This window comes from Haliotis rubra, unplaced genomic scaffold (assembly GCF_003918875.1).
Source record: "Haliotis rubra isolate DU_JTF1 unplaced genomic scaffold, ASM391887v1 Scf76, whole genome shotgun sequence".
NCBI lineage: Eukaryota > Metazoa > Mollusca > Gastropoda > Lepetellida > Haliotidae > Haliotis > Haliotis rubra.
The window spans coordinates 1,952,117-2,024,205 of record NW_025767479.1 but is presented as its reverse complement, the minus strand read 5'-3'; the positions used below and the strand labels follow the sequence as shown (position 1 = coordinate 2,024,205).

Here is a 72,089-nt window from a genome sequence, read left to right as displayed (position 1 = left end):
TATCGTAAGGCTTCATCCGTGCATCACCGAGTTTACTGGATATAGTTATTAGTTACGGTTTCAATATCATTTTTCTGTCTCGTTGATAATGATTACCTTATTCAGAAAGCGTTAATAGTTATTTATTAAAATTTATTGAACGTGTTGTTCTAATACTACATTGTTTTTATATGAAACGATGCCAATATAAATATATTATTTAAATATTTGAAATGACAAATATTAATAATAAATATTCTGTTCGACGAGAAAATGAAACAACCTAAACATACACTTGCTCAAACGAGTGAGTGAGTATGGTTTTATACCGCCTTGAGCAATATTCCAGCTATATTCCAGCAATATCTTCAAGGGACTGCAGTTATGGGCTTCACATAATATACCCATATTAGGAATAGAACCTGGGTCTACGGCGAGGCGAGAGAACGCTTGAACCGCTAGCCGACCTCACCGCCCCTTGCTATAGGTAAGAAAGTGACGTATATGTCTCGTGTCTAGATTTCAAGCAAACAAGCTTCGGGAGTTACGTGCATTATTCTAGATGCGAACAAAAAGGTTTAGATTATACTGACATGATGCATTTAACAAAAAGGTTTAGATTATACTGACATGATGCATTTAACAAAAAGGTTTAGATTATACTGACATGATGCATTTAACAAAAAGGTTTAGATTATACTGACATGATGCATTTAACAAAAAGGTTTAGATTATACTGACATGATGCATTTAACAAAAATTACAAAGTGACTGTCTAAACATCCTTCGAGTTCGAACCCAAACAACCAAGTGACAGCATGCCATATTTTAGGGAAGAACAATAACATATGGTGGTCTCTAATTCTTTTGTCCACTGTTTCCAGAGGCACCAGCCAACTCGAGACCACAAATGTTTTCGACACGCCTGTCAGATGTTGCTGTTCGCAAAACCGAAGATACCACAGTTGTCACAGACATGTACGTATGTAAACCTGATCGTTACGTAAGATGAGGCTTGAAACAAGAGCCTCCTTCGGCTCTATGCCCGTAAGCATTTATCTTTCAAAAGGATTGCAACATCTACCTTACGTAAGGGCGAGAACCTGGTCGACTGCAGCTCCACACCTGTGAATGCTGGGAGTATCCTATTGTACTCTTCCAAACATATAGAAGGTGAGCAACATTTCCTTTAACCTATCACGAGCTGAGTGAATGCGATAAATATATAGCGTTAACCTTTGTTGTCTAAATCGGTAAAATTTAGTGAAATTTAGTTGCGGTACGTTGTGTGGCTGGTTGCAGCGTAGGTGTAAGATCGTTCCGGCCGTTAATCGGTGAAATATCACTGTGGGAACACACGCCAATGTTGGTTCGGGTACAAGCTTCTTTAACTTCTGGTAGGTGTATATACTCAACAAATTTAGAAACATGACACCCACATTATTGGTAATGATTATGAAGCGATAATTCGTTTGAGTTTCTTGTTGTGCCGTGCACGGGGAATGACATGTCGCCTGTTTGGACATGGTCTTGGCGGCCGACATGAAAAGTTTGGTTATAAAGTGTGATGAAAGCATGCAATACAACACTCGCGTGCAGTGAGTCACATGACCCTTAGGCCACATAAATATCATTCTTGTTCATCATCACTTTTTAAAAAAAAATATATGGGTCGGCCGGGCGGATTGTATTTTAACATTTTATTTCATTTTATGTCCAAAACCCCTTCATTTCTGTGGAAATTTACACCTTTTGTTCGATAGAAAAATCAAAACTTGCATTTTCTCTTGTGTTAACAATATTTTTAAAATCTTAGGGTCGGGTCGAATTTATGGGTCAGTCGGTAATGAGAAGCATGCATATTTATATGGATATATTTTATATATATTCTTTACATGCTGGTACTCAGCAATCATAAATCAGCAACGTGAGCATTCCATGGGAAGGTTTAATGCTAGCTTTTGCAGCAGTTGCACGATCCCTGGACTGTAGTCGTTAGACAAGACACAGACTGAAGACTAGCAGATCGATGCAGATCGTCCAAGGTGTGGGGAGACTTGTCACAAGAAGCGTTAGTTAAGTTTTACGCCGCACTCAGCAATATTCCAGCTATATGGCGGCGGTCTGTAAATAATCGAGTCTGGATCGGAAAATCCAGTGATCAACAGCATGAGCATCGATCTACGCAATTTGGATACGATGACATGTGTCAACCAAGTCAGCGAGCCTGACCACCTGATCCTGTTAGTCGCCACATACGACAAGCATGGGTTACTGAAGACCAATTATTCTGACCCGGATCTTGTGTCAAGAAGATGACGTGTGAATCAGGTTACGTCATCTCCACAACAGATTTGTTACTGCAGCCTCCACTAGCAGACAGTTATTCAGAGGTAGAGTGTCTGTGCCGACCATGAGGAATCGACTTGGTCCCGCAGGTTTCCGAACTGAACGACCATACAAAGGACTTATCCTGACACGATTTCATCGTGCTCAATGGTTTCGATGGGTTCACAAACATGCCAGACTCAACAAGACGCAGTGGAACCAGATGCAGGTTCGTATCTCAAGCTACTAATGTTAAACTATCTGTTTCAAGTTTCCTATGTCGTCCCTTGTGTTTGTTTGTGTGTTTGTTTGTTTATTAGTTGTTTAACGCTGCACTCAGCTATATTCCAGCTACACGAAGGCAGTCTAATAGTATTCGAGTCTCGAGGGATCGACAATGACCCATTAAACCAGATGCAGCGGAAGAAGATCGACTTCTGTGACGAGTCGCACTTCACATTGTACTTTGCCGATGGTTAGGTACGGGTGTGGGGCAAGAGGGAGAAACGGTCTGTACAATGTTGTGTCGTGTTGTTTACCGATCTGAGTCTGTCGGCATATTGGTTTGGGGAGCATTTTGTGCCAACGTTCGATCTTGATAGTCGTCCACGGACATCTTACTGCCATACAGTATTGGGGCCATGTTTAGACTCGAGTCCTCCTGCAAGTCAGCGACGCACATGGCTCTGAACTGTCATTTCAACATCACAACGCTGCGTCTAATACAGCCGTTTCGACCTGCAACGCCTTATTAACGTCGGTGTTGGTGCCGATACCATGGACTGGCCTTCCTTTTCCCCAGGCTTAAATCCGGCCGGACACATTTAGGCTGAGCTGGGAAGACTAGAGCGACAGCAGATGAACCACCAAAAGCCTTGCAAGAATGATGGCAACCGTCCGTTGTCTAATGGCGACGACTTCGAAGTCACACTTGCTGCCCACTTGTATTGTTCAAGCAGTTTTGTTCAACAGTGTGGGGGTGGTGGGGTAGCCTAGTGGTTAAAGCGTTCGCTTGTCACACCGAAGACCCGGGTTCGATTCCCCACATGGGTACAATGTGTGAAGCCCATTTCTGGTGTCCCCCGCCGTGATATTGCTGGAATATTGCTAAAAGCGGCGTAAAACCATACTCACTCACTCACTCAACAGTGTGAAGGTAGCCTTGCGGTTAAAGCGTTCACTCGTTAAAGCGTGATGTCACGCCGAAGACCGGAATTCTATTCACCACAATGTGTGAAGCCCTGGTATTCCTGGAATATTATTTAATCCATACTCAACTGTTACCGGAAATTAAAGTCAGTGCTGCTGTATACTTTTTAAACTGAGTCGAGGGATGGAAGATGTAACATTGAGCCGGTTTGCCTTTACTTGATGCAGTTTCATTTCGGGGAGTTAGTGAGTGAGTTAGGGTACAGGATTTCATTAATCAGCTTAACGATGGAGGCTTAAAGTCACATGGGCACCGCTTGGTGAATCCCACGAAAACGGCATAGCAGAGGTAAGTCATTTTTAAACCAGGAATAAACCTGGCATGGCTAAGGGAGGCAACTCTGCACAGCGAATTATGGCGTATTAGCTGTTTGGGCCTAACGATCCTCCTGCAACGTAGCCACGTTCCGCGAAGCGCCATAAAATACAGACACAAACTTCTGTGTTGATGATTACACTAAACAAAGTTAAGGGCCACCCGATTCTTCAATATTACGATAGTGGATCAGTCATGACATGTTAACTAATGGAATATGAAAGAATCATATGGGATCCGTACCATTTTAGCAGTATATGTCAAAATGTGTATCATGCCATATATGCAATGCTGTCCGTGAATGCAAGAGAAATCTAGCGCCTTCCTTGTTAGTTGTACTGGCCGGCACTGATATTGGTCAGTGTTATCATTATGCGAATATTAAAATCGTACACCCTGAAAACTTTGAGACTTCTGATTAATTTAGGAACCAACACCTGAGTGAGTGAGTGAGTGAATATGTTTTTACGCCGCTTTTATCCAATATTCCAGCAATATCACGGCGGGTGACACCTCAAATGGGCTTCACACATTGTGCCCATGTGGGGAATCGAACCCGGGTCTTCAGCGTGACGAGCGGGCGCTTTAACCACTAGGCTACCCTACCACCACCCCACCACCTGAACCTGATGTAGCCTCCGATAGGTGTTCTTGACTGAGGAAGTACTCACATGACGAAATACTCACATCATGATTGTATCTTTCATTAGGATAAATACACATGGCTCATTCACTGTCATCCCTTCATTTGGACAACATGCCACTATCGCTATCTCTCTTGTCACGCATTGAGCTCAGAATTCAAGTTCTCACGTTCCTGGCTGTAATCTGATTGGACTGCCTTTGTAAAAGTGGTGAAATCTGAATCCTGCTTAATGAGTGAGTGAGTGAGTTTAGTTTTACGCCGCACTCAGCAATATTCCAGCTATATGGCGGCGGTCTGTAAATAATCAAGTCTGGACCAGACAATCCAGTGACCAACAGCATGTGCATCGATCTGCGCAATTGGGAACCGATGACATGTGTCAACCAAGTCGTATATTGAGCGAGCAGACCTGACCACGCTGTGTGTTATATAATCCAGATCCCATTAGTCGCCTTTTACCGCAAGCATAGTCCCCTTTTATGACAAGAATGGGTTGCTGAAGACCTATTCTACCCCGCATCTTCACGGGTCGAATCCTGCTTAAAGGGAAGCTATGGTTGTGAGTGAGTCCAGGGCTAGTGGCAGTACTGACATATGATGCTGGGTTGTCAGTTATCGAGGATGTATGAGAACAGGTTGCAAGATGATTGTCAAAGTGAATGGTCTGCAGCGATTTATCGACCTTCTTGGAAACCGTCAACATCAAGAATGACACCCCATGCACGTGTATGGGGTTACTGCATTGTGCACGTGCATCCCATGCGTTGTGTTTAGGGGTGGTGATAAAGAGTAATGGTGGGGCGTTTACAAGATGTCTGTCTATGAAAAGTTTGTTAACTCTTATACTTCCTATCCAGATTGAAAGTTCCCTACTTTTTTCAAGTTTAATTTTTTTCCAGAAGGCTGTGTGTACTGATTGACAGGTCCGGATTGAAGGTTTGACTGTATAGGTATAGTGGTAACAATGACACAAGCAGCGTTGATGTAACCACTGAGCAGGGACTGCAGGGGATTATAACTAGAGTGACATAACTTGTGAGGACAAGATGACGCCCATACAGCCTTGTAAAATGAGTTCAAAGGAAGATGGAGTTACTCCCCTTTCACCACGAAGCCACCGGGTGATGCATACCGGCACACACATACACACAAACGCAGAGCCTTTCTAGCCTCTCTCTCTCTCTCTCTCTCTCTCTCTCTCTCTCTCTCTCTCTCTCTCTCTCTCTCTCTCTCTCTCTCTCTCTCTCTCTCTCTCTCTCTCTCTCTCTCTCTCTCTCTCCTCGCTCTCTCTCTCTCTCATTTTCTCTTTCTCTCAGACACTTACTTTAGTAAATAAAAGTGATGACAGCTATATTGGGTAAAGAACATATTTCATGTATATATATATATTGTGATGATCTTTATGATTTAAATTAAAGTCTACATAGACTTCACAACAAATGTTTATTCAATGACAAAACGGCATACTGTAATACTATATGTTCAAAAAAAGAAAATAGAGTCCTTGACTATGCTACCTAATTTTGGGTTTGCTGTTATCAGAACCATAACATATATGTTTAGGGACTTATAATGTAGGAAATAGGATGACATGCACAAATAGTGTCACTCAATGTCAAACACTGAAGTTCCCAATATATCGCAATACGGGTACCTGAATCGCAATATATTGCAATACAATTTATTTGTCAATACACAGCCCTAGTGTAAGTATGTGTGTATGTCTGTGTGTCTGTCTGTGTGAATGTTTGGGTGTCTGTGTTCTCAATATTCTAGCTATAATACCACCACCTGTAACGGATTGAGTCTTGACTAGACAACTCAGTGATCGCTATTCCGAACAACGAGTTACGCCGTTACGATCAACCAACTTTGAAGGGAGACCACTTTACAATCGCCTGTTTAGATCAGCACAAATTTCCTGGGACCAATTCCATTTGTAAACCTACGGGGTTGTACAAGTATCATGATTCTTGTAATAGATAGAGCAGGCGGTGCAAAGATGCCACCAATATTGCAAGAACTACATACGGTCTTCATAAGCTTTTTCTGAGTACAATATTGACCAAAGACTTTATCCCTCGGCTCACAATTACTTCTGTCATGTAAGGGAGATAATTGATCCCACTGTGAGTACCACTTCAAGTACTAATAAATGACACAAATTAGATTTTTGATCGCATGTTTTTATTGATTAATGGATAAACATATTTACACGTTATAAACATACATAACGAAAACAACATTAAGCAGTCAAAACATGTAACAATAACATATTTACTCAAAGAATACATGTAACAACAAAACACAAGTCCCTCAAAACATTCATTCGAAAACGAAGATTGAAGCGTGTTGGAATTGGACCATAACAAGTTTTACCGACAGTAATATTCAACCCATGCAGGTCTCGGCACCGACAAGACAAAGAAACAGGAAAATGGGTACCCGGTGGGATAGGTCATGTGACTATTAACCTTCTAGCGCTTCACAGACAGCTTGGGTTATCCGGGGTAATAATAATCAGATTGTTTGGGCGCATCGAGCATGCATTATGCGTGGAATAATGCGCATGATAAATGGACTGTTATTGTTATTATTATTATCAGTTAACCAAGAACTATTTCCTTCCTTCTGGTCCTCAGAATACGGAGACCATCATCCGGATCTCCCATGACGTAGACGCCGATGACGCCGAAACTCTCACACGGAATGTTTTCCACTTGTCCAATCACCACCATCTCTCTTGTAAACGATAGTGGGCACATCACACCTCCGCCATTGTCACCCTGGCAACAAAGATAACCAAATTAACATACACTGTTTCACATCATTGCGTGGGTCACGTAGAACCTTATGTACGAACTGTTTAAGTGCGGGGCGTTAAATAATGTTGAGGATCGAAGAAGACACTACGTGAAATGGCAAGTAAAATGTTTTGCGTGTACTGTCTTTATCTCAGTCTCAAGAGAAAGTCATCTTGGGTCAAAGACTAACCAATAATAATAAAAAAAAACAATCAAATTTCTGAAATCTCGTTAAATCTGTCTCTCAACACATTCTACCTCTACATAAACTCCAAATATGCATTTGTTGAAATGAACAAGCTATTATTCGTATCATGTCGACACGATTTAGTTCTGGTTTGACAGCATACAATGCATCGTGTTTTGGCTTTCTTGGGTAGACCTCATTGCTGTCACTTTTCTAGAGGACAATCATATTAACGATATATAGCTGTTTAATAAAATTATGCTGGCATTAGAAGGGTTTAACATATGTTATATTTGGGATTACACTTTCAGTACAGATTCTAGTACTTATGTTGGGTTGAGTCCCATCCGGGATTCGAAGCCACACCCTCAGAGTCAGGCACCTAATCGCGAGCACACAAAGTCAGCCGCCTAACCCGCTCAGTTACCGCGGCTGAGGGTGTGAGTTCAAATCCCGAATGGGACTCAACCCAACAAAAGTACTAGAATCTGTAATTTACAAAGAAAGTGTAATTCCAAATGTAACATATATAATAATTACATTTGACCACAGTGGCATTGTGTATTCATTGGATGGATTCTTCAATACTCACTGAGCAGGTAGATGAGCCACGAGCAAAGAAACAGTTATACAAGATGTCAGGGCTGAAGAGAACTGATTGGCTGGACGACGTAAGGAAACCATAGCAGTCTTCAGTTGGTTGCAGACTTGATACGTTCATGTAAGAGAGGGAAGCTGGCCTGCTGCCTGGAAACGTTCAAATACACAATGTAATTACGGTTCAATTCCACGATTATGTGTGATTGCTGTTTAACGCCAGATTGGGCAATATTCCAGCTAAAATTTCGAGTCTTGACCAGGCAATCCAGTGATCAACATCAGGAACATTGATCTACGCAATTTTGGTACGATGACATGCGTCAACCAATTCAGCGAGCCCTACCACCCGATCCCGTTAGTCGCCTCTTACGGCAAGCATGGGTTGCTGAAGATCAATTCTAACCGGGTTTCCACGACTATGATCATGGCTAGGACCATATCTTACTTCATGGCTATAATCATACTTACGATTGACCTGTATCAAACCGAGCCCTTTCCGAACCTAAAACGCAATGATATAATTCAACGACCGTTAACGCGTCGTTGAACGCAATTTACTCACTCACTCTATGTTTGCAAAGATGCAACGTACCACTATTGGTGGCGTATCCTCCGGCAACAGCAACACAACTGCGAAGGTCTATTTCGTTCAGCATCCTGCTATCGTAGATACATGCGATCCCAGGACAGGTATCGGCAGACTGTGGGTTCCTTAATGTTATTTCGTAAGGACCTCCAGGACGAATACCGTCAATCTCTGATCCTGAAATGACAAAAATGAATGTAAAAATAAATATGTCCTAACAACTCAACAGTAATAACCGGTTTCATCAAACTTGGATCTGGTTCCGGAAAACAATGTTTGTGCTATGGCATCCTCAATTCGGGGTTGTATACATTTTTGTTTGTTTGGGTTTTTTGTGTGTGTTTAAGCCGCACTCAGCAATATTCCAGCTATATGTCTGTAAATAATCTAGTATGGATCAGACAACCCAGTGATCGACATCCTGAGCATCGATCTACGCAATTGGGATGTGGAAACCAGGTCAGCGAGCCTGACCACCCGATCCTGTTAGTCGACTCTTACGACGAGGATGACAGTGTAATGCTGAAGACCCGGATGTTTAAGGGTTGATTGAATAGCAACGATTATGAACACTGCAGTCGCTTCAGAAAACGTAGACTTATAATTAGTTCCTGAAATAAAGTATTTAAACTCATTCAAGAATACTATCTACAATATAAAAGACAGGATCCAACTAGCCCCAAGAACGATGGTAAGTTTTAGGCAAAGAGCCGAGGCAATCATTCTATAACTGTGTTTATATAGCTTTTCTAATGTATTCTACACGAACATCTAATCAGCACTAATCAGTTACAATTATTATAACATTTAGTGTTCGATAAAGTGTATACCAGGAACAAATGATAACACATCAAATCCTAGGTAGAAGAAAGTTCCTCGTTAACTTACGAGATAGAGATACTGTCTCTAATGGACGCCCAGTTGATGGATCTGTCAATGTTAGTCTGAAACGGAGAAAGTACAATGTACAGTAAACACCCTTGTGTCGAATTTGAAGGAACCTTCTTACATACTTCGAGTTATCCGAGGTTCGACACAGCCGAAATGTATGACTGAATTAGGAATACACATGAAGCACTTCGAGACCGCATGCTCGACACATCAGGGTTCGATACAACGGTGTATGGCTCGATTTTTGTAGATGGTCAGAACAACCTTGTTGGAATACATACGGATACCAAAAACATGTGATGTGACTTGGTGTGGGATGGAAAGAGTCACAAGCAAATTACTCAATAACTGAGCCATAGTGGTTAAGTAATGTGCCAACATTCAGAAATGGGACACCAGAAATGGGCTTCACACATTATACCCATGTGGGGAATCGAACCCGGGTCTTCAGCGTGACGAGCGGACGCTCTAACCATTAGGCCACCCAACCGCCGCGATACAGGCATGAACTGGCAGTATTGGACCCGTGATGATCCAGGTTAGAATTGGTCTTCAACAACCCATTCTTGTCGTAAGAGGCAACTAATGTGATCAGGTTATATACATATGTATAAATATGTCATCGTATCCCGATTGCGTAGATCGATGCCCATGACTTTGATCACTGGATTGTCTGTGCAGACTCGATTATCTACAAACCGGCGCCATATAGCTGAAATATTGCTGAGTGCGGCGTAAAACAACAAACAACAATCAGTATTGCAGTCATACGGGACTACCAGTTTGAGCTGAGCTGTCAAAGTATTATTGGCTTACGGTTCTATAAGATTCGCCGCGCAGTTGTTGGGAATAGAGACAGTTGTGCTTGACGTGACAATTCCAGAACACATCGTGGCGCCTCTTGCGTTTACCAGAGTGACAACACCAGGATATTGTGTGCAGTTAGTCACAGGTCGGCCGTTCAGGATCCTCGCAATATTGGACTGGGTAGTTGTTCCTCGGCAGACTAAGAATGAAGATCAATAAACAATACAGAAGTACAAATATATTCTAAAAATACTGATTTATCTGTGAAAAGTGAGTGAGTGAGCTTATTTTACGCCGCTTTTAGCAATATTCCAGCAATATCAGCGGAACCCCAGAATTGGGCTTCACACATTGTGCCCATGTTGGAAATCGAACCCGGGTCTTCTGCGTGACGAGCGAACGCTGTACCCACTAGGCTACCCCACAGCCCTCTCTGTGAAAGGGTATTAAAAGGGCTCAACGGCCGATTTAATGAAGCGAGTTTTACATCTAAGGACCAGTCTCACGGTTCAGATTTTTACAATTTTCAAGAATCCAAAGTGAGTGAGTTTAGTTTTACGCCTTTTAAACCAATATTCCAGCAATATCACGGCTGCGGGCACCAGAAGGTTTCTCACATTGTACCCGTGTGCAGAATCGAATCCGGGCCTTCAGCATGTCGAGAGAACGCTTTAACCGCTAGGCTACCCCAGCGCCCCCCTGGAACCCAAAGCTTCTGGTTGGTACTGTAGATCTCCTCTAATGAGTCTTATCACGCTGAGACCGCCTCCGTGGTGTAGTAGGCGGTCTCAGGAGAACGGAAGGTCGCGGGTTCGATCCCCGACCGCGTCATACCAAAAGACGTTCAAATATGGAACTTGTTGGTCCCTGCCTGGCGCTCGGCATTAATGGGTACAACAAGGACTGGTCGGCCCCGACACAGTATAATGTGTCTGAGTGGGGTATTCATGCTTCACTGCGGCATGGTATCTCAGTGGACTAGCACTATAAAACCAGCTTAAGTCTGGGCTAGTACAAGCAGCCGCACATACACATACACACGCATGCACGTCGTCATATGAGCGAAATATTCTCAAGCACGACGTTAAACCCAATTTCACCTCACCTTATCACGCTGTAAACAGATCCTGGCGGAGCCAAGGGAGCCTACTTTGTACATCCCCGACCTGGATCGACATAGTTACCCCAATGTATTGCTTAAAGGTAGTTACAAATTAGATTTATGAATTGAGAAATATTACTTAAATCCGCATGACTTTCATTTGACTTAATGTTCTAAGTATAGGTACTCAGGTATACATTGTACGTACAACTTGATCTCCGTGCTGCTGTCGTTGGTGTAGTTGGTGTCGTTGGCGTGGTGGGTGTTGTTGCTGTAGTGGGCGTTGTTGGTGTCGTTGGAGTGGTGGGTGTTGTTGGTGTTGAGGCCGTTGTTGTCGTAGCAGTTGTTGTTGTAGCACTTGTTGTTGTAGCACTTGTTGTAGTCGCTGTCGTTGTCGTCGCAGTCGTTGTAGTCGCAGACGTCGTGGTCGCAGTCGTCGTAGTTGCAGTTGTGGTCGTCGCAGTAGTCGTAGTTGCAGGCGTTGTTGTAGTTGTAGTGGTGGTGGTAGTCGTTGTGGTTGTAGTTGTGGTCGGGGTTGTAGTTGTCGTTGTTGTTGTAGTGGTAGTAGTTGTCGTAGTCGTAGTAGTCGTCGTGGTTGTAGTAGTAGGAGCAGCCGTAACATGTGAACACGATGCGTGGTAAGAGGTACAGAGACACTGCACGTTGCAGGAATAGTACCAGTAATTGCCAGGATAGGATGGCATCATGTTGAAAAAGAATATGTTATTTCCTGAAACAAAATATTAACATGTTATGTGTTAAACACGACACACGCCAAACTTCAGAAAAAAAAGTAATATCTTGTTTACAGATTTCTCCTCAAAACTATACCAACATGTTACTTTACTTTCCGAGGTTATCACATATTGTCATAATGCTGCTCATTTTTGTGCAAAAGGACGAAAATAAGTGTTCCGTTAAGACGGAAGAAACTTGTCACAAACTGATTAGGTTAGGCTACACTCAACAATATTCTAACCATATGGACCCGTGAAAGTCTGGGTTAGAATATTGGCCTTCAGCAACCCATGCTTGTCGTAAGAGGCGACTGACGGGATCTGGTGGTCAGGCTCGCTGACTTGGTTGACACATGTCTTCGGTTCCCAATTGCGCAGATCGACGCTCATGCTGTTGATCACTGGATTATCTGGTCTAGACTCGATTATTTACAGACCGCCACCATATAACTGGAATATTGCTTCGTGCACTCACTCACTCTAGCTATATGTCGACGGTTTGTAAACAACTATATAGTATTTTTGTTTGCGTTAAACAAACTAAATTAAGACATTCTGTCGACACGATCCTCTATACTCACGTGTCTTCCTTGACTTGTTCTTGGGCGTGTATTTTCTGTGGTATCTCTTGTAGTAACGACAGCCGTTGATGTTGTTGGAGCAGCATGTTCCGCTGTTGTCCAGCCAGCACGAGCGGAGGTCTCTGGTCAGCTTCCTTTCATCGAGAGCCATCAGATATGTTCGTTGTTTGAAGTTTAGGCTTCTGTCCCTGGATCTGGCCCCCACCACGTACACACACATCGCCAGCAATAGCAGGTACTTCATCTTGCTGAGAACACCATGGAAATGTTTCCATATCATATATCCATATAATTAATAATTATAATTAGTCCATTTATATTGCGCTAATTCCACACACATCGCCAGCAAAAGCAGGTACTTCATCTTGCTGAGAACACCATGGAAATGTTTCCATATCATATATCCATGTAATCCATAATAATTAATAATTATAATTAGTCCATTTATATTGCGCTAATTCCACACACATCGCCAGCAATAGCAGGTACTTCATCTTGCTGAGAACACGATGGAAATGTTTCCATATCATATATCCATGTAATTAATAATTATAATTAGTCCATTTATATTGCGCTAATTCCACACACATCGCCAGCAATAGCAGGTACTTCATCTTGCTGAGAACACGATGGAAATGTTTCCATATCATATATCCATATAATTAATAATTATAATTAGTCCATTTATATTGCGCTAATTCCACACACATCGCCAGCAATAGCAGGTACTTCATCTTGCTGAGAACACCACGAAAATGTTTCCATATCATATATCCATGTAATTAATAATAATAATAATAATTAATAATCATAATTAGTTCATTTATATCGCCCTAAATCCACACACATCGCCAGCAAAAGCAGGTACTTCATGTTGCTGAGAACACGTTGGAAATGTTTCAATATCATATATCCATGTAATTAATGATAATAATAATAATTAATAATTATAATTAGTCCATTTTTATTGCGTTAAATCCACACACATCGCCAGCAATAGCAGGTACTTCATCTTGTTGAGAACACCATGAAAATGTTTCCATATCATATACCCATGTAATTAATAATAATAATAATAATAATAATAATTAATAATTATAATTAGTCCATTTATATTGTGCTAAATCCACACCGACAACATGCTCATAGCGTAGACAGTTCATCACAAAGGATAACCAAAGCTGCCTGAGAGACACATATACATCATATCATATGACGTTAGGATATTTTTCAGATGTATATCATCCATGACACAATAATTTTTTCTGTATAACAGATATATCATGCTTCTTAAGAAAATTCTGACAGTGGTGAGTGAGTGAGTTTAGTTTAAGTAACCCATGCTTGTCGTAAGAGGTGACAAACTGGATCTGGTGGTCAGGCTCACTGACTTAGTTGACACATGTCATCGGTTCCCAGTTGTGTAGATCGATGCTCATGATGTTGATCACTGGATTGTCTGGCCCAGACTTGATTATTTACAGACCGCCTCCATATAGCGGGAATATTGCTGAGCGCGGCGTGAAACTAAACACATTCACTTGCTCCCGGCAGTGCAATTTATCAATTATTTAAACAATACAAACAGCTTTTTAAACAATATTCAAACCACATTTTGGCTAGGGTCGCCAGAAATGGTCTTCATACACTGTACCATGTGGGAATCGAACCCCAGTCTTCGGCGTGACGAGCAAACACTGGGCTACCCTATTTATATGTGAGTAATTGGAGAACGCAGTTGTGAACGGAGTGTCAATTATATTAGTGCGTAAGCATACGTTTAGTTAAAAGTTTAGGGACAAAGTAAAGATGTGGAAAAGCTAAGATCATTTCGGTAATTTCAAATTCGAACAAAGGACAATAAATCCAGATTCTCAAATGGACACTTCTCACAATATTTAATTTACTGTTTACCCGATGAACATTGAGAACACTAATGTGAATAACGTGTGGAATCCATTGTCATCAAACATCCCCTAAAATGCTCAACATATTGCTACATTATTACGTGAAAGAATCTTTTTGTAGGAATGTGTACCAGTAGAATGATCTCAAGAATAATAGGCTCGAATCTCCCAAACTTTCTCACAAAAAACTTACTGTAAATCAACTGGTGATGTCAGCCTCCTTTGGAATATTGTTGAGTCGATGTAAGCTTCTTATATACACCTAGCTTTTACCAAACTACGTGGTTACATAATGGTTCGTCAGTTTCCACCATTTTATATCAGATGTCTTTCTTCTTCAAGTATATTTGCAACAAAACGCACAAAGGTTCTTTGTCTGCGAATTCGGAGAGTTTTAATAATGTTTCCGCCATCACAATTCTACGAACGCTTAAGCCAGAGTCAGACAGCACGTTGTTATGGTCGTTACTGCGTGGCCATTGTCTTAGTCAGGAATACAACCAGGACACGCTACTACTCTATAAACAAATGTCATAGCTCATGGGTACATTTATTCAAATGTCAGAACACTGTAAACAGATATTGTATCTGGAGCGCTCAACGTTACGTGTATAACGTAAAATCCGAAATTTCCAGACCGTGTCTAACATACGAAGCACAATTCAACGTCTGCACAATGCATCGTATTTCCTCTAATAAGCTCCCGGGCGCTTATTCTTTTCAACGGACGTCCAGACCCGGCGCTTATTAGAGGCCTGGCGCTTATTGCGCTGACTGGGTGTAATTAATTGTATCTGATACCGCAGCTTTACTCCCGGCACTTATAAGAGGCAATACGGTAATTGTCATCCGGAAATGTAAACATGTAAATACGACTTATTAGTTGGACACTTTTGTTGTCAACCACGTAGAGTATGTGTGATTACAGAATAGGCTGATACACAGAAGAAGATATATCATTTTACTGTACCAGTATGAAGATGTTTATCGATGAATATACTACCTGAATGTACAGACTCCAACCATGGGTGTGCAATACTTTGTTGCGAAAAGGACGGGTTCTTAACTTCAACACTGGTACGTCTGAACATTTGGGGTAATTAGGTAGAAATGAACATGCAATGGTTTCAAATGTTCATCGTCATTGGGGGGCGGTTTCCAATAATGAAGTGATACATAACAAATATATTAGGAACCGCAAATTGGATATGATTGTTCCCTTTTCGCGAACACCGGGTGTCAATCCTGATTTTCAGTGGTTCATCCACATAATATTCACAGTTATGTGTCTCTTTACACCAAAACGTGTTTATTTTTTAAAATATTCCAGCTACATGGCTATAAATAATCGAGTTTTGAGCAGACAATCCAGTGATCAACACCATGAGCATCGACGTAAGCAATTAGGATACGATGAAATGTGTCAACAAAGTCAGCAAGCCTTACGACCCGGTCCCGTTAGTCGCATCTTAGGACAAGCATGGGTGGCCTAAGGCCAATTCCTCACGGTTTTCACCAAAACAGACTGACTGACTGACTGACTGACTGGATGGATGGATGGATGGATGGATGGATGGATAAATAAATAAATAAATAAATAAATAAATAAATAAATAAATAAATAAATAAATAAATAAATAAATAAATAAATAAATAAATAAATAAATAAATAAATAAATAAATAAATAAATAAACACCAAACAAACAACATAAATACCCTTGAAAATATTTATATATGAATAGACGTATTTATATGACTGGCTTCTGTTCAAAAACATGTAATTGGAAATGATTTATATACATATATCAGCAATAGTATAATAGCATAATGCACGCTTTCTAGAAAGAAAGTCATTGGTGCCGCAAATTTGCTCTGCATGGATGGTATGTCTCGAAGTTATAAGGTCCCAAACTAGTAAAGCCAACTATGTTTATAACGAACACTCTTATAACGAACTGACAGATATAACGACCTGTTAGTTTTGTCCTGTCACTTGCTGCTTATTTTAGTCGATATGGTTATAACGAATACGCTAATAACGAACTGACAGATATAACGACCTGTTAGTTTTGTCCTGTCACCTGCTGCTTATTTTAGTCGATATGGTTATAACGAATACGCTAATAACGAACTGACAGATATAACGACCTGTTAGCTTTGTCCTGTCACCTGCTGCTTATTTTAGTCGATATGGTTATAACGAATACGCTAATAACGAACTGACAGATATAACGACGTGTTAGTTTTTTGCTGTCACCTGCTGCTTATTTTAGTCGATATGTTTAAAACGAATACGCTCATAACGAACTGACAGATATAACGACCTGTTAGTTTTGTCCTGTCACCTGCTGCTTATTTTAGTCGATATGTTTATAACGAATACGCTCATAACGACCTGACAGCTATAACGACCTGTTAGTTTTGTCCTGTCTCTTGCTGCTTATTTTAGTCGATATGTTTTATAACGAATACGCTAATAACGAACTGACAGATATAACGACGTGTTAGTTTTGTCCTGTCACCTGCTGCTTATTTTAGTCGATATGGTTATAACGAATACGCTAATAACGAACTGACAGATATAACGACCTGTTAGTTTTGTCCTGTCACTTGCTGCTTATTTTAGTCGATATGGTTATAACGAATACGGTAATAACGAACTGACAGATATAACGACCTGTTAGCTTTGTCCTGCTCAACAGACAGCAACAGATATAACGACTGCTGCGTATTTTAGTCGATATGGTTATAACGAATACGCTAATAACGAACTGACAGATATAACGACCTGTTAGTTTTGTCCTGTCACCTGCTGCGTATTTTAGTCGATATGGTTATAACGAATACGCTAATAACGAACTGACAGATATAACGACCTGTTAGTTTTGTCCTGTCACTTGCTGCTTATTCTGCTTATGGTTATAACGAACTACGGTTGTAACAAGCTAAAATACCTGGTCCCTTCAAGTTCGTTATAAACAATATTCGACACGGCTTTAAACAAACCTCACTCACTTAGCCCGTTCTATTTCAGACATGAACATTCATGCAACAAAAGAACCCGAACAATTTTTATGAAAGCAATTGACGAAGTAACATCGTTTTCACAATCACGTATAATTCACACCTAGTTTAATCCCCCACCTAGTTTAATCCCCCGCCCAGTTTCCTTTCCCCAACTGCCGCTCTGAATGTTTCAAAGAAACCATGATTCACATTATTTGTGGAAGGGAGGTTGTATGAACCACCCCTCTCTGCGATATCTCACAATAGTAGGGCAAATATACGTCTACTTGACCCAGCTATGGGGGTAAGGCAACGTAAGACGGGTACACGACGACAAACGACGACACCCAGACAAGGAAGACCAGTACATGCAAACACAATCTTGTAACTTCAGAGGTTACATATACGTGCGTACTTATAACTGGAAGAGCCCTGTAAGGTCACCTCGCGATAGCAATATGTTTCTTACGTTGTTGGTTGTGATATTGATGTCATTGGTGATGTGGGACCATTATGATATGCCTGTTTGAGTGAGCGTTGAAAGAGTCGAGTCCCTGCTTTGAGGTAGAAGTGAACGTGGTTAATATTCTCCCGTAAACTCTCTGTGTAACGATTATCGACTCTATTGACATATGACAGCGAGTGAGTTTAGTTTTATGCTGTTTTTTGCAATATTCGACACTGCGGAAATGGGATTTACTCATAGTACCCAAGTGGGAAATAGAGCCCGGGTCTTCGGCGTGAACGCCTTGATCACTAGGCTACAACACTGCCAAAACCTACACAACCAGAGCAGCACTTGATCAAGAAAAACTAAGGAATAATAACTGACTCAATTTTATTACAAATCGCTAAACAACCAAAATTGATGTGTAGAATCCTTTAAATACAATATATTTTGTTCATACATGTTACAAAGGCAAAGCAATTAATTTGAACATTTGTCTTCATGAATAATTTTATTTACCGTTACACTGGCAAAATGTATTAATGACAATTCAAGATACCGAACTCCACAATGTAAACGAAATTACAACAATGAAACAGGAATACGCCTAGAATTTGTTGTAAATTATGGACACTGATTTTCGACTCAGTATTCAGAATAAAAACAAAATCAAATTGTTAGTTCACTTTAGAAAACTTTGTTTGGCTCTGAACCATTGCCAGGAACATTCGTTTTGTAATACGATCACGTCAAACATTCCTTATCGAATCCACAAGCAATTCAATACATTAGCATATTCACTCGTTAACACCATCTTATGAGCCAGTAAGGCTATGTTGAGTCAACGACGTTTATTACTAGTGGTCCTGTCAGCCTATTCAACTCTTGTTCAGTCGCCCTTGCCAGCCGTTCGACCAATGTATCGTCTCCGGCCCATCATAGGCCTTTGTGTGGTTGTTTAACTTGGGTGTGCCAATCCAAAGTAATGGCTGCCGTGCATTCATAGTATCCTCAAATGTTTACCAACTCCACAAAATGAATAGTGCAGATATATAACGTATTTTGACAGATATTCCGCCCTGGTAAGCGAGAAAGAAGATGGCGGCGATCAAACTGCTAACGCTTGCCTTGGCCGTACAAGCCGTAAGGTCCGATTTTACAGGTGAGAATAGGAACATATTTCAATATCATTACGAAAAAGATATTCAAATCAAAATGTGACTCTTTTTTATTGTTGTTGATAATTTTTTTCCGTACCTTTAGAGGGTGGGAGGCTGTGATGATTCGCCGTCCAAAAAGTTCGAGAAAACATTATGTAACATCGTACCATTCTTTTAACATATAAATTTATATGTTTCTCCTAGTATTGTTATGTGTATTAAATGAAAAACCGTAAAAGAGATTCGTGGTTTGAATACAATTCCTTGAGGCTTAAGTTCTGGTCTTAGATGCTTTTCCGTTTTTTACCATGACCATCCAGACGGCCTCGATTAATGAAACGTTGAGTAAACATTTTGATCAATTTATTGATCGACCAAACATGGTTGTCCTGTTGCATTGTTAAAATGTCCTATTATACGTTAATATTAAGAAAAACGTTGGTAGCTATAACGACCTGTATCGGTATCGATGGATAGCATGGCCAACCTTTGTATTAAACAAGACAATTACTCCAAATAAATATCTTTGCAGTATGTAAACTCGGTTTAACCATTTTACCTTTTAAATATTTTTCAAGAGTTCGAGTATCGTGGTATGGAAAAGAGATTAGTTTGTTATTTGTTTACCAAAACGTTCCAAAATCATATGTCGTCATGCTCCACTGCAAGACTATATATACACAATGACATGAATCTCCGCATATATACGAACACGTCTTTTTTATGTAAATTTATTGCATGCTAAAATCCAACATACGGGCCGTGTCAGACTGCGACGTGTGCAGTACATATATACGATTGTCAAACGTGTCTGAGTGATATCGCACACAAACCATTCTCAACACCACGACCGATACCCCACCTTGATTAATTTGGTCCCTTGGCATTTCAGAATGTGCACATTATCAAACAAAATACGCTTTTGCAAAACGTATGCAAACCTGATTCGAATAGAATTCTCGAGCGCTGTAATGATTTTGAAAAGGTATATAGTAAAACTGGTAAGATATAAAAGGTTAAATTTGATTAAAGATATGAAATTTTAAATGCGTAAGTATTTAAGAAGTAATTGAAGCAAGAAGATGCCCTGATTTACTTTCTAATAATAAATGATACAAGGAAGTTGCTATGTAAACAACTCTTTGTTGGTGTTGTGTCAAGTATGGGGGACACACTAGACAATGTCACCCCATCCCACCTCTTGTATTGAGCAAATGTATGAACCTTCTCGCTTCAGTTAGCAATAGGCTTGTATGTTAAAACGTGATGTCTGTGAATCAGACCCACCCTGTAAGCACACAGTGCTGTGAATGACAACATGACGCTTAAGAAAGCAGCTTGCTATGTGGACATGATGGACGTATATGAAGGCAAATGTACATTTAGAGGAACGTCGTACTTCAAAAACGTAGGCATGATAATATCTTAACGGCAATGGGGAGACTAGCCTAAACAGAAAGATATTCTGCCCATATACATTCGTTTTTAATGAGTTTAGCTCTTACATTGATATAGTTACCGTTGAATCAAAATATTACAGTCAAGATATCGAGGTTTATGAGCAAATGAGTTAACAAATGTTCAAAGTCTTTCACTAGCTCTAAAGTTAGCTAACATAATTTCATTTGAAGTCTCAGTAAAGGATAACGTGTCTTGATTATTTGTTTCGTTAAATGGTTAAGTACAATGGTGATGTGGTCTAATATTTTTGCCTTCAGGTATATATCAAGTACATTTGTATCATATGACGTATTATTGTATGTAATAAACACTATGGCTCTGGGTACTATCTGCACAGCATTTGCATGATATCATGTATATTTCATGCTCTCAAACTTTAACAATGAAAATACTCGCTGTTTGGGTTAGCGAGTCAGTTAGTTGGGTTGGGTTAAAGATTGAGTTCAAGAGTAATTCCCCCTATTTAATTTGTAACATAAGCTAATCAGATGTGCCACCTGTAACATATGATAATCATGATAATAATAATAATAATATTTTAATAATAACGGTCCATTTCTCATGCGCATTTCTCCATGCACACTGCATGCTCGAAGGGCCCAAAACAATATGTGTATTACTATGACACCGTATAACACAAGCTGCCTGTATGGCGCTAGAAGGTTATAGTCACATGAATATCCTGATTTGATTGCTATATCATCAATACCCCATCTGTATTTCAGTGTGTACGCTTCTCTATCGTGATGGCGTCTGTTACGAAGGAGGATGTCCAAGGGGAACTGTCAAGCAGGCTGATACGTTTTTTCAACTTCGTATCTTGCAGAACCGGCTTTGACTGTTGTACTGGAACACGTGAGTATTCTTCTTTAGTAAACAGTTATCACGGAGAGTTCCCGAGTTAATGTTACTTGTGGAAAATAGAGTGAGCATTCGTTTTCCCTCTCCGTAACCTGCAAGACCCGTGAAGATCAGAGTTAGAATTGATTTTCAGCGACCCATGCTTGTCGTAAGCGGCGACTAACGGGATCGGGTGGTCAGGCTTGCTGACTTGGTTGACACATGTCATCGTATCCCAATTGCGTAGAACGATTCAGATGATGTTGATCACTGGATTGTCCGGTCCAGACTCGATCATTTACAGACCTCCGCCATATAGCTTGGATATTGCTGAGTGCGGCGTTAAACAACAATCAACTATAATCTGCAATATACGCTGTGCATAAGCACGACGGATCAATCCGAATGCGCGTACAGGTACGACTTCAAGTACATGTACAGAATCAGGAATACTTTCTTTTCATTTTACATACGAAGGTTATCTGAAGATATACGTAAGATATCAACCATACTACATATCACGAAGTCAGGTGAATTCCTTTAGCTACATGTATGCTCGTTTGTGCGTATACCCTGTCCAAAATACCCACGATATAGCACGAGTCGCTATATTTTGAGAGTGATATTGAATAAATACAAGTATTGTATTAACAGGGGCGGTGGGGTAGCCTAGTGGTTAAAGCGTTGGCTCGTCACGCCGAAGACCCGGGTTCGAATCCCCACATGGGTACAATGTGTGAACCCCATTTCTGGTGTCCCCCTCCGTGATCTTGCTGGAATATTGCTAAAAGCGGCGTAAAACCAAACTCAGTCAGTCAGTCAGTCAGTATTGTATGAACAAGAGCGCAACTTTTAATGATTGAGGACTTATTCTGTAATGGCAGTATCTTTACCGGTTGCAATCATTCACAATCAGCAAATATTTATGTCCGAGGTCTGTTTCAGTAGCAACAACAACAACAACAACTTTTTCGAGATCTATTTTTCATATTTTCTTATTGTTCTTACACATTTTCATAGTTTTGCATAATTATGTAAATGTATTTCATACAAATGACTTATTATAGCTTATTGCAAAATATTTTTACGATGGATCTATAGTTGGTAAACGTCACACCGAAGACCCGGGTTCGATTCCCCACATGGGTACAATGTCTGAAACCCATTTCTGGTGTCCCCCGACTTGAAATTGCTGGAATATTGCTAACAGCGGCGTAAACTAAACTCACTCACTTTCTTCATAGCGGTGGCCAGTTGTGCGAACGAGGACAACTGTGGTGTATGGGGACCTACTGCTCGATTAGCGTTTTCTGCGGACGACAAACCAAAGCAAGCCCCCTGGCAGGCATCACTTCGACGCATGAATGGTCCCAATCTTCCCAAAACCCTGGCTAATTCACTTCATAGCGCTGGCGGAGTTCTTTTCCAAAAGAACTGGGTTCTCACGGACTGTGCAGCACTTATGAGGTATGCATACATTATCGTTGAAACACGTTTGTACAATTTACACTTATTAACTTATTAAAAGGTTACATTATACAACATGATAAACAAGTCGTTCTTTCTAAGACTTGATCAATCAGTGGATTGTCTGGTTCAGGTTGTGACAGAGCTGGAATATAGTGCGGCGTTATACAACATACACTCGGTTCTAAATCTCACCACTCGTGAAGATCTGGGTTAGAATTGGTCTTCACCAACCCATGCTTGTCGTAAGAGGCGACTAACGGGATTGGGTGGTAGGGCTCGCTGAGTTGGTTGACACATGACCTCGTTTCCCAAATTGCAAAGATCACTGGATTGTCTGGCCCAGACTTGATTATTAACAGATCGCCGTCTTATAGCTGGAACATTGCCCAGTGCTGCGTTTAACAAACAAATCAATAAATAAACAAACAAACAAACATATTTGCAAGCCTTACTTTGAGGTATGTAAGTGTCCATGCATAACACCATCAGAGAAGTAGGCTTTTAAAAGACAATCGTATTAATGGACTTTGACATAGTACCATTTTGTTACTAAAATTCCCATAAATTAGATGTTTGACACGTATACTGACTGCATCAGAATGTCATAATAACATATACGTTTCAGAAACGGTTTCTTCTTTGTATGTTGACGTTGTACAATTCCATTCAACCAATGAATAAAAACGATAAAACTCTTACCATAATCAATAAAATATCTTCTGAAAGTTGTTGTGTTGTGCTATTCCAACTTTAACCATGTACTTATGAATCACTGCCAGTTGGAGGCTTCAAGATATTCTCAAAAAGGTTAGCTTATGTTGCCTGATCGCTGGTACCAGTCACAACCAAGTCACCAGAGGAACATATTCATATAACGCAACTCTGTTTTAGTTTAAGGTACTTTCATGAAGTTTTCTTAATGGAAATTCTTTTGAAGCATATTTTTTGCAAACCTGGAATTCCTTTAAGCTACACGTGGCTAAATTTCATGTGCACAACGATGTTATAGGAAATATAACGGTGTTACATGCTGGACTCACCGATGACCTTGGACACTTGAACATCCAGCAAAGTATCGTTGTGGTATCTTCGCAGTAGGTTTGACCACTGGAGTTTGGAAATCAATGGTCAAAAATAGAAAACGTCAGCGAGAGAAACCCCTGGATTATCTGCCGAAACATCCAGCAAGATATCGTTGTAATTTCTGCGCAGTAGGAGTTGCCAAAGGTTTGACAGGTGGAGTTTGAGAATTAATGGTCACAAATACAAAAGAACCCGTGGACTATCTGCCGAAACATCCAGCAAGATATCGTTGTAATATCTGTGCAGTAGGAGTTGCCAATGTTTTACAACTGGAGTTTTAGAATCGATGGTCACAAATACAAAAGAATTACCTCTGGCCTATCTGCCGAAACATCCAGCAAGGTATCGTTGTAATATATCTGCGCAGTAGGAGTGGCCAAAGATGAAAGGTTCAAAATACGAGCGAGAAGAACCTCTTGATTATTTGTCGAAACAAAATCCAGTTGATCTAAAATACAAAACAGCGGTGAAACACATCAACTGATCTTTGAAAAGAGATGACACATGTCTTGTCAATTTCTGTCTGTACCAATTACCACTGAAACTATGTGAATGAATACATTCGGATACAAACTGTAATACTTGTACCAAAGTGTTTATATAGGGTCTGGAAATATATCCATCCTGTTTAGGTGAAATCTACTTCTGTTTTCAGTGTAGGAAGACGTGACGTAGACGAAACATATCAAGATAGAATGATTGTTGTTTTGGGTGAATACAACATCGCAGCTCCCGAAGTCTACAATAACGTTCAGCAGGAACAGATCCGTCAAGTGAAGAACGTGTATTTTCATCCATCCTACAAATACAACGTCACGTCAACGTTCGGAGACGTTTTGATCGACTACAGCGCCACGAACAACCAGGATCCTTTTCAAGGTACTTCTTCTGCAATTGATCTGGAAACGTATCGAAATTTTAGAAATATCTATTAGTGCGAACATGAGAGATGTTTATAGTTTATGCTCATCATTTACAGGATTCATATTCTGTCAAGAATCTTATTACTTTGGTTTTCAAAGGGGGTAAAAATAGTATGCACATTTTTTATTGACCTCGTTTTGTTTTGTTTTCGGATATTGATCCGCAGAGACGTGTTGGCCTTGTAAATTCGTCAATAGAGTAGAGTTAGCATCCAATGTCCTTAAATGACTCGTGACACATTTAGTTTTGATACTGCATTTTGTTATTAGTCATACTTTCACTGATATTCTATCTGCACAATTGTTCTATTTGCAATCTATATTTCGTCGTCCTTTTTATTTATTTCTACTCATGTTCTCTTTTTACTATTATCTCTTTGTGCAATTTATATATTTGCACTATTGTTCTATTTGTACCATTTATTTATGTTTACTAATAACTTATGTGCACTATTAATAGTAATGTTCTATTTGTACTATTGTTCTATTGCACTATTGTTCTATAGTTCTATTTGCACAATTTATCTATGTTTACTAATGTCTTATTTGTACGGTTTATAGTAAATAAATGTTCTTTTTGTAGTATTGTTCTATTTGCACTATTGTATTGTTTGCGTTTTTGTTCAAATCTCACTATTGTTGTATTTGCAGCCAACTCCTTCTGTATGATTGAGTTAACTGAATCAGTCACGTACAATGATTGGGTGAGGCCAATATGTCTACCGAGATCAAATGTATGCAGCCAAATTGAGTCCTGCCGAGTTACTGGATGGGGAATAACGGAAGACGAAAGTGAGTCACATTGCCAAACAACAACAACAACAACAACAATAATATGCAGACCTCGCCTTTTAAATGTCTCGCTTGCATCCCAAGTCGTCAGACTCCCTATTGTTATCGGTGCCTTTGGTTTGGTACCTCCTGATCTCCTGGTACCTCCAGATCAGGAGAGTGCCCGGGTTCTCCACCGGGAGTACAGTCCTTCTGACACTCTGGGTAATGCAGAAGGCTACAGTGTTGGGGAGTCTACATATTCTTCGGAAAGTTCTTGGTGGATTCGACTAGGCAGCGTTTCCTGGGAGAAGTCCCATTCGCTGTCTGGGCTGCGTGTAGAGCGGACAAGGGCCCTGAGCTGATGATGAGCCTGACCAGCCTGACTGTGCCAGGATCACCCGAACCCTCTCTGCTGCTTACTATTTTTAATCTGTAAAATATAATGACAACACACTTTCAAAATTTACACAAATTACTCATTTATTTTAGGAAAACCTAATGTCATTTGTCTAATTTCAGGACTGAAGGACCTTCTTCAAGTCGCCTATCTAAACTCATTCAGCAAAGCTGCATGTGAAGCGATTGCCTATTACACCACAGCTTCCAACGCATCGTTCCCTAGCAACACCAAATGTGCCCAAAACATAGCTACTACATACTCTTGCGTGGTAAGAAAGATTCATTACCTAATTCAGTTAGTCGTCATGCTTACTACATGACGTGTCCCTTTCATTCCTCAAACGTATTCAATTTTCCTTGAACGGGAACTGCATATTTTGAAGGGCAACAAAACCATTTCCATTATCATAGTGAGTGAGTGAGTGAGTGAGTTAAGTTTTACGCTGCACTCAGCAATACCCCAGCTATATGGTGGCGGTCTGTAAATAATCGAGTCAGGACCAGACAATCCAGTGATCAACATCATGAGCATCGATCTACGCAATTGGGATACGATGACATGCGTCAACCAGGTTCCATTCCCCACATGGGTACAATGTGTGAAGCCAATTTTGGAGTTCCCCGCCGTGATATTGCTGGAATATTGCTAAAAGCGGCGTAAACCCATACTCACTCACTCGCCATAATCATTAGAAATATCTGATATATGGCAAGAAGCTTGTACGATTTCGACTAACAAATGAGAACGGGTTTATGAATCAGGATCAAATAGCGATGCAACCGCGTAATCCTGCCCCAAAGGTGGCAACTGTCACAAACACATGCAAAGCTAAGTCAATTACTCAGCTGAAAAAGGATAGGGCACATAAAAATACCATGACGCTGAGTAAGTATTGTTACGGCAATATCATCCGTTCAGAAACGGCTTAACATGGTCAACAGTATTAAAAATATGCAACATACTATTTTCATGGGAACATACTACAGCTTGTTCAGCTTGACCTGATCAAGTGAATACTAATGAATTGTGTGACCGTGTCACAACTGGTTGGGTCTATTATTGTGAAGGGGTGCACCTTTGTCAGATGATTGGTGTAAACGAGTGGACTGATTGTTGTGCCCATGTTGAAAATTTGGAAAGCGACTCCTGGGACAGAAATATTGCAGTTGAACATGAAATACAAAAATGATAATTGAACTGGATGTAGATAGTGATAGCGAGAGTGAAAGGATTGTGAAAGTAACTGACGCTGTAAGTTGTAAAGTTAGCAAACCAAACTAGATAGCACATGACTGTATAAACAATTCAATCAAAACATGAAATGATTGGGTTTTTTCAGAAGTGTTGTTTTCCGGGACAAGTTCTGTAACGAATCTGTGTATGCATGCTTCACATTAATAACATTCTCTGCACCCCTATTTAATGAAGATAACCACATCTGCCGTTTGTGCCATTTGACCTCCGGGATCTTGCATATGCGGAATAGCTCAGGTCAAGCTGAACAAGCTGTAAGGAAAGCAAAACGCGGAAGCCAATGGGCTTTTTACATTTTGCTTTGATCAAACCTCAATTCTTTTAGTTTCGCACAAGGTGTAAGTAGTACTCATAATTTGTTTTTTAAAAAATCTAAATCAGCAGGGAGGAAGGATTTTAAATTCGTTGTTTTTGTTTCACAATTATGTGCAGAATTATGCATAGTGATTAACCGTTAATTAAGCAATATGTTTCACTTCATTTTGGAGCATAAGTCGTATTTGTAATTATTTTACATGTAGAGCAAACTACAGGAAATCAAATAATTGAACAAGTATGTATCTGTACCAGTAGTTACTTAATGAGTGAATGAGTTTTGTTTTATGCCGCTTTAAGGAATATCCCAGCAATATCACGGCGGGTACACCAGAAATGGGCAGTAAGTACTTACGGCCAATGGCATATTGTATGACGAGGATTTTGGGGAAAAGGTAGCCGGTGTTGAAAATAAATATTAACATTAACGAGATTTCTTAAATATATAAACCTCTGAGCTTATATGAGTGAGTGAGTATGGTTTTCCGTCGCTTTTAGCAATATTCCAGCAATATCACGGCGGGGTGAGCTTATTTACCGTTTATAGATAACCTATAGGCCATAACAATTTGTTCAGACTCTAGGGGCAGTGGAGTGGCCTAGTGGTTAAAGCGTTCGCTCGTCACGCCGAAGAAACGGGTTCGATTACCCCATGGGTACTATGTGTGAAGCCCATACCTGGTGCCATCCGCCGTCATATTGCTGGAATATTGCTAAAAGCGACGTAAAACTAAAACTCACTCACTCACTGACGTTTATGACCGACACCTGTATCCTCCTGTTGTTCCAGGGTGACTACGGGGGACCATTTGCCTGTGATGACCCCACCAACAATTACAGAACCACCCTGCAAGGTGTGATGACCACTCGTATCCCGTGTGAGAGCAGCACCATTCTCGTATCGGACGTTCCTAATGTTGTTAACTGGGTTTGGGACACGTGTACCGCCACCTTGTAAACACACCGAGGATATCCTCAGCCCCCAGCATCTTCAAAGTCTTTCAGCGGAATTACGGACAGTTTGTAATTGTAATCAATGACGAAAGATGTTTCAATATTGAACTTTTACTCATAAATTCTTTTGTTTCCTTTTATTTGTTTCTTTTGTGTACGTTTTCAGAAACACACAAAACAATCTCTGGATATGGTCAATGACCTTCTCCAATACAGCCAGTACATGTATGTACGATTCCTCACATTTAGATTGAAATGCTTCGTATGCACATGTGTAAATTAAAACCCTTGACATTTATAAGTGAATATGTGTCAGTTGTATTCAGTTGCTGAGTTCAGTGTTAAACAACGAACCAACCAAATTCAGTTTCAACTGTTTATGCGACTATGTTTCACTGTTTGTGACAGTCACACGTTGCTGGAACAGTTTCCAATAAAAGGGTCCCGTTGAACAAAATTAAAATAGCAAATACATAATGTGAGGTGAGGTGAAATTGGGTTTAACGTCGTGCTTGAGAATATTTCGCTCATATGACGACGTGCATGCGTGTGTATGTGTATGTGCGGCTGCTTGTACTAGCCCAGACTTAAGCTGGTTTTATAGTGCTAGCCCACTGAGATACCATGCCGCAGTGAAGCATGAATACCTCACTCAGACACATTATACTGACTCCGAGCCGACCAGTCCTTGTTGTACCCATTAATGCCGAGCGCCAGGCAGGGACCAACAAGTACCATATTTGAACGTCTTTTGGTATGACGCGGTCGGGGATCGAACCCGCGACCTTCCGCTCTCCGGGCGGACGCTCTAACCACTACACCACGGAGGCGTTAATACATAATGTACCTACCTTTAATATACTTTTCCTGGATGTATCAAGAGTGAGTGAGTGAGTTTAGGTTTGCGCCGCACTCAGCAATATTTCAGCTATATGGCGGCGGTCTGTAAATAATCGAGTCTGGACCAGACAATCCAGTGATCAACAGCATGAGCATCGATCTACGCAATTGGGATACGACGACATGTGTCAACCAATTCAGTGCGCCTGATCACCCGATCCCGTTAGTCGCTTCTTACGACAAACATGGGTTGCTGAAGATCAATTCTAACCCGGATCTTCACGAGTGGATGTACCTAGAAGTGATTCACCATTTAGGATCTAATTGTTAATGACTGAAGACGTCTTGGGAGGACCGAGATGTAACATTTTCACGTATGTGTACTCTTATGTAGATACCCATAACAGTGTTAGTCGTTTGTCTGTTTGATGAGCGATTACACATGTCTATATGGGCCTCTTTGTTATTACCTGGTTTAAAGATCAAATTACCAAAACATATATTTCTACTCATAAATTGTTTATTTGCACTGGCAAGCAATTGTATCAATAGTATGGGGATATATTTCAAAATCTCCGTTTTTTCATGATTGCAATTGATTAATGTCAAGGAAATGTTATATATATGTTTCAATGTATAAATCCATTTCTATCACGCCACGTCCCATTTAACTACCTATATATCGATAGATCTAGGCGATTTTGCAGTCGGAAATTACACATACGTCTTTATAGATGGGTTTAGATAAGATGGGTTCGACTCATTACTTGCGTAAATCACAGAAATAGGTGTTAATACAACAAAAATATTTAACAAGCACAGAAACAAATATTCAGTCGAACACACAGAAGGATCAGTGTATACAAATCAGAAAACCAGTTAATAACAAAATCTTTGTAATTAGCCGTATCTGGACCAGGGATAGCCTTATATGTGTATTAAGGCCTGGCAGGACAGGGATATGGCAGACAACAATGTTTACTCGGACAGAGAATGAGATGTGGCAATGTACACTGTCTTGTTGCGGCTACAAACGACTGAATAAGTGCCAACAATCACGCTAAATAGACTCAGATAGTGTATACTAGAGTGTCTACTGAGTAGGGTGTACTCACGAGCCAAGAAGAACTGAGTAGGGTGTACTCACGAGCCAAGATAGGCTGAGTAGGGTGTACTCACGAGCCAAGATAGACTGAGTAGGATGTACTCACGAGCCAAGATAGACTGAGTAGGATGTACTCACGAGCCAAGATAGACTGAGTAGGGTGTACTCACGAGCCAAGATAGACTGAGTAGGGTGTACTCACGAGCCAAGATAGACTGAGTAGGATGTACTCACGAGCCAAGATAGACTGAGTAGGATGTACTCACGAGCCAAGATAGACTGTGTACTCACGAGCCAAGATAGACTGAGTAGGGTGTACTCACGAGCCAAGATAGGCTGAGTAGGATGTACTCACGAGCCAAGATAGGCTGAGTAGGGTGTACTCACGAGCCAAGATAGACTGAGTAGGGTGTACTCACGAGCCAAGATAGACTGAGTAGGGTGTACTCACGAGCCAAGATAGACTGAGTAGGGTGTACTCACGAGCCAAGATAGACTGAGTAGGGTGTACTCACGAGCCAAGATAGACTGAGTAGGGTGTACTCACGAGCCAAGATATACTGAGTAGGGTGTACTCATGTGTCGAAGAAGACGGAGTAGGGTGTACTTGTGGCTCGAGATAGACTGAGAAGGGTGTACTCATGAGTCGAGATAGACTGAGTAGAGTGTACTCACGTGTCAAAATAGACTGAGTAGTGTGTACTCATGGCACGAGAGAGACTGAATAGGATGTACTCATCTGTCGAGATAGACTGAGTTGGGTGTTCTCAACTGTCAGGATGAACTTATCTAAACTCCGATTTTGACAATAGTTGAAGATGCATCTCCTTTTTTGGAAGCTAAGTGCTCATTTAACCATCTTCGTGCATGAACGATTCAATACACTACGGCATAGTTCTCGAACGAGTTGGACAAAAGCACAGGAAAATGCATGTTCTAGTAATTTAAGAACCATACAACCACCGTTTAGATGTAAAGTTCATTAAAACATAAAAATAAATCACCAAGACATATACATCTAACTTCGATCCATTTACCAAATAATCTATTTCAAGGAACAGAAATACAAACACCTCATATGTTATATTCTAAGCCAAAGCTTTATTAAGGACAATTGATCAATTATTAAATTTGACCCAGGTTACATTTCAGTAAAACAAAAACCGCAATACAAAGGCGAGTTGAGCATATGGACGTGTATTCATCTCTGCTGGGAACCTGCACGTGTTACTGCGGTGTTGGAAATACGTTGCTGATCAGGTCGCTGCCGATTTGTTCAATATCAATGATGACATTGGCGCCATTCCTGGCTCCGAGGCATGTACCCTCCTGTATGATCCCCTTCAGGACCCAGCGGTTCTCATTATCCTGACATATCACCATACCACCTTCATCCCCCTGTAACAAACGTAATGGGAGCAGTGATTAATGAACATTCTACCATGGCTTCAGTAAATACTGGATTGCGATTGGTTATTTAAGGTCATTCAGAGGTATATAATCACGTTATACAGGTTTCTGAATTTCAGTGCGCAATTATACATGGTTTACAATAATGCACTATTTCCGTCTGCCCGCCAACATGGCGGACACCAAACAAACTAGCTATCGATACATCGATAGATTAGGGAGATTTTTCTGTCTGAAATTAGACATACGTCTTTAAAGATGGGTTTAGTGATGACGTGTTCGACTCACTCCTTACAGAAATAGGTGTTAATACATACAAAAATACTTCACAAGCACAGAAACACATATTCAGTCGAACATCGTCTGCTTTCCGAATAACAATTCAGCAAGAAATTAAAATATGTTTAGGTTGATTCTTTGATATGTCAAAATAGATTAAGCAAGAGACTGCCAATAATTCGCGTTCGGTTTCAAATTAAATTTAGTGCTATAATATTTCCGTTATACTACCTCTAATTTCAAAACAGCGTAGGCTTATCTCCTAATTCCACTGTCGATTAATTATCACGAGTGAACGACAATAAGGCTTGTGACTTACCATCAAAGAAAAAATAACCTGTAATTACATGCTTGTGTTATCGATTATATGGTTTTGAATTTAAAAAATTCAAATTCAAATTCAAAGATTCAAAAAACAAAACATAATTGGGACCATATAAGTTAAAATTGACGGAAGTGTATTTTTTCTATAACTTGATTTTCAGATCCTTACGTCACATGCGTCGACATTATCAGAATAAAAAATTAAAATATATTCAAATTATAAATCTGACCATATAATTTAAAATTGACGGAAGTTTATTTTTTCTACTACTGGATTTTAAACGCCTTACGTCACATGCGTCGACATTATCAGAAAACACGTTGGTACAGAAGGTTCCTCTAGGCTGCTGCTCGTTGTTGATGAGGATGTTATTGAACGCTGTACAAACTGCTGGATCTAACACTCTAACGCGCCCGGCACCGATCTCACCTGAGACAAGAAATATAGAGTAAAATTATCCATTTAGTTACGAATTTCTGAATACAGGAATCATTTCAAGTTAGTGTCCTTTGTACATATTAAGGAGTAGGTTAATGGTAGAATGAGTATGCTTTGACGCCACTTTCTGACGTATTCCATCAATATGTAAACATGCTGAACATCTTTCTGATTGTAAGGTGTTCGGTACAAAAAATCTGGACTATTGAGAATGAGCGTTTAGTGTACCAAAACATTGAATAACATCATATTTCGGGGGGAAAAAGCCGCCATAAGCTGGAATGTTGCTGAGTGCGGCGTAAAACTATACTCTCACTCACTCACACACTCATTATATATAATAATCAGCATATCTCATCTGAAGTGAAACCCTGACAGCAATTGCCCAGATTGAGTCCGGATTAAGGAGGGTTTACTGTGGACGCTCAATTCTCCTTTAACCTGTCGGAGGCTAAATGTGTCTATGGAGAACTGCACGCATATCACCCTTTTCGATTACCAACATGGGTACAAAGTACGATGCTTTTTCGTGTACATATCTTGATGCGTAATGATTGAAATATACTGGACAAAATAAGTTAGGGATATTTGTATTTTATTATTGATATTTTGTCAGTGTTTCAATGAATAAATAGATCAATATTCATAATTTCAAAATGTACATATATCCCTAGCTATTTTTGTCCAGTATAGTAGCAAAGGGTATGCTTGAATAAGTTCTTTCGTCAGAGGGATCTGATCCCCATTCCACAAAGCTATCTTAGCGCTAAGTTAGTGAGTGAGAGAGTTTACTTTTATGCCGCTTTTAGCAATATTCCAGCAATACCACGGCTGGGGACACCAGAAATGGGCTTCACATATTGTAGCCATGTGGGGAATCGAATCCGGGTCCTCGGCATGAACGCTTTAACCACAAGCCTATCACATTACCCCATGAGATTTGGAATGGGGAGGGGTTGGGGGAGATATTTGAAATTGATTTCAAAATAGTTTTGTTTGGTATTGAGCAAGCAGTTAGTGAGATATAGTCCCAACGTTTTAGTTAGGAATATTTACCATTTGCAGATCCGGCCATGAAACATTGGTCTCCATTGATTACTGTCCTTCCATCTGGCAAACAAGCAGGAAGCACGTTGATACTGTAGTCTCCGACTTCTTCTTCAAGTGTAGCCACGACAAGATCCAGATTCCCTGAACATCAGTTGTACATATCAGGGTAGCAATAACATCCTCATCCTTATTATTCAGAGTCTTTACCACTCTCTGTAAAACCATTTATGGTAAAACTGATTCTCGGGGGAAGCATTTCCGTTTTGGAGCTAAATAACGGTCACTCCAAGTCATATTCACGTCAGATTAGACTAGTCAAATTTCTCAGAATGTGAATGCATGAGGCGTTTTTGAGTAAATGTAAGCAAACCTCATCTTCTTTGGTAGTTTTCCATGCTGAATTCGAATATGTTGTTTGCTAAGCTCAAAAATGCCTGATTAGGTCACAAATTGGGGGCAAAGGTTAATAAGTGCAAAATTCAATTTTTTCAAAAAGTGTTTTATTTATCATTCTCTATCCAAACAATGAACTCATTGTAAAATATACTGAATAATAATATTACCACAGGATTTCAAAATGTTGGATTTCAAGGAAATGCTGAAGGAAAAATTATATATTTTTGCAAATATCTCCCTTACTTTTAGGTTTTGCGTGAAGAGCTACATTTTACAGGCACTTTTTTGCTAAAAAATGCAAAGCAAGGCTGAATCTTTTCCTTTTGTTGACAGAATTATATTTCAGGCAAACTGTTTAGATCACCAAATTTGCATTTTAAAAGCATAATTACTTCAAAGGTCAATGAGTGCGACAGGATGCGCTAGGCGTTTTTACATGTATGCCATACGAATACTTTTATACTGCTTCACATGCACGTCAAATGAAACTGTTTTCATTCATGCAGTGAGTTTGATTGATGATTTTACAACATCATTACCCACGTAATAGGTCAGGAAATCACAGGAACAGGTAGGAACCCTATCCGATAGTGTATTAAATAGATAATATGAAGATGAAGGCGAAAGTGGAAGTCATGTGCCATGACTGAAGGATCGAGTGTGTACTGAAAGACTTTGGTATCACATATTTTATTTTAAGAATCTTTGTGCCAGAGGATTTTGTCAGTTGATACACTGCTTGTACTTTTTTTATTTAAAAGGAGTAGTGTGTGTGTAACAGTTGAGGCGATCAGTGGCAGTATATACGTAGCGCTGGCCAAGATTTGTAATTTGAGCTTTGTATCATATGTCAGGCAACTAGTCGGTCTAAAGATACCCTCTACAACCAGACAGAAATGGGCATCTCTTCCATCTTTGAGGCCACCCAACTAAGGCACATGTTGAGACATTGCGAAGTTCGGTCAGCTGTAGACAGGCGTTTATCCCTCTTTGAAGAACCTTTTGACAGCAACCCTAATCTAACATGGCACAAACTCTGTTATTCAGCATACACACATTAGGGAAAGTAAATGTAACTGAAACTGTTACGTGGGTAATTATGTTGTAAAATATTCATCAAACTCACTGCATGAATGAAAGCAGTTGTATTTGACGTGCATGTGTAGCAGTATAAAAGCATTCGTATGGCATACATGTAAAAACGCCTAGCGTATCATATCGCACTCATTGACCTTTGAAGTCATTATGCGCTTAATATGCAAATTTGGTGATCTAAACAGTTTGCATGGAATATAATTTTGTCAACAAAAGGAAAAGATTCAGCCTTGCTGTGCATTTTTAAGCAAAAAGTGCCTGTAAAGTGTAGCTCTTCACACAAAAATAAAAGTCGCTCTGTAAGGGAGATATTTGCAAAAATACAAAACTTTTCCTTCAGCATTTCCTTGAAATCCAACATTTTGAAATCCTGTGGTAACATTATTATTCAATAGATTTTAAAATGAGTTCATTGTTTGGATAGAGAATGATAAATAAGACACTTTGTAAAAATATTGAATTTTGCACTCATTGACGTTTGCCCCCAATTTGTGACCTAATTAGGCATACTGAGCTTAGCAAACAACATATTCGTATTCAGCACGAAACACTACCCTAGGATATGTGGTTTGCTCACTTTTACTCCAAAATGCCTCATGCATCCTTAAAATTTCTGAGAAATTTGACTTGACTAATGACTTTGATAAAACAATTGTGCAAGTTTCATGTAATAACTGAACAGAAATGTTTGTCAATGAACATCTCATATTGATTCGACCTTGATATTGCATTTGAATGTGATTTACGGATCGTTCAAATACAAGTGGTTTAAACAGAAGGCATTGCTACGAGATGCTTCCACATTGAAGATATAGAGTTAGTTTTTAAATAATCAATGGTTAATCACTTACCAGCGTCGAAAGAGCTGATATCCGTGGACACGTTCTTCAATGTGCCTGGTGGGAATACTTCTTCTGTCTGAAGACCAGTGATGTTACAAATTCCAACTGCGGCATACAGTTGAAAGTTTTGACCAGTTCTGCGACAAAATCATAGTATAGTGTAGACGTGCCCCTTTTTCTATTGATTCAACCTAACCAATATTGCACTGAAATGTGTTTGACAAGGGCGTGGTAGCCAAATTCTGCAAGGAGTACGTATTGCTTTCATCGGTTTCAATGGCGCACTTGGCGATTTACAACCTCCCACGGGCTGTCGGGTAGCCTAATCCCAGAGGCATCCGTTCGTTACGCTGAAGACCCCTGTTGATTCCTAATATTGGAACAATTTGTGAAGCCCATCTGTGGTGTCCCCCGTCTCGCTCGATATTGCTGGAATATGGTTAACATCAAACCCCAATGAAAGTACCAGATATGCCTAAACGTTTGTCACTCTTTTGTGTTTTTGTCAAGTCACTCCAATGACCATGATTGTGTTAAGGTTTCTCCCCGCCCTCTCTCTCTGTCTCTCACCACACACCACAACATAGCGTATTGCTCCAAACTGACTGATACTGGTCAGTCTCGATAGTGTTGCTTCCGTTTGTTTTGTATAAAGAACAATTGAATTTGCAATAAATTAGCTAAATAGTAATGTCAAACAGCAACAGTAAGTCTGTGTGCCACCAGTGACATTGCACGGGTTTGTACAAACGAGACACTCCCGCATTCTACGGTGTTGTGAACCAGGACATGTTGCACAAAATAATCAGTGTGCTTCGGGCTACGTAGGGAGAAATTAAACAATGAGAATCTTTGCAACAGAAATCTCTGTCATAGGGAACTCTATACAAATGAAAGTGACGTGAATCATTCCCTTTGTCGGTATTACCTTAAATACTTACAATGGCTCCACAAAAGATTTTAATGTAATGAACTGCTGTTTGGAGACGAGGACCCCACTGCACAAGGGCTGAATGCCTTCTCCGTCCTGAAGGTCATACAGTACGTGGACCATCCAAGGCCATGCACAGGAGAAATCATTAAGATTGAATGGATTGGAATTCATAATCCTTGGAGTCACAGGTAAGGCATCGAATCCACAGACTGCAAACGAACAATTGCAATATTATACGGTTTTACCTGAATTACGGACGACTCACACGAAAATGTTTTACCTGAAAAACGGAAGACTCACACACGAAAATGTTTTACCTGAATTACGGAAGACTCACACACGAAAATGTTTTACCTGAATTACGGACGACTCACACACGAGGGATGAACAGATAAATAAGAACATTGTAGGTTTGTAGGTAGGTGGGTAGGTAGGTAGGTAGGTGAGTAGGTAGGTAGGTGGGTAGGTAGGTAGGTAGGTAGGTAGGTAGGTAGGTAGGTAGGTAGGTAGGTAGGTGGGTAGGTGGGTAGGTAGGTGGGTAGGTAGGTAGGTAGGTAGGTAGGCAGGAAGCCTAACTCTATCTATGATAAGCAAAATGCACTTTAAACATGTTGCAAGTGAATTTATGTGTTGGCAGCGAATATAAGAATTTCAAATTAACTGATACACAAAGAATGTTTACACTTGAAAGTTTCAGAGCAAACACAGTTCCAAACGTTACAACTACACCATCATCGGTGTTTTGTTTCAATTCAACCGAAAATCAAACATGAATGTTAACGTTTTTTTGTCCAGCAATGTTCAACTGCTAACATAGAGAATATACACTTTAGCTAACTGGTATGTCATACCAAATATATACAGTACCTGAAGTACGAAATCACTGAATATTTCAATACTCCGTAAAGACAGTATGGAAGACACATTTTGCCATTAATGACTATTTCTTGATAGTTAAGCTATTAAACTGTTATCACAGAGTACTTGTTGAGTAACATGAAGATCAACACTGGAGGGAGTCACCTCTTGATGGTGGAGTTGTTGTTGTTGTCGGTGGAGGTGTGGTTGTTGGTGAAGGTGTTGGTGTTGTTACCGTCTCACAGCAGAACATCCCAGAGTAGCAGTATGGCGCCCCCTGAGCCTCTGTAACAGATGGCTGTGGACATTCTGGCTGGCAGGTAGATCTTGGGTACAGCGCGCTGCAAATCTCTACAAAAAATGCCTCGACAATGATAGCAATAATAATAAAGAAAATGGTTTGTTGTTGTTGCCGCACTCAGCAATATTCCAGCTATATAGGGGCGGTCTGTAAATAATCGAGTCTGGACCAGACAATCCAGTGATCAACAATATGAGCATGGTTCTACGCAGTTGGGATTCGATGACATGTGTCAACCTAGTCAGCCTGTCTGACCATCCGATCCGTTAGTCGCCTCTTACGACAAGCATGGGTAGCTGAAGATAAATTCTAACCCGGATCTTTACGGATATTGACCTTTTCAAGAGTGTGTCGTTAATCAACGATAAACAAACAGAAACATATTCAGGGGGGAAACGGGATTCAAACCAGGAACATAAGATTCGCCAAACTGCTGACGGACGTGGGGCATCAAAGACAATTAGGACACCTTTGCCCTGAGATCTACAGAAACAGGACCGTTTCACTTACCAGCGGCCCGAACTCCACTGCAGATGACGCACACCGACACTATCACTCGAAGCAGATGCATGTTCAAAACTTGACAGCAAGCTCCAACAATAGACGTTTGACAGTTTCATCAACCAAATATATACCTTGTCAAAACTGACTCATCTATGACTGAATCAAAAGGTGACAATACTTGCTAGACTAAGCTTGCTATGATATATACGGACGCATGTCAAAATTTCTTTTTGCACCAGTCTGTGAAAGCCTCGCCTATTGGGGGAAACAAAAAGGTTGACGGCTGGTACAGCAGATTGTTACTTCATCAGAGTTGAGTTCTGAGATAATCCAGATCCGGTCTTTGTGTGCAGCTGTGGCTGATGCCAGCCTTTCCGTGGTTTTGATAAGTAAAACTGTCCTTTGAAATTGTCGCAAGTAAATGTACGTGTTGGCAGTGTTATATAAGAAGGTGTAACTCTCCATCAGCGCAAACCGGCAAAGATGGCCCTTCGCAACCTTGTGTTGTTTGTTGGTTTGGTCTCTGCTGCAAGTGCTGCCTTCAGTGAGTATAATTTGTCGTACCAGACCGAAAAATATCATAGTTTATATCGAGTTTATATCTGTACAACCATTTAATTTCGCTTGCGGTTTATTGTGTTCTTTAATTCAAACTAACACCATGTTAAGTTTGCATTTTCCCACAATGTACGGCAAGAGAAGTTTAGGCGATTGTTGTGTTTACATACGGTAGGGATAAGGTTCCGCCGGAGACACATGTATGATAGATAACTAGATTAACAATTAAATAGATCTAGAAATAGTTTGTACATGTGAAGATCCTTGTGAGAACTCGTCATGGTTTGCAAATTCTGAGCAAAGGTTACTACGACACCCAATAAAGCAAGGTCACAGAACTTGAAATCCCATCAAGAAGTTGCTTCTCACAAGACATAATGATTGAGAAAGTTATCTAATAAACAAATATATCATTTTAACACACCTGAATCATACCAAATGTAAACCAGATAGCGGAAATAACATATAAGACTAAACGAGCTCGAACGTCTTTTGTACCTCAAAGTATTGCAAGTTTAAACAAATGTTGAATGTCCAGTTATCATCTTATTCATTTAATAATATTTAAGCACATATTTATCTCTTTTTATGTTTTTAGTAATGTCATACTTTATGTTGTTATTCATTTGTATTTTTGTCAAGGTCTGTGATCCAAAACGAATTCCTTTTTAAGGTAATAAAGTATTGTCTGTCTGTCTGTCAAATATACAGGCAACGTCTAGAGAAACAAGCTGCAACTAGGTGTTTAGGTGTTTTGTTTGTTTGCTTATTTTATTCGGAAGGAGTGTGTGTGTGTGTGTGGGGAGGGGGGGGGGGGGGTCGTGGCGTTGGCGTTATTTTAGGGTATTTTTGTATTCATACATATGTTGCCCTTCATTGTCCACATAGAAATAGACAAAATATTTCCATTGAACAGATGGTCGACCCTTCACATTTCACGTTGTGTAAGTACATGTACATGGATATTGATTAAATCAGGTTCCGTCACTTTCAGACTGGTGCCGGGTGTTCCACGCTGACTCACAATGCCTCACCTCCTGCCCGCCTGGGTCTACACCACATGTGCAGGAATTAGACTCGGTACTTTTCTGTGAGGAAGGATTCAGCTGTTGTGGAGTTCCTTCTGAGCAGCCGGTTGTCGACCCAAGCGACCAAACTACTCCTGGTGAGGGCATACTCTGGCTTTGTTAATACTGAACATGTAGCCGTAGTTTGTTGGATTTATTCAGTTTCGATTGATGGATGGATGGATGGATTGATGGATGGATGGATTGGTTGATTCCCAGTGCGATTCCACACATCGGGTATAATGTTTGAAACCAACTTCTGTGTCCCCTGTCGTGATATTCCTGGAATAGCGCAAACAGCGACGTAAATCCATACTTTCACACACACATTCACAACATATCTGAATATTTGAAATTTATGTTTCACTCGAGCGGTGTTCAGTTGCGTCACCAACACTGGGGTTTTCCAGTAAGAAATATTTCGAGTGTCTCTCGAAGGCCGGGAATCTTGTCTCCATTTACACTCATGAGAATAGCAGTATTAGATCACGTGATGAATGACATAAACGTGTTCGTTGCAACATCAGGGACATACCAAAATGTAAACGTATCTTCCGTATGGTCATGTCCAGATGGGGTTGGTGTGGTAGACTAGTGGTTAAGGCGTTCACTCGTCACGACGAAGACCCGGGTTCGATTCCCCACATGGGTACAATGTGTGAAGTCCTGTTCTGGTTTCTCCCGCCGTGATATTGCTGGAATATTGCTAAAAGTGGCGTAAAACTAAACTCGCTCGCTCATATGCAGATGCTGACGCCTGTGGCCTTGTTCCTGGAAGATCAAGAAGATCAATCGGAGGTGGCGCTGCAACTCGATGCTCCTGGCCCTGGCTTGTGTCTGTGAGGCTCAGTTCACCTGCATTTACCAGCTTCCACGCCATGAACGCTGTTCTTGTTTCCAAAGAGCATCTCCTGGTCAATAAAAGATTATTCGATATCTACAAAGATATCCCGTAAGTAACTGCTTTCACTACTTATGACATCATTATATAGCCACTTTTATTACCTGGCATAAATGTGAACTCGGGTTTTAATCAAGACGCATTTTGTAGTAGGTAAAATTCGATTCGTTTGATCGGTTGATGCCAATGTGTCGTCTGTCATAAACTGTAGACATTTACAATATTTTGAAGCAATACATGGCAACATAACAACAAATTATTTGTTTCGGTTGCGAAATGTCTCCTGGTGCATTGACGAACCTGTCTCGATGTCCAAACTTTCTACCCGTGAAGGTCCGGGTTTGAATGAATCTTCAGTAACCCATGCTTGTCGTTAGAGGCGACTAACGGGATCGGGAGGTCAAGCTCGCTGGCTTGGTTGACACATGTCATCGGGTCCTAAATGCGCAGATCGATGCTCATGCTGTTCATCACTGGATTGTCTGGTCCGGACTCGATTATTTACAGAGCGCCGCCATATAGCTGGAATATTGCTGAGTGTGGCGTAAAACTAAACTCACTCACTCCAAACTTTCATTTCCTGGTTGTGCTAGGATCCACGTCTCTTGGTTTTTTGGACAAGATCATAACCCTGCCATCCAGGGTTGGGGGTGGTTCCTCAAAAGGGACACACGTCTACAGCTGCTCTAGTTTAGGCCTTACAGACACTACCAGGGAAACGTTGTTGAAAGGTACATTACACGGGGGTGACCCCTACTACCTATCATGTGTATTACAATGCCTTATAAAAACGCTTTCTTCAGAGGTGGAACACTGGAAGCCAACTCTGGAGACTACTTCATAAATATGGATGGTGATGAAGAGGAGAAAGAAATACTAGATCTTCCCAACCCAGATCATATTGGTAGGAGCTTTTAGTTTAATTATTCTCATACGATTTTCGTGTGTAAAACAATCAAACAAACAAAGTAATAATAATGTTATTATCTACAGATTGAGAGTAGAAATATATGTTAGTTGTGTAACACCGTATTCACCAATATGCCAACTGTATGGCGGCGGTCTGTAATTAATGGAGTCTGGACCTTAAGATCCACAACTTGTACCATTAACATTGATCTACGCAATAGGGATATGATGACGAACCTGGCCAAATGATCTTACGAGTGAGTGAGTTTAGTTTTACGCCGCACTCAGCAATATTCCAGCTATATGGCGGCGGTCTGTAAATAATCGGATGTGGTCCAGACAATCCAGTGACAGCATGGACATTGATCTACGCAATTTGGATACGATGACATGTGTCAACCCGGTCAGCGAGCCTGATTACCCGATCCCGTTAGTCGTCTCTTACGACAAGCATTGGTTAATCTTAACCCGGACCTTCACGGGTCCTTTCTTACGACATGCTTGGGATGACGAAGATCAATTTTAACCCAGACCTTCACGGACCACCAATAAATGATGCCTCACATATGTGTATAAATATATGGAACATTTGTCTTACAGATCTAGAACAATTTGATCTGACGATTCTGAAACTAACCAACGAAGTAAACGTGTCGTCGTGCGTTCGGCCAGTGTGCACATCCAATACTCCAACTGATCTGAACATGGGTGCCTGCAAAATGGTCGGCTGGGGACGCAGAGGTAATGTCATGGAATTTCATTTCTCTTCCTCATTAGATTTTTTCTTCTTCAAACAAACGCATGTAAACTATGTCCAGAAATGAAAGATACTATCTGAGTATGAGACTGCGCAGGTTAGATTCAGAGCAAAGTGACCTTCTTATGCATACATCGCAAATGATACGAGAAAAATATGTATTTTCATAGTCATATATATACGTATATGACATAGATAAAAACATATGGACTAATAAAATCTTTTACTTCGTAATTTTTTTTTTGTGGGTATTGGATTTTATGTTTCACTTCAGTAAGGCATGAGGTACATGGTTAGAGCCACAGGTTTGAGGTACAACTGGTACAATATACTGTCTTCTGTTCAAAAGATCCTTGTGGTCCAACGTTGTAACATGGCAAGAATAATGCTAAAATAACGTTCAAAACACTCGTGCCATTCGATGTTATTGAAGCAATCTAGGTTAATCGTAAGTTGGATGGGGCAGTCAGGTTTGATGACTTGGATGTGTCATCGGTCAAGGACGACGTGGATCCTTGTAGCACATAATATCCATCACTAGATTATCTGGCCCAGACAAGATTACATGTGTTTACAGCCAGGCATCATCTAGCTACTAAGATACGATTTATCCTTGTGCTCTCTTTTTGTGAGGGTTACTACATGTGTATACCAACAGAACCCGATTGCACGTATTAATAGCATCATGATCGTGCTTCAAGCTATAGTGACCTGGAACAGAGAACTATTTGAATACACTGTGACACATCATATCATTCTAAACAATGATTAACGTCACGGGCCAATATCATTTGTTTCAGTAGACGTTTCGGAAGGCCACATGGGCGATGGGGTAGCCTAGTGGTTAAAGCGTTCGTTCGCCACGCCGAAGACCCGGGTTCGATTCCCGACATGGGTACAATGTGTGAAGCCCATTTCTGGTGTCCCCCGCCGTGATTTTGCTGGAATACCAAACTCACTCACTCACACTCTAAAGGCCACCTTTTCAGAAGGATTTTGGCCTGTGTTAAATGAATTAAATGTGTGGTCTGTTATATCGCACACTGGTATAGTAAATGACCGTTATCCTTGATAATCTTACTGCATTTTCAGATAGTGGAAATAGGGAACTTGCATTTGCCGCTGTTCCGCTAGAACAGGGTGTGACCATTCTGGACGAAACATCATGTAGTGCCATCTCCAGAGTGTCTGGTGTACAGTTGACAGAGAATCTTCTCTGCTTGGACATGGAAGCAGGTCACAGCACAACAGAGGTAATTGCTTCATATGAATATTTCGATTCATAGAATTGGCCTGTTGTTTCAGGGGAAGGTTTTTAGTCTGTCTGCCCAGAAAACAGATTTTAGCATGTTTTGTCCCATATGTTCGCCACGATGATTGTGAAGGCATGGGGATACGTGTAGCTACGAGAAAAGACGAGAATCACATGGCGAGTTTTCGAAATCAACACACACTTGGACACAAATAAATGTGTTCCTCCTGTGTGTATTCACTGCCATTCACTGGTGCCAACACTGATTTTGGAGAATCCATTCGTATAGTTTCCGTTGATCTTTATATTAACGCACAACAATATCTGGCACAGGCATTTTCTATTAAGTACCATTTACCTTACGGCACAAGCCTCTCACCGGAGTTGCGGACCTTGGCCGTAGCAGTAGACGCTTATCTTTCCATTACTCAGTAAGAATCATTCTATCGTCCTCCTTGATATAACTGAAATATGTTTCAAATCGGCGTTAAACCCATGCCATTTAGATTAATTAAATATTGCCTCACATGTTGTTTTATGTAATGGTAGGAACACTAATTGCTCTGTGAAACACATGATGTTTCAGGATGATTTGGGAAGTCCAGTAATGTGTCCAGACAATAACAACCAGTGGTATCTCCAAGGAGTGTTGATCAGATCCAACTACAACGAAACCACTAAAAGCGCCCCAACTCTTTCTTATGCTGTTGCTTTCGATCCTTCATGGATCCTGCCTCTGGCTTTGTTTTAATGAGCCGGTGGATGTCGACAAGACGACTGCCTTCACACATTGCTTTGCCAAAAACAGCTTCAGTTTCAGACAAAATATGAAATAAATGGTATATTGACAGACATATGATGTTCGTTGTTTTGCATTGCAGTTTATACTGATTAAAAGGAAATAAAGATTCTTTGATATAATTACTGCGTTTAATCTGACACGGTATGACAAAAGCGGGTTTTCTTGATACTGAGCAGCGTTTACGTGTAGTGAGTGAGTGAGTATGGTTTTACACCGTTTTTAGCATTATTCCAGCAATATCACGTCGGGTGACACCACAAATGGGCTTCACACATTGTGCCCATGTTGGTAATCGAACCCGGGTCTTCGGCGTGACGAGCGGACGCTTTAACCACTAGGCTACCCAACCGCCCACGTTTACACGTATGCATGTTGTTATGCATTATAGAGATTGGTTAGTGTTAATGGTACGAAGTTTTCAATCAGCGATTGGTATAATCGTATGTGAGATTATGAACTTCAAACAGAAATAGCTTTAACTAGCATATATTTATATCACATACAACGGGACATATCCGGGTTTAAAAATACAAGAGCGGCGGTGCGGCGGTTACTTTCACAAATGTGTACAGCACTTTCAGTCAAATTATTTCGGTGTTTATAAATCGACAGTCAGTGCAAATATTTATTTACTGGTAATGAAAGGTAGCAACATTACATATGTATTAGGCCTAAAATAGTTCAGTGTTTCATTATCAGAGAGTACGCTTACATGCATCCTTTATGGCTTGAGGAACCAACATCGATCGATTGTATTGTAGAAAACTAAACATTTTACATTTACTTACCTCAGAATCTTACCTCACACGGACTGAACTCATAACATGCAATTGAAAAACAAATTAGGACACGTTCTCCATATTAAAAGAATAAAGTTGAAGAATATTAGTACCATCAAGTTATGTTACACAAAGTGGAGAACGACATATCCAATACCAAAAGGATTGTCATCTGAACACGACGCTCTTCTGAAGTGGAACAGGAAATTGAGATATACATAATCTGCATAGTGCAATAAAAGGCAATTAAAATAAATACATGTAAATGTACTAAATGACTACCATTCACCGACAGTGCAGACGTTTTTCACAGATAACACAGTATTGATCTTTCAAGATCCATCTTAATTCTTTCCGCTTAAAACCACGTACGCGTTTGAAGTTCCCCCTGTAAAAGGCTGTATCTCCAGTTGTTTCTGTGTAAAACACAAGCTGCAACATCAACAGCAGTTGACCACGGTAACACGCTGTGAGTTCATTGACAACATGTCGGGAAGGGAGATGATAAAAAAACGTTTCCGTTAATCAGGAGAGAGTATATATAAGTGACAGTTTTTCATGAACAGCATACTAGTACTCGTCCCACAGACTGATTTACAAGGATGTTCCGATCTACCTTCAAGTACGTGGTCCTGGCTCTGTGTCTCGGCTTGTGTGCATGTCAGTTTACTCGACCAAGAAGAATACGGAGCGGGTTTGCTGGTTATCAACAATGTACACAGACGTTCGGTTCTTCTTCCACCGAACAGTTTTGTACAGCTTACGGTAGGATAACGTTTACATACTCGTCGAAAGTGTCTTTCGTCTTCTGAATAAATGTGTTTGTTTTAACACACAAAGTCTAGTTATGCAGCATCGACCTTATTAATCGACTCTGGACCATACAATCCACTGATTTGTGTATTGAGCGACGACTCAAGTTGACATGGTTGAAATATCGTTCCTTGTTTTGCAATTTCTTTTTTTCATATACAAACAATATTGAATTTTGATCGAGCATGTACTCACATTTATATATTGTGTATGGTATCGGATTATAGTTACTTTTTTCCCACTAGTTCACGGTCACAATAGAAATCGTTTCGTTTCGCCACTTGAAACGTTTTTAGAGGAACGTAAATATCCTTTTCGGAAATATACCCAATATGTTCTTGAATATATATATATATCTTCCCACAAACTCACCACAAGGAATCGTGAATAGACGCACCTGTAAGTATGTTCTTGAACTGAACGCACCTATATGAATGTTCGTGCACAAACACTCCAACAGGAGTGTTATGAAAATATGCATACCGATATTACAAATATACAACCGAAGGAGTGTTCATGAAAGTTGCAAGTGAGTAGTATTTGATAATATTCACCTATTTTATCCCCTTCACTTCCCATAAATGTGTTTCTCTGTTGTAGTGGCCCAGTGTGGGGACATCATCAGGAACCCCCAGTTCCCCCAGGCTCTCAGCTGTGGCAGCTGCATCTTCGCCTGGATGACACAATGCCGAAGCAGCTGATCATCCTTACATCTCGTTCTACATCTTATTTAGTTTAAACATCCGCCATCAACCATTAACACACACCTGTAAGAAATACACAATTGTCAAATAGTTTCAAAGTAACAAAATGTAAGATTTTAAATGTTAAAATGAAATGCTATTTATGTACAGATGAAATAAATTATATTTTCACAACTATTCGTGTTTTTCATTGTTTTAATTGGATCATTTATGTTTTTATACATCGAGTGTGTGATAAAATGTTATTTTTCGCTGAAGAAATAGTCCACCAATATTGCAGTTATAACATGAAAGCGTGTACGATATCACACAGACAGTGAGGTCGTAGACTGTAGACTGAGACCACCCGATACGTGGCGCTTGAATGCGATGCCAGGGACCAATTAACACTACAGCCACTAAAACGTCGTTTTCCTTGTATATAGGCATTCGACGGAAAATCAATTTAAATTGATTAACTGGTGACCTGATTCTTCAGTTGGATTCCAATAAATTTAATACACGAATCTAATTTCACCAGCTTTTCTACTGGAAATATAGAATATTAACTTTACATCCGCGGACATGACGAAAATCAATTATATTTGGCTGAATTATATCATCAATAAACAGATTCATAACGATGTATGTAGCAGCAAAGCCCCGTGTCTTCACGGTTTACTTCATACCATGTATATGAACGTAGAGATCGAGTTATTTTTCATGGATTACATCTATCTATGTGGAATGTAAAGACAAGGCATTTAGGCAAGGAGCAGACATTCCTAAGCTTCAGGTCAATCGATGATCTGTTCTCGTTCACTAATTGTCACCCAGCACATTCCTGTCCACTGATTTATCCACCTAAACTAGGAACAGAAGAGACCCGGAAAAACGAATCATCTTCAAACTATGCAGAAAGATTCGAGTGAGTGAGTTTCTTTAAATAATTATATTATCTGATACTTTCGATAAGAGCAAAACTGCTCATAACTGACCAAATACTCCAGTTATATGGCGGGTGTCTGTAAATAATCGAGTCTGGACCAGACAATCCAGTGACCAAAAGCATGAGCATCGATCTACACAATTGGGATACGATGACATGTGTCAACAAGTCAGCGAACTTGACCACCCGTTCCCTTTAGTCCCCTCTTACGACAAGCATGGGTTACTGAAGACCAATTCTAACCCGAATCTTCATGGATCCAGAAAGATTCGAAGTAACAAAACACCATCCACAAGAATGTATGACAAGAGGAATGTCATCACTGTTTTACAGTTATTCAAAAACTTTTATACAGTCGAAATCGTGCAACTGACACAACTGTTAGCAGATGCCTTATGGAAACGACGTTTAAGCTTCTGTTTCCGCAATAGAGAGCAGTTATGGAATCTGCTTTATGGAAACCAATATTCCAAACGGTAATTCGGAAAACACAGTGTCACGTTTAAGTTAGTCATATAGACTCACCTCTTTTGTTGAAATAACTGTCCACCACGTAAACCTCAAGAACATATTCTCTAGTAATAGACCGCCTCCGTGGTGTAGTGGTTAGAGCGTCCGCCCGCAGAGCGGAAGGTCGCGGGTTCGATCCCCGACCGCGTCAAACCAAAAGACGTTAAAATATGGTACTTGTTGGTCACTGCCTGGCGCTCGGCATTAATGGGTACAACAAGGACTGGTCGGCTCGGAGTCAGTATAATGTGTCTGAGTGGGGTATTCATGCTTCACTGCGGCATGGTATCTCAGTGGGCTAGCACTATAAAACCAGCTTCAGTCTGGGCTAGTACAAGCAGCCGCACATACACATACACACGCATGCACGTCGTCATATGAGCGAAATATTCTCAAGCACGACGTAAAACCCAATTTCACCTCACCTCACCTCTAGTAATAGTATCTACATACCAGTCGGCGTCTTATTGATGTTGATTCATCGTCGACTAATATTTAAGCAGGAAAGTTGCGTTGTAAATAGCTAGCAGAGCAGGACCTATCCATGCCACGTGGCACTGCATTCAACGGGAACAATGATTTCTTCTGTAAAAAAATCAATAAACAAGTAACGAACCTTCAAACTACTTATTTTTTTCTGAAATGAGAAAGGGTTCATTCAAGCAAATACTTTTGATTTGGGTGTGGTTGAACTCGTATTGCACTGCAACGTTCTCGACACCATGGAGAGCATCCTTTCATCCACACATCATACTCCGAGGCGTCATCATCGTCGACCTTAAGTACATTGTATGTGGGTGTTGTGCCACTCACAGAGACAGCAACCTCCACAGTGAGCTACGTACCGATACCATACAACTTGGCGACGATGGCAAAGCTTTCGTCTCCCTTTTCCTTCCGTCAATTTCTACATATGTGCCAGGCACCCTGGTGGGGATGCTGTCCCACCTACAACTACCGTCATCTTCATCAACTACCACTGTGAACTACACAGAGGCCTCAGCCATCAGAGAGACCACGACAAACCTTTCATCTTCCATTACCTTCCGCCCATTCTGTATGTCTGTCAGGCAGGCAAACTAGGGATGTTGTCCACCTACAACAACCATCTTCATCAACCACCGCTGTGAACTTGGTAGCATTGTGACACAACATACAGATGTTAAGTCTTACATCTCCCATTTCCGTGTGGACATTTCTATATATACCTGACCATACCATGTGTCGATACAGTCTGGAAGTATGTCTCCATCAGTACGAGCATGTGTGATTATTCTGGTTTGTGTCGCCCTCTGTGCTGGCCAAGGCCGGAGACCGAGGAGATTCAGAATAATCAGATCAGGCTTGATTGCCTCTTCAGACTGTCACCAAGTGTTCAATGCCACCTCCCACGATGGGTTCTGTGCTTCATATGGTACGTGTAATTTTATTTTGGGTTCTATTGTATTGTTTTGTAACAATGTATCGGGAAGGATTCATACTTCATATGTATGTGTACGAGAACGTAGTGACTATTAATGCAAATAGTATAAAAATTAATGTCAGCACTCAGCAATATTCCAGCTTTAAGTCTGTAAATGTCTGAACCAGACAATCCAGTGATCAGCATCATGAGCATCTATCTACGCAATAAGATGCAAATGAAAAAAATCATATTCCATGATTCGGCAGTTGGTCGTTATTCCTTATATTCCTATATTTAATTCTTATGCATTTCCCAAATGGATTTTTAAACATGAACCTCAACTGGTAAAATACATAACATTTTCACGGCCTGTACAAACTTGACTAAAACGTATGTTTATATGATGTCCAAAGAGTATTTCTGTAACTTATAAGAAACACAACTATTGTCTGCACTAATCCACAGAGTGGTGTAGTATAGTTCATGGATATTTCTCCCCCATAGTTAACGACTGCGGCGACATCATCCGGACCCCACAGTTCCCTGAGGCGGTCACCTGCGGAGGGTGTATATTTTCCTGGATGGCCCTCTGCAACCAGTCCGGATGAGGATGACCCAAGCTTCCTCAACCCCGTCTGCCCTACGTCTTCGCTACATGCTCAGCTCCGCAGCAGTCTATAATCGACTATCTATTATATGCGACTACACAGACTGATCAAACAATTTTTGTGTTATTAAGTCATACATATAATATTTGAAAAGCCAAACTTTGATAATGTTGTCATTTCCTTCGTGTACTCACTTTATGCCTGTTGCAGAAGATAAGAAATAATTTGCTGAAGTCTGTTATATGAATAAACACATGCGTTGCCTGCAACTGTTTCGTTATTTCATGAGTGAGTGAGGTATTTTTGTCGCAGTTTTTTGGCATTGTTCCAGTAATATCACGACAGAGTACACAAGAAATTGGTGGGGAATCGAACCCGGGTCTTCGTCGTGACGAGCGAACGCATTATCTTCCAGGCTACCCCACCGCCCTTAAGTTGATTCGTTATACAGAGGCTAGATACCACTGATTTAGTGTTGAAGACTATTGACCTGACAAGGTTACGAATGGTACCGCAGTGTAAGGCGATCTTATCGCTGTTCTGAGTTGCTTATCTTACCGTGCAAGGATCTGCCGATTCTTGAGAATTCCAGATTAATCAAAATAATGGTTTGTGGCTTGTCAGAACAGTGCTGGTAACTTTCACAATGTGGTAACTATATATCTACAACCTGCGCCTCTTCGGACGCGTGTTTCCCACAATAAAATCTGAAATGACGAAACACTCACTCAATCAATAGCTCACACACTTCAATAAAGTGTCTTCACAGTTCCACGTGATGTCAGTCATTTTAGATGTTTGTTTAAAGTCATTCGCAGACTGGATTACGGGTAAAAACAGGTCATCAGCACCCTACGTGTAGTTGATGGTGTACTCAGACTCTTTGTCTTGGTACCATGACGTCATCGTACCTCTGCAGTGTCAGATGCTGCTGCTGCTATAATACTAGGGGTGTCACGATACACCAATCTCACGATACGATACGTATCACGATTTTAAGGTCACGATACGATACGTATCGCGATATATAATTTTCGCGCCTTTTCATAGCATTACCTTACCGGCAACGTACGCGCTTGCTGATTGGTCCATCAAAATAGTCTAGCCAATCACAAAAGCTGTTAGTTTCCAACCTATTTTTTAAGTAAAGCTAGCTACATCTATTTCATCTATTTATCGGAGCGATCTCGTACAATTTTACTATCAAGACTTTGAAGGAGATGGATATAGCATAAAAATTTGAATCGATAAAGTTTTAAAATAGGAATCGATACACGCAAGCATGTATCGCGTATCGTATCGTCAGTAAAAATGTATCGATGCATCGATACATTCGCGTATCGCGACACCCCTATATAATACAGCCTGGACAGACTCAATTATTTAAGTGCCGTCATACAATATTGCTGATACAACAAAAAGAAAAAGCAGTTGTTGTTGAAATAACATCAGCATTAACCCACTCTTGCAAAGGAACACTGACATTTTGTAACAAATATATACTACCCATCAAAAAGGTTAGACTCACCAGTGTAAATGTAGCCACTTACTTCATTCAACTGTTCTGAACTATATTTTACAAAATATTCCATACCGTTTAAAGGAACTATTTACTCATGAACTGATGTATTGTGAAACAAATTCGTAACGTTGAAAAGATAATTGTCATGAGTTCAAAAAATGATGAATCTCAGTGAAAATTGATGAATTCTTAACAAAACTTTTCACCAAAACGCAGCTGTTCACATGCGCGATATTTGCACAGTCATGCTTTTCAGCAATTTGATGCTCGTACAATTCATCTGCTCAAAATTTGCAGTCGGTTCCCCAAAGTTATATTGTGAGTGTTTTAAGTGAGTCTAAACCTTTGATGGGTAGTATATAAAGACCCCCCTTTACAAAGAAGAAACACATCGAAAACCAAAGAAACTATAACAAAATAGCAGCGACACAGTTTGAATCCTCGTCACAAAAACCAATCAAAGTACTCTTTGTGTTACAAACCCTGTGAATCGTCGATAGCTCTGATCGTAGATGCATTGCATCTCCAAAAATACGCTCTAGGATGATGAATTGCTACAAGTGCCTCATCATTATATTTATTCCATAATTTCATCTCACATGGGGAACATGTTGTAAATGACTACACCCTGCATCAGATCAGACACCAATCAGTCCCTTCTCCAGTCGAACCCCAGCCAGCAGACACACACACAGCCACACACACATGCGCGCACGCACGCACACACGCACAAACGCGCGTGCGCACGTATACACACACACACCTACCCTGCACCCAAGACGCAACACATTTCAATCAATTTGACACAATCTCGTCACTTTAGCCGAGACCTAGTTTCCGTGTGACTGCACCACCGCGCTTACAAAAGCACACATTGTTGTTTAAGAGTATGTATGGTTAATACTGCACCGAACTGCACTCTTGCAACCGCTTCTGTGAGGAGTCTCGACAAACACTTGTAATGCGCAATAGTATACATTAAATCAAGGTTGCACGTGTGACTCATTTCACATATATAATAATCTAAACAAACACGAAATCTGAGCCACTTTAAATGACACCAGTGTGAAAATTATGTGTATAAAGGATGTCACTTTTCATTATATTAAGATACTTTCAGCGAGTGTTGCGAAGGATCAGTCATATAGCAGCTTTGTTTAGACTGGTTTGGTTTCGAAAACAAATACTTGTTATGGATCATCCGGAAACAGCTGTTAAAGGAAAAGTGCTCCTCGGTTACATAGAAAATCCTATGTTTTGAATCTGTGACCGAAAACTGTAAGCCCCTAGTATGGTGATCTACCTTCGGTTGTTGGCGATCTATAGCCTGTTTTTATATTGTATTGTCATCTATAGTTAAAATGTTTTCGATTTAATTACTAGTTTTAAATTCATATCTGTGATAATCTAGTTATTTTACTGTCCTTTGTTGACAGGTTTTTATAATTTACCATAAATTACTATGTATAACAATTACTTGTTCTCGTCACGATATACTGAAATATTGCCGATGTAACGATTAATTTTAACTCACTCACTCACTCTGTGACCGAATAAGTATTCAATGCGTTAAATCTTCAAGGAGTTTGAACTGTTAGCCGTGCCTGATGCCCTGGTGGTGGGTTCGAATCCCAGGTTTGAACAGATGATGCTATGGTTTGTAAGCACCATGCCTATGCTCATGTTGTGCGTGAAAGCTACACGCTTCTATGACATCACTTCCGGCTTTCCGGACACACCTTCAGATCGACGTTAGTTCAGTAAAACCTCACCAAAACAGACTAAAGTTGTTGGTACGAGGGATATAGAATAATCTGAGTCCCGTCGTAAATTTTGTTTAAGACGCTGTGAACACGACAGACCAGGCAACCTATCGATCGTCTGTATTACCCACAGACAAAACGCAACCGGGGTCATTTTGTCGCATTCAAAATAACGTGATTGTTCCTGTAACCCATGCTTGTCGTTAAGAGGCGACTAACGGGATCGGGTGGCCAGGCGGTCAATTGCGTAGATCGATGCTCATGATGTTGATTACTGGATTGTCTGGTCCAAACTCGATTATTTACAGACCGCCGCCATATAGCAGGAATACTGCTGAAAAACTTCAGTCACTCACTCACTCACTTACAAGCTCGTCACTCACTTTTTTATGTACAGGTGATTAAGTAGAGTGAAGATGAGCCAACACATACGTTGCGAGATTTTGTAAAGATATTGTTCCCTTGAACCGGTTGGATTCCACGTCGTTTTCTTTGAGCATTAACCCCACCTTTTGTAAACACGCATGTTTCATCAGGTATATACACACCTAGAATAAAGCTTAACATCACTCCTATAACACTCTTGGTCATCTATAACAACTTCTTAATGACGCTAAAAGGAACACTCCTATATTTACCAGTACCCTGAACATGGGTTCATCTGAACTTTTGAAGACAAATAAATACAACGTTCTCATTTTATTTAATCTGTGAAAAAATCAAACCTTATCGAATTGGTCCAAAGATGGAACACTATGTATGTATGGAAGTAGGAGAAAGGGATCTCAGAACGCTTTAACGTAACAATAAATATAAAACACGTTGATACATATTTTACTTGTCTCTGTTTATAAGGGACGGTAAGGTAGCCTAGTGGTTGACGCGTTCGCTCGTTACGTCGAAGGCCCGAGTTCGATTCCCCACATGGGTATAACGTGTGAAGCCAGTTTCAGGTGTCCCCCGCCGTTACATTGCTGGAATATTGCTAAATTCGGCGAAAGACTACACTCACTCACTCTATTTTTAAATAATTATATGCTTCACAGATATGTTTCGTAAGAGTGAGTGAGTGAGTATGGTTTAACGCCACTTTTAGCAATATTCCAGCAATACCACGGCGGAGGACACCAGAAATAGGCTTCACACATTGTACCTATGTGGTGTTTTGAAAGAAAACACATCTAAAATTATTATACGTTTTAAAAGAAAATGACGATTTTAACCAGAAATATATGCTTAGCAGCTCTAACATTTCGCAGGTGTTTATACCTATAAGCCCAGGTCTCACGTATTCAGTATTCAGCTATGCAAATGAAGAACAATAAAGTTGTTATCAGTTAACGTTTCATGTCTTTATGGTCTTTCATCTTCAAATGTCAAAGACTCTAAATTGTTTTTGATAAAAATGGGGAAATAAAATTTTAATGTCAAATTGACATTCTTCCTTTTCCACAACTTATGTCGAAGTTTCTATTTTTTCATTCACCATTACAAATGTCCAGTCGTTTGAAAGCAATCTGATGTCTGACTTTTGACCGAAACATGAAAGTGCAAAAATAAAATGTCCCCAACTGACAATTAATATCACACAGACATGCACTCTATTCTCAATATGGCGACCATGTTCACTGTTCGGATCGTGCTGTCTTGTACGTCCTCCTCACGTTACAGAGTAGGGACAAACAGCAGGAAGAGTATGATACGATCTTCACAGACCGTTTGAACATATACTTCCGCCTCAGATACGATGTATATAAATGACGACCTCAGTAGCAGTTGTCATTAACACCATTTCTCAACGTGGAATATTAAACACTATACAATGGCACGGCCTCTGTTTGTGTGTGTGTTCTTACTGGTCTGCATTGCGCTCTGCGCCAGCCAAGGTCGACGACCAAGACGTCTTAGAAACCTGAGAACTGGATTCGCTGGCTCAGATGACTGTCAACAGTCTTTCAACGCTACCAAAAACCAGTTTTGTGCTTCTTACGGTAAGAATCGAAGATTATAACCATTCTGATGATTTATTGTATATTGTATCATTTGGAAAACAATTTTTTAAACAATTTCAAAGTATGGGATTATATAGTTGACACTCATTAAATATATCCGTCATGTCCCGAAATTGTCCATGCCAACGTCATGTTAACATAGTCCTGTATTCAAGATGGCTGTTTCCGCTGAACCAGGTCATGATCCCTGATATCGGGAACATCCGTCCACATTGTGTACTGTCAGATATTCTGTTGTTTAAGTGTTTCGTAACATTGTTCAACTCTTGGGGCGGTGGGGTAGCCTAGTGATTAAAGCGTTCTTTCGTCACGCCGAAGACCCGGGTTTGATTCCCAGACACGGGTACAATGTGTTAAGCCCTGTGTCCCTCGCCGTGATATTGCTGCAATATTGCGAAAAGCGGCGTAAAACTATACTCACTGTCAGTCACCTAACAAAGAATTGCTCTGACTCACGAATTAGTATTATTTAATGACGCATCCAATAATGCATCAAAATGATCGCGAGTGATACCTGGGTGTTGAACTGACTGTTGTCGGACTGATGATGGTTATTTGACTTGGCGGTTATTCCGAGCTGGACCATACACGAAGCTATGACAACAAGAGGACCCAGGTTATTTAATCAAAACAGAAAGGCAATATTACCTTGATAATCGAGAATGGGATCCATTTTGGGCCTTTTTGTATGATGACCACTCAGGCTATTTTTTCATCCACAGTTGACCAATGTGGGGACATCATCCGTAATCCCCAGTACCCCCAGGCAGTCACGTGCGGGGGATGCATCTTCGCCTGGATGACCCAGTGCGGCCAGCCAGCAGGCAGAGGCTGAGTCAGAGCATAGGATACTCCCGAACTACGCTGCATCGCCCATGGACCACGAGAACGACAACGAAATTCACAAATCTTTATATTTTTACCTCCACAATGATGAGTAAATGAAACCTCGAAGACGGAATTCAAACCAGATGCTGAAATGCATGACAAATAAAATAATTGAAAAGAACTGAAAAACGACTTTTTATTACTCAGACTCGGATTCCGTGTTGGAATTGGTTTCTTGCAATCCAAGCTTATCGTTAGACTCAACTTAACGGATACGGTAATATGGTTGGATTTAAGGTTGATTGCTTTTCTACCTACTCCAGTCATAATATCAACCACTGGTAAATATGACCCAGGCTCGATCATTTACAGGCTGTGATACGGCGTCAAACAACAAACAAATGACTTGGAGGTGCGATGCTTAATATAGCGGTTCACTTGCCAGCAGCCGCGAATCGCTGTAAACTTGCTGATGCAGCTTAAAGCAACATGTTCTCATTTACTCACTGGCTAGCTCACGACAAACATTAGTTCAAGTACAAGTATTGGTATATGTTGTGGCGGCGATGGGGTAGCCTAGTGGCTAAAGCGTTCGCCCGTCACGCCGAAGACCCGGGTTCGATTCCCCACATGGGTACAACTTGTGAAGCCCATTTCTGGTGTCCCCCCGCCGTGATATTGCTGGAATATTGCTAAAGACGGCGTAAAACCATACGCTGATATATCGCTAAGATGCGAGTCACATCATAAATGGTCATACACTCTTCAATGATGCGGAAAGAATTGTGACACGTTCGGCAAACATTGCAAATGTATAGATACACTTATAAAGTATGTAATGCTATTGTACACAGGGTTCACACGGGGCAATAGAATATATCATGTCGGAATTATTGCATCTGACTATTAAAAATATACTCAGTTTTGTTGAAATGAACCCCACTGAGTCCCCAGCAGTCATGGAAAGTTACCACGACAGGTGGTCCCGGCCGGTGTTTGATTGATGAAAGACATACACACATAAACACAGGCGGTCATCTAAGTATATTTTTTACCCAAGGACCTTTGCCGTTTAAAAATATAAGGAAGCAGCGAAACATTGTTTGAACTGATAGTAACAAGTTTTATTACATAAGTCTATTTGAAATTCCTTTTCGGGGTCATTTTACTGATGAAGATTTTATTAATTATATTTCAATTGAAATTTACTATTCGTGATCAGTAATATATCTCTATTGACTTTTTGTTTACGCCCCTGTCAGCAATGTTCAAGTTACATTTTGGCAGTTTGTTAATATATAAGTATGAGCCATAAAGACAGGGGTTGATATTATGAGCGAAAGATCGAAGCTCTCCCGGGTACCATTAAATTACTTTGAGTGGAGCTATTCTAGAGGGATCAAAACAAACTAACACAACGAGCACTAAGAAGCAATAAGTAGCTTGTGACATATATATAACAACAATTATGCTACTTATTGTGTGCTATCCAGGCACACCAACCCTGCCTCTCCGTAGATTCACATATAACATGATCATATGTTCACACACGTTCGTGTTTGCTGGATCAATAATAATTGCATACAAGATTCATATCTCATAACATGACCCCAAGGGTTTTCTGTGTGATGCAAGTAAATGGTTCCTCCAATGTGTCGATCTCAACTGACCTAAAAGCGTAAAACGAATATATTTGTACATTACACGTTTCATTATACAAGTTTGTAAAAACCTCTCTGCTATTTCCAACTTGATTTACAGACGAAGTGTAAACAAAATACAGTCAGAGAGTATTCATCTGTGTCCTTCCACAGAAATGCTCTACCGTCTGTGAAGCGTTTTTCTCACGAAGATCGTATCCTCATATATCAAAGGACTTTGTCATCATATCATGTGTCTATGAAATGAAATAGAAATAAACTTAAGCTGTGTTATGAGCGCGAAATAACGCCTTAATAAAATGATAGTGATAATGTATGCCAAGTCATATCATTTTATGCTCACGAAGTGATTGTACAGGCAAACACCCTTGTATTGAAGTTGAACACCCTTGAACTGAAGTTGAACACCTTGTATTGAACACCCTTATATTGAAGTTGAACATCCATGTATTGACGTTTAACATCCTCGTATTGAAGTTGAACACCCTTGTATTGAAGTTGAACACCCTTGTATTGACGTTGAACATCCTTATATAGTTGAACACCCTTGTATTGAAGTTGAACATCCTTGTATTGAAGTTGAACACCCTGTAGTGAAGGAACCTACTTAAATGCTTCAGTTTACCCGAGGTTTCACACAACCGCAGTGTGGACAGGTTTTCCTCGGAGAAAATCCAGGTTCAACCTACTTCACGCGGATGGCCGCATCTGAGTATGGAGACGACCTCATGAACGTTACGTTTACTGGTGCACCCATTCATGTAAACCGGTGGGGAGGTGTAAGGATCATCGTGTTATTGTTTGTTTGTTTGGTGTTTAATGCCACGCTCAGCTATATTACAGTTATACGGCGGCGGTCTGTAAATAATCAAAACAGGCAATCCAGTGATCAACAGCATGAGCATCGATCTACGCAATTGGGATACGATGACGTGTCATTTCACAGGACCGCTATACACGTGACAGCCTCTGACTGCTGCCATGTAAAGGGGCGATATCCTTCGTTATCACGCCAGACATCTCTTCCAGGGTGAACGTCAGTTCCATATCTTTCAGCAGGACAACACTCGTCCCATTACAATCAGAGTGAATGGCATTTCTGTGGAGCATGGGATGGCATGGGATGACATCTTCATGCTGTACTACAGAAACATGAGGACTCCTGTTTTGTCGGGAACAGAACTAGATTCCGAAAACCTTCCTCGACTTGTCGACGAGAACACATCCGTAACCCCCAGTACCCCAGGCAGTCACGTGCGGGGATGCATCTTCGCCTGGATGACCCAGTGCGGCCAGCCAGCAGGCAGAGGCTGAGTCAGAGCATAGGATACTCCCGAACTACGCTGCATCGCCCATGGACCACGAGAACGACAACGAAATTCACAAATCTTTATATTTTTACCTCCACAATGATGAGTAAATGAAACCTCGAAGACCGAATTCAAACCAGATGCTGAAATGCATGACAAATAAAATGATTGAAAAAGAACTGAAAACGACTTTTTATCACTCAGACTCGGATTCCGTGTTGGAATTGGTTTCTTGCAATCCAAGCTTATCGTTAGACTCCAACTTAACGGATACGGTAATATGGTTGGATTTTAGGTTGATTGCTTTTCTACCTACTCCAGTCATAATATCAACCACTGGTAAATATGACCCAGGCTCGATCATTTACAGGCTGTGATACGGCGTCAAACAACAAACAAATGACTTGGAGGTGCGATGCTTAATATAGCGGTTCACTTGCCAGCAGCCGCGAATCGCTGTAAACTTGCTGATGCGGCTTAAAGCAACATGTTCTCATTTACTCACTGGCTAGCTCACGACAAACATTAGTTCAAGTACAAGTATTGGTATATGTTGTGGCGGCGATGGGGTAGCCTAGTGGCTAAAGCGTTCGCCCGTCACGCCGAAGACCCGGGTTCGATTCCCCACATGGGTACAACTTGTGAAGCCCATTTCTGGTGTCCCCGCCGTGATATTGCTGGAATATTGCTAAAGACGGCGTAAAACCATACTCAATTAGTCAGTCAGTATATTTTGTGGTGTTCCTTGTCTAAATATCGCTGATATATCGCTAAGATGCTGAGTCACATCATAAATGGTCATACACTCGTCAATGATGCGGAAAGAATTGTGACACGTTCGGCAAACATTGCAAAATGTATAGATACACTTATAAAGTATGTAATGCTATTGTACACAGGGTTCACACGGGGCAATAGAATATATCATGTCGGAATTATTGCATCTGACTATTAAAAATATACTCAGTTTTGTTGAAATGAACCCCACTGAGTCCCCAGCAGTCATTGAAAGTTACCACGACAGGGTGGTCCCGGCCGGTGTTTGATTGATGAAAGATCTCCACACACAAACACAGGCGGTCATCTAAGTATATTTTTACCAAAGGACATATGCCGTTTAAAAAATATAAGGAAGCAGCGAAACATTGTTTGAACTGATAGTAACAAGTTTTATTACATAAATCTATTTGAAATTCCTTTTCGGGGTCATATTTACTGATGAAGATTTTATTGATTATATTTCAATTGAAATTTACTATTCGTGATCAGTAATATATCTCTATTGACTTTTGTTTACGCCCCGGTCAGCAATGTTCAAGTTACATTTTGGCAGTTTGTAAATATATAAGTATGAGCCATAAAGTCAGGGGTTGATATTATGAGCGAAAGATCGAAGCTCTCCGGGTACCATTAAATTACTTTGAGTGGAGCTATTCTAGAGGGATCAAAACAAACTAACACGACGAGCACTAAGAAGCAATAAGTAACTTGTGACATATATATAACAACAATTATGCTACTTATTGTGTGCTATCCAGGCACACCAACCCTGCCTCTCCGTAGATTCACATATAACATGATCATATGTTCACACACGTTCGTGTTTGCTGGATCAATAATAATTGCATACAAGATTCATATCTCATAACATGACCCCAAGGGTTTTCTGTGTGATGCAAGTAATGGTTCCTCCAATGGTCTATAGTTCCTTTCTGCATGTGTCGATCTCAACTGACCTAAAAGCGTAAAACGAATATATTTGTACATTACACGTTTCATTATACAAGTTTGTAAAAACCTCTCTGCTATTTCCAACTTGATTTACAGACGAAGTGTAAACAAAATACAGTCAGAGAGTATTCATCTGTGTCCTTCCAGATGGTGAAAATATTGACAATCGTGAAACGGTTTAGAAATGCTCTAGCGGCTGTGAAGTGTTTTTCTCACGAAGATCGTATCCTCATATATCAAAGGACTTTGTCATCATATCATGTGTCTATGAAATGAAATAGAAATAAACTTAAGCTGTGTTATGAGCGCGAAATAACGCCTTAATAAAATGATAGTGATAATGTATGCCAAGTCATATCATTTTATGCTCACGAAGTGATTGTACAGGCAAACACCCTTGTATTGAAGTTGAACACCCTTGAACTGAAGTTGAACACCTTGTATTGAACACCCTTATATTGAAGTTGAACATCCATGTATTGACGTTTAACATCCTCGTATTGAAGTTGAACACCCTTGTATTGAAGTTGAACACCCTTGTATTGACGTTGAACATCCTTATATAGTTGAACACCCTTGTATTGAAGTTGAACATCCTTGTATTGAAGTTGAACACCCTTGTAGTGAAGGAACCTACTTAAATGCTTCAGTTTACCCGAGGTTTCACACAACCGCAGTGTGGACAGGTTTTCCTCGGAGAAAATCCAGGTTCAACCTACTTCACGCGGATGGCCGCATCTGAGTATGGAGACGACCTCATGAACGTTACGTTTACTGGTGCACCCATTCATGTAAACCGGTGGGGAGGTGTAAGGATCATCGTGTTATTGTTTGTTTGTTTGGTGTTTAATGCCACGCTCAGCTATATTACAGTTATACGGCGGCGGTCTGTAAATAATCAAAACAGGCAATCCAGTGATCAACAGCATGAGCATCGATCTACGCAATTGGGATACGATGACGTGTCATTTCACAGGACCGCTATACACGTGACAGCCTCTGACTGCTGCCATGTCAAGGGGCGATGTCCTTCGTTATCACGCCAGACATCTCTTCCAGGGTGAACGTCAGTTCAATATCTTTCAGCAGGACAACACTCGTCCCAAAACAATCAGAGTGAATGGCATATCTGTGGAGCCCTGGCATGGGATGACGTCTTCATGATGTACTACAGAAACATGAGGACTCCTGTTTTGTCGGGAACAGAACTAGATTCCGAAAACCTTCTTCGACTTGTCAGCGAGGAACGAGACTCCTAAAACCTTTTTCGACTTGTATATTGGAGGAGGCAGCGATGAGCGGCTTGTAACACAGCTAACGGAAGCCACACACACTAGTTATAGACGTGACTGACACCTTCCATTTGTCTGTGACCTACCCTTTTCCGTTCTTTTAAATAACATGCATGCTTTTCTTTACTGTTAGGTATACTAGGACTGACAACGTATTCTATACTGCTTAAGGTACATATATATAGCTACAATATTTCAGTTATATCCGTTTGATGGTTGAGGAAATCCGGAAAGGATAAATGTATGCAACGTTTACCACATCAGTGTAGATCCGCCACGAATACCCAGAAAACCCTGATGCGACGTAAAACAATATTTGTTTATTCAGTCTTCTTTGAAGCTCCTGAGAATCGGACACAACAACAAAGTGAGTGAGTGGATTAAAATTAAACGTCACCCCGGCAATATTTCGCGGTGGGCGAGCTGGCTAAGACGCCAGGCTAGTGATCCAGCGAGGTTGAGGTGCCGGGATCGAGCCCACCTGTGACCGGGTGTAAAAACCTTGGAGTCAACTTTCTGTGCAGACTCTTTCAGTGTTGTCACAACCCCTAGTGTACAGTACACATCCCTGTGCACTTAAAAGAACCCACGAATCCGTTGGTATATGACCAGATGGTGGCCACATGAATACGTGCAAACACCTAGTTGCGGGTACAGCAACGTGCAGTGAACTTGGACAAAGTACTGTGACTATGTGTCCCAGGCCACCCAGCTGTGAATGGGTACCTCGTTAGGATGAGAAAGCCACAATAACTCGGTGCGCCTAGTGGCTGCAAGAGTTGTATACTCCCCAGGGAGTTGAGATTGATAATACGATGTGCCGTTGAGATTGACATCCAATGATCGAGGGGAAAATACCAGCGCCTTGAGCATGCACTAGTTGCCTGGATATGTGCGCTATATAAATATCCTATAATAATAATAATAATAATAGTGACGAGCCACAATACTTCAAAGACAGTTAGGGGGACCGCGATCGTAAGTTTTTGGAATGTTAGTAAGGGAATATGCTACTCACATAATCTATACAATTCTCCGCGCCTGTGGTTTCTCAGGTTATTAACACATGGTACAAACCAGAAGAATTCGAACAAGTCTCATATGATATATATTCACTTGATCATCGCACTATTTTCCTGTATCAGACAACGCCCGCGAGATATACGCATGACAACAGAGAATACTAGTATACTCTATGCAAAAGAACCCTCACAATGTGTTGCAATATCCAGAAGCCAGCATAGATTAAATAATTAAGTCATATGTAGAAATCTCATGTTCCTTAACATATGTTGAGTAGCACATATTAACACATACTACAGCAGTATGTTTGAATCCGTGACATTGACACATACAACGTGCATATTCTGCCTAATCCAACGTCATGCAGGTGTGGTATCAGTGTCATTTAACTTCAAAACCATTTCCGTGTTTACACTGCATGGATGCAGTTTAATTGTTTTACTTAATATAAATAAACACATTATTTAATTAATACAATAATTTATATGACAGTATATTGCAATATATCTTTTTGTGGTTTACTCGCCAATGTTGATGATAGTTGTTTTTTCCATGATACATCATCTTTTACTTACTGGTGCGGTTCCGAAATGACATGATGGACCAGGAAGATGTTTCTGCATGTATCACCCGATCGCTGCAATCACGCTGAGTGCATGTTGTTATGATGCACACCGACGGAGACCCCCTGTTGGTCCTTAATCCCCACGTGTAAGGCGTTCCCCTTAAGCTATGTGTATAAATATACGACATTATCTCACTCACCTTATCGACTTCTTATCTGAGCTGGTCGCGTATTTCTTCTGTGACCATGTTTCGTCCAGTTTCCATCATTGTCCTTCTGTTGGTCTGCATCATCGCGCTCCAATCCACGGATGGCCGTCGACATTTCAAGATACACAGGAATGGTTTCATGGGTACGAAGGACTGTGAAGAAGCATTTGGCTCTGCTGCCAATAATCACAGTGGTGCTGCCAAGGAACAGTTCTGTACCACGTATGGTAAGAGAGTATCTTTGATTGTTGTCTGATTTCGTGTGTTCCAACCCTGATCAATTTGTTTGTCTATTCATAAACAACTATATATAAATAATATGTCATACTTTTGAAGTGACACTATAATATCTATCAATCCATTTACATAATGTGTAATTTTATGCTATCTTGTGTTGTGAACTCTCTCAATAATTACTGTTTCCAAACTAATGCTGTCTCGGTACTTCCTGAACTAAATGGTGTAGCGATTGTTTCTATATATTATACATTCTTGTTATTGTGTGTTCTTCGCATGTGGGGCGGTGAGGTAGCCTAGTGGTTAAAGCGTTCGCTCGTCACGCCGAAGACCCGGGTTCGATTCCCAACATGGGTATAATGTGTGAAGCCCATATATCTTGAATATTACTAAAAGCGGCGTAAAACTAACGTCACTCACTCAAACACCCTTCGTATGACCATGGCTTACATGCCTGTTATTAACTCGTATATCCGTGAAGGTCCGTGCTTGCTAACTAATGCGACTGGGTGGTCATACTTGATGTCATACGTGATCCAGTTTGATAGACCGATGCTCATAATGTCCATCACTGGATTGTCTGGTCCAGGCTTGATAATTTACAGACCGCCATCGTAGACCTGGAGAATTGCTGAGTGCAAAGTTAGTCATCAAACAAAATACCCAAATACATAAATAAAGAATTAGAGTTGCCTCGCCGATAGATAGGTGTGACGCCATGTTTGTTTACACTGTGAAAGTAGTCCCTAAAATTTGCATATGACTTCTCTAATATGTAGCGATATCCGTATAAGACACCTACGGATACATACTCCGGCGCAGTGATGACTTAGCATAACATCACTGCCACAGGCTAATTTGCAAATCACGTGACCGGACTTTTCTCTTGTTTGTAAACAAACGCGCATGTTCATAATGCGAAGAGACTGGCCTTACGCAAGCTTTTCGGCGCGCTCTTCACAATGTTTTACATTGTTGCATATATATTCTTCCACAACTGCGACAGTATGACAGTACATATTTAGATATCAAACTGGCAGCATCGTTTGCTCTCCGTCGGCTTCGATGACAGCACGTGGAGCCGTACAACCTAATATAGTATGTAAACAAAGCATCGCTACGCAAATCGAAATAGTGTTACATGTTTTAGGATATTTTCTCAGTGAAACTAAACCATTCTATCAAAGATGTTTAATAAGTTGTACTATGTAGACTCGTCAAAAATAAAAGAGTTAAGAAATATGTACATTATATTGAATGGACGGTGCAAGATGTGACGAATCGTCACATCTTTCTGGCCTGTGGCAGAGGTACTATGCTGGCTTTCCTGCCGAGAACGCCATCCATTGTATGATAAATATATATACTTGTCGCTATAAGTCCAATGATCCGTAAGTTCTGTGGGTTAATGGGTTCTTTTAAGGATTGTAGAGTTGCGTCCCTTATATATGACAGGCTCCTTTGATAATGAATGAGAATGCCAGATTCGGTCTGTATATGATGTTCGGTTTATCAATCCAAGTCTGTGCGCGTGGTTTCAGCGAAAGGGCGCTCGTCTAGACCTGCATCATTTCAGACATTCCTTCCACGTTGGATGTAGCTTAAACACTGTTAAAAGCTTCATTTACCCAATTCAGGACTAACTCACAATCGCGACAATCATTGTGTAACACGTACAAGAGCCGTCTCCATTGTTTCAGTGAACATGTGTGGCGACATCATTCGGACTCCTCTATTTCCTGAAGCTGTGAAGTGTGGCGGCTGCATCTTCGCCTGGATGTCACACTGCACCAAACCTACCAGTGGGTAACACACGAGTCACGTACAGCCTTGTAGGAGCGTGACATTCGCGTCGGCTTACAGTTTAACATAGCATCTTAACAAATGATTTTGTGAAGAAACGTTTAGCTTTACGAAATGGTGTGTGTCTACATTATGTTCTGATGTAACTAACTGGGCGTGACTGCCGTAGACAACAGTTATATCTTGTTAAGCTATTCATTTACGTTGTTATTCCTTATAACTTTTGAATAAACTACCTTTCTCTTCATTGGGCTTTGAAAACACGTTTTGTGGTATATTTACGGTATTATATATGGGCTAGTATGTCACTCAGTCCATGTATACCAATGAGTATGCATATGCCTTCTCATTTCCAATTCCTTCTGGCAAAGAAATGTCCCTCACTTCAGTCTACCAAAGACAATGCCTTTACATCGTTCACTCACGTTCTTCTCTTCAGTCTATCGAATAGGAGGCCTTGGCATCGCCGATTTCAATTACGTGGTGAAGTCGATAATCACCTAGAGCTCATAATATCATCATCATTATCATCGTCCACTGATGGATTTTGTTTATTTGTTAGTTCGCTGTTTCACGAAGCACTTAGCAACTCCCCAGCTATATCGAGTCTGAATAGGCAATCCAGTGATCAACATTATGAGCATCCATCTACATCAATACTATAAAATGTGTCAACAAGTCAGCGAGCCTTACCACCCGATCTTGTAAGTCGCCTCTTACGACAAGCATCAATATTCTAACCCGGATCTTAGTTGGTTTCTATAGTAACGAACTCTCCACGTCGAGTAATATGGAACGTACAGAAAATATTGCTATTGTTTATGACGATACAGAAGGCAAATGTAGGTAAACTGACTAAGTTGGTGAGAATAAACTTGGTTGGTTAAGTAATGCTAAAATGTGGGAAATGTAGAGAGACGGGACTAACATTTAGTAGTGATTAGAAGGAATCGGGTAGCCCAATTTGTATTTTTGTGATGTCTTAATATCCAACGGAAACAAGTTAGGAAATTCCGTAAGGTGCCTCATGACTATCATCTCATTACTCAAATATTATAATTAGTAGTGAAAAAGAAGAGGTTATGCCTATAGTTGTAGATGTACAAATGTAGATCTAAAAACCACCAAACAAGCATTGGATGTGACGTCATTGTATTGTGTCATCATAGCACAACAGGTGAACAATGATGTGTCTGTTTCGACAGTAATACAATTTGTAACATGAAGAAATATGCCCCTGACCGTCAGTGTTATCTTTAAAGGCCTTGTACAACATCTTCAGAAGGAATATGTTTCTCTATCCAGTCCAAATGCATCTGGACCCCCTGGAATATACTAGGTCGAGTGGTGATGCAGTCAGTGCCAGGAGTCGCAAGACCAACCAACGTCGCCCTACCGTCACTGTTGTCGCATACCAACATCCAACCATTGGCATCCTGAAACAAGAAGACTATACAGTTCAATTATGTCTCGCCTAGTTTAACTAAAATATATTTTTCTTTCAAGGATGAAAGATCAAACCATACAACAGATTAAGGCTTATTCTCTGCTATCTCATTAGTTGGTGGTAGACGTCCTGCGTTTCTTGAAATATTTACACATAATACTTCTATGTACATATTTAATGAAGAATAAGTAAGTTTTCTATGTACACATTTACTGGAGAATACTAAGTTATTTACTTAATTGCTGATGGACGAAAGTCTAATGGTGCCACTTTGGTTACATAGACATATCATGTAACAGAAAGTTCTCGCTATGTCAATTATTTGTTTATTTTTCCGAAATTTTGAATTTTGCTTCGTTACTTCGATAACTTTTTCGAAATTTCGATTATTTTCTCACTGATTAAAAAAACTAAAAATATTCGAAACAACGAAAATATGTTGTTGTTTCGTAATTTGGAAATAAGATCATAATCGAGGAAATTATGTACTGAAAACTTAACATATAAAACAATAACAAATATAAGTACAAAATATATCTTGGTGTACCGGTGTAGTGCCAGACTTACCTCACAAGGAGCCAAGTTGTCGTTCTCTGAGACCGTGCATACAGTGTCAGTGTATATGGTCCTGCTGGGGTCTAGGCTGCTGTAGATTGTTTGGCATGTTTGGGATGGTAGTAATATTACAGATGCTTGTTGGTGAGAAACGGGAATAGCTGATGGAGTTTCTGTAACGTCGGGGAAAAATAGAAAAGAGAAGCATACTGAAATACTGTCATTATGACCAAAACTTGAAGCAGTCTTTGTTCAAAATGCGTGATAAATGGTGTTGTGAACAAGGCGTTACTTTTTACATTATTTGTTATAAAACACTGGAAATGGATGTCCCAAAGACAAGAAACAACACCACTGTGTCTATTTCCATCACTGCATACGGAACTTCATCTACCTCTTCTCCAGCCTGTCAAACGGCATCTGTCACCTCTGTTGAAGACATCGTTGGTGTTGGGGAGACAAGCCGCGGAGGCGCAAGCGTCGAGCTTGAAGCCGTCACTTACGTTCAAGATAGCAAGATCCCCTTCCATTTCTGAAATCAGGAAGACTGTATGTTCACATGGTATTGAAAACATAGTGTGTCTCAGTAACGATATTGGACATGTGTGTTACGTGAAAACTGGTAATAATACGACGTGTATGTCTTGTGTCGTCTTTGGAAATATGATTAGAAGGATTTATATTCATTGAGACATGAATTTGTCCCAAATATAACACACACGTGGCCAGATAATTGAATCAAAATACAAATTAAAATGAACCAATGTCGGAAGGCAGACAAACTACGAATTTCGAATTGAAAAAAACCCACAATGAATAACTGGAAACGGTTATGAAAAAACAAAGTGGTAGAATAGGGGTCCTGTCTACTGAGTGTACGCTCTACTAGCTAGGCTGCTAATGAGTTTTGTCTTTCAAACCGTTACCTGTACATTAAATGTCATTTGTCTGATGAGATGGCGCGCATGGGTATCCCTGTCGTCTGAAGCAACGGAATTCGGTTAGAATTTCATGCCTTCGGTGTGTTGGAATTATTTGGGTCTCTGGTTCGAATCCAATATGCTTTAGGTTGTTAATTGATGGTCTGTCGACACTTAACTCTTACTTGTGAGTTTGACCAAAATGGTAAACGTGAACGAATTGTACTACAATTGTTTTTTTCCTACATAAAGCAACTTTGTCGTGATCTAACTGAAATACTGTTTGTCGTTAATAACAACTAACTCACACTTTTGCTTTGTGGTCATTGAATAAAGTCAACATTAAAAAAACAATTAGCATCAAACCGTGATACCTGAGATCTCCGAAGTATTATCGAATAGTGTCACATTGGTAATAGTCCTGGTCTGTGTACCACACGTCACGCTGCCGGCGACTGCAAGCGCCTGCAGTCTTGGCACGTCTAGTGTTCTCTTTAATCTGGTTTTGATGAACCAAATAATGGAATAATAAGTCATCATAAAACAGATAGAGGAGTAATGATAGGCATCATTCTCCGAGAGGAAAATACATGCTCGCTGTCAGTCAGTTGTACACATTTCACTCTATAAAAATATTGAATATTTTCAAGCTTTCTGCAACTTTAACGTTTGACATTCCAATATGTTCAAAATGGGTCCTCTGCGCCAATCACAATTGGAACATTCACGGATAGGACAGGACAGATTGTGGGAAATGATGGAAATACTAATTCTGACATCATGTGGCATAATTAAATCATGAGAACAAAGCATGCACTACCACATAAGCATTGTGGTTACACAATTTAATGTCCGGTTTCGGAATGACGGCTTGTTGTATAGACCCAGCAACCAAACTGATCCTACAGAAGAAACTATTGTCCAAGAGCGTTGTTTATGCACCCTTGGCTGGTAGTTCAGGATGGTCGACTGAAGACGATGGAGCTGATAACAACAGCAGCCATTTGTATTTAAGTTGTGGAACAGTGGTAGAAATTGTACAGGTTGGTGGTAAACATATGACAGAACGCACACCTGGACCGAGTGGCCAATGTTCCGAATGGGGAAACCCGCTCTGTCACTTACAAACATGCAAAAGTCGGACGAGTTCGTCTATGGTGAGCCAACGAAGGTGCTCATTGGCGTTTATAGATAGCATCAATGCCGTTAGGTAGTTTAAGATAAGAGAGGATGTATGTTATTGTTAAATGCACTAAACAGACAAATGTAATTGAATTTCGGTGCACTATGAACATATATTAACATGATTAGGTCTTGGCTGATTCTGTGTCATCGTAACCAAACGGGGTGGATCATTGCTCATTATAGACCCGTGAAGGTCCGGGTTAGAATGAGCCTTCCATAACCCATGCGTGTCGTAAGAGGCGACTAACGGGACCGGGAGGTCAGGCTCGCTGGCTTTGTTGACACATTTCATCGATTCCCAGTTGCGCATATCGATGCTCATGCTGTTGATCACTGGTTTGTCTGGTCCAGACTCGATTATTTACAGACCGCCGCCATATAGCTGGAATATTGTTGAGTGCGGCGTAAAACTAAACTCACTCACTCACTCATTGCTCATTATATCAATCACGGGCCTGAATGGTCCAGATTAAGGTCATCGTCGTGCCACTGAAGTGCTTTTTAGCGGTACGTTCAGAAGAAAAATAGTATTTGGTTATAGTATTGGTATATACTGCAATACAATGGCCAAAAAGTGTAATATTTTCCTTACCCCTCGGCACATTCCGCTGTTGCAAGGATCTTCGTCATGGACAACAGGACCCCAGAACATACGGGTAACCTGGTGGAAACATCCCCATCTACGTTGACAATTTCTAGGCTAACACTCCATCCTGAACAATCAGTCCCGGGTACAGTATCTGGATCGCTTACCGAGCCACAACCTAAAGATTATAATTGAAACAATGATAAAAGTTACACAAAACCAAATCTTTTCCACGGTACTTCTATAGTAACGTTATATATTTAACAAACAACAGCCAAATATTCAACCTCAATTCCATGTG

The 72,089-nt window shown here is 40.4% G+C and overlaps 4 protein-coding genes across 4 annotated transcripts; 2 read left to right on the top strand and 2 right to left on the bottom strand.

Moving 5' to 3' along the window:
* The first annotated feature begins 19,207 nt into the window (after positions 1-19,207).
* LOC124260367 (transmembrane protease serine 9-like) lies at positions 19,208-29,075 on the top strand. Its single transcript, XM_046694661.1, has 7 exons — positions 19,208-19,297; positions 21,482-21,611; positions 22,841-23,063; positions 24,805-25,028; positions 25,724-25,864; positions 26,366-26,514; positions 28,606-29,075. The coding sequence occupies exons 2-7, from the start codon at positions 21,503-21,505 to the stop codon at positions 28,771-28,773; spliced, it is 1,014 nt and encodes a 337-aa protein (XP_046550617.1). The 5' UTR covers positions 19,208-19,297; positions 21,482-21,502; the 3' UTR covers positions 28,774-29,075.
* Positions 29,076-31,795: 2,720 nt separating this feature from the next.
* LOC124260366 (serine protease hepsin-like) lies at positions 31,796-39,227 on the bottom strand. The gene is made up of 7 exons (XM_046694660.1): positions 39,153-39,227; positions 38,507-38,692; positions 37,491-37,692; positions 36,559-36,686; positions 34,223-34,357; positions 33,018-33,157; positions 31,796-32,112 (listed from the first exon to the last, which is right to left on the bottom strand). The coding sequence occupies exons 1-7, from the start codon at positions 39,211-39,213 to the stop codon at positions 31,942-31,944; spliced, it is 1,023 nt and encodes a 340-aa protein (XP_046550616.1). The 5' UTR covers positions 39,214-39,227; the 3' UTR covers positions 31,796-31,941.
* A 402-nt stretch (positions 39,228-39,629) lies between these two features.
* Positions 39,630-45,444, top strand: LOC124260369 (transmembrane protease serine 9-like). Its single transcript, XM_046694663.1, has 7 exons — positions 39,630-39,690; positions 40,699-40,869; positions 41,519-41,723; positions 42,476-42,576; positions 43,182-43,322; positions 44,431-44,591; positions 45,177-45,444. Exons 1-7 carry the CDS (start codon positions 39,630-39,632, stop codon positions 45,339-45,341), a joined length of 1,005 nt encoding a protein of 334 aa, XP_046550619.1. The 3' UTR covers positions 45,342-45,444.
* A 22,906-nt stretch (positions 45,445-68,350) lies between these two features.
* LOC124260329 (polyserase-2-like) lies at positions 68,351-70,440 on the bottom strand. The gene is made up of 4 exons (XM_046694614.1): positions 70,392-70,440; positions 69,492-69,629; positions 69,110-69,270; positions 68,351-68,531 (listed from the first exon to the last, which is right to left on the bottom strand). The coding sequence occupies exons 2-4, from the start codon at positions 69,625-69,627 to the stop codon at positions 68,352-68,354; spliced, it is 477 nt and encodes a 158-aa protein (XP_046550570.1). The 5' UTR covers positions 69,628-69,629; positions 70,392-70,440; the 3' UTR covers position 68,351.
* Between the last annotated feature and the right edge of the window lie 1,649 nt (positions 70,441-72,089).

What these genes read in the sequence shown, in the direction of transcription:
- LOC124260367 (XM_046694661.1), top strand. Translation starts at nt 21,503, where the DNA reads ATGGCGTCTGTTACGAAGGAGGATGTCCAAGGGGAACTGTCAAGCAGG. An exon ending in CAACCAGGATCCTTTTCAAG is followed by an intron (nt 25,029 to 25,723) that starts GTACTTCTTCTG and finishes TTGTATTTGCAG; the next exon opens with CCAACTCCTTCTGTATGATT. An exon ending in GGGAATAACGGAAGACGAAA is followed by an intron (nt 25,865 to 26,365) that starts GTGAGTCACATT and finishes GTCTAATTTCAG; the next exon opens with GACTGAAGGACCTTCTTCAA.
- LOC124260366 (XM_046694660.1), bottom strand. Translation starts at nt 39,213, where the DNA reads ATGCATCTGCTTCGAGTGATAGTGTCGGTGTGCGTCATCTGCAGTGGA. An exon ending in CAGTGGAGTTCGGGCCGCTG is followed by an intron (nt 38,693 to 39,152) that starts GTAAGTGAAACG and finishes CATTTTTTGTAG; the next exon opens with AGATTTGCAGCGCGCTGTAC. An exon ending in ATAATGTCGACGCATGTGAC is followed by an intron (nt 32,113 to 33,017) that starts GTAAGGCGTTTA and finishes CGTTTGTTACAG; the next exon opens with GGGGATGAAGGTGGTATGGT.
- LOC124260369 (XM_046694663.1), top strand. Translation starts at nt 39,630, where the DNA reads ATGGCCCTTCGCAACCTTGTGTTGTTTGTTGGTTTGGTCTCTGCTGCA. An exon ending in GATATCTACAAAGATATCCC is followed by an intron (nt 41,724 to 42,475) that starts GTAAGTAACTGC and finishes CGCTTTCTTCAG; the next exon opens with AGGTGGAACACTGGAAGCCA. An exon ending in GGTCGGCTGGGGACGCAGAG is followed by an intron (nt 43,323 to 44,430) that starts GTAATGTCATGG and finishes CTGCATTTTCAG; the next exon opens with ATAGTGGAAATAGGGAACTT.
- LOC124260329 (XM_046694614.1), bottom strand. Translation starts at nt 69,627, where the DNA reads ATGGAAGGGGATCTTGCTATCTTGAACGTAAGTGACGGCTTCAAGCTC. An exon ending in TTTGACAGGCTGGAGAAGAG is followed by an intron (nt 69,271 to 69,491) that starts GTAGATGAAGTT and finishes CCGACGTTACAG; the next exon opens with AAACTCCATCAGCTATTCCC. An exon ending in ACAACTTGGCTCCTTGTGAG is followed by an intron (nt 68,532 to 69,109) that starts GTAAGTCTGGCA and finishes TTCTTGTTTCAG; the next exon opens with GATGCCAATGGTTGGATGTT.